Genomic DNA, 72,089 nt, shown 5'->3' with positions numbered 1-72,089 from the left:
ACATAAGGCGGCTAAACAAGAGCACATAGTATTACAGCAAAGATACTAACATGGATAGAGAATTGGCTGTTTGGCAGGAGGCAAAGAGTGGGAATAAATAGGTCCTTTTCTGATCGGCTGCTGGTGACCAGTGGTGTACAACAGGGGTCAGTGTTGGGACTGCTTTCGATTATGATGGAATCGATGGCTTTGTGGCCACACTTATGGATTATATGAAGATAGACAGAGGGCAGGTAGTGTTGAGGAAGCAGGGCTGCAAAAGGACTTAGACAGATTTGGAGAATGGGCAAAGAAGTGACAAATGGAATACAGTGTCGGGAAGTGTATGGTCGTGCACTTGGTAGAGCGAATAAAAGTGTGGATTATATTCTAAACAGGGGGAGAATTCAAAAAATCTGAAATGCAAAGGGATTTGGAAGACTTCATGCAGGATTCCCTGAATAACTCACAGGTTGAATTGATGGTGAGGAAGGCAAATGCAATGTTAGCATTCATTTCATGAGGACTAGAAAATAAAGGAGGTAATTCTGATGCTTTATAAGGCACCTGTGAGGCCTCACCTGGAGTACTGTGAGCAGATTTGAGCCCCTTATTTAAGAAAGGCTGTGCTAACATTGGAGCAGTTTCATAGGAGGTGTGTGAAAATAATTCCAGGTATGAAACGCTCATTTTATGAGGAATATTTGATGACTCTGAGTCTGTACTCACTGGAATTTAGAAGAATTGGGGGGATCTCATCAAAACCTATCGAATATTGAAAGACGTAGATATGGTGGATAGGGAGAGGATGTTTTCTATAGTGGCAGAGTCTAGGATTAGAAGACACAACCTCAGAACAGAGGGACGTCCATTTAGAAAGGAGATGATGAGGAATTTCTTTAGCTAGAGGGTGGTGAATCTGTGGAATTCATTGCCACAGATGGCTGTGGAGGCAGGTCACTGGTTGTGTTTAAGATGGAGTTGATAGGTTCTTGATTTGTCAGGGCGTGAAAGTTTATGGGGAGAAGGCTGGAGAACGTGGTTGAGAGGAAAATGGATCAGCAATGATCAAATGGCGGAGCAGATTCAATGGGCCAAATGTGCTAATTCTGCTCCTATGTCTTCTGGTCTTATAAATAAGACAGGTTTAAAAATGCACCTCATTCAGCATGCACAAGTGGGGTCAAAGGGCCTGTTTCGGTGCTGTATGATCTCTGCTGAAACTATCAGCCACAGCCTGCTCATTTCATCCTTACATATTAAAATCCAAACAAATCCCTTTCAAATATGTCATTTTCCACATTGACAATGATTATTACTCTCATTTCATAGAAACATTATTCAACTGATCCAAGTTTAAAAACAAAGCAAAACACTATAGATGATGGAAATTAAACCTGCTTTTATAAATGCTAGAAATACTTAATAGAATGTTCAGCACCTGTGCAGACAGAAAAACAGCAATGATATTTTCCATTTCTATTCCAAAAGTGAATCCTCATTCTAGCTAAAGCGGGCACATTTCAATTACAAAGGGAGATGAGCAAAATGAGAGAAGTTCAAGTAAACCAGGGTAACTCACCATAAATGCCAGTGGCTTGGACGACACTAGCGGTGCAGAACAACGAAGGGCCGGTATCAATGGGCTTCATTTTGACGTGCGTACAATTGGTTAGCGGAGATTCAGTATGCAGTCACTGGCGGGTTCCAATGGCGTGAGAGAATTTCGTGGTGGAGTACGAGTGAATTCAGGTATATTTATCATGGTACATTGAAACACACAGTGAAATGCGTCATTTGTGTTAACAACACCACACTTAGAGATGTGCTTGGAGGCAGCCTGCAAGTGTCACCATACATTCTGCCGCTAACATAGCATGCCCACAATGTTCAGCACAACACAGAACAAAAGCAACAAAACAGGCCCTTTTCTCCCTCCTACCCACCTACCCACACACACACAGACAGTCATACAACTCCAATCTTCAGGCTTAGCCATCGGGCTTCGACTTCCGGACTCTAATCAACCTTCGGGCTTTGATCTACTGTGTTGACTGTGGACTAGCTGATGACAGGACTGACTTCCAGGTTCAAATGCAAGCTGCCACAGCAGTAAAATAATGCACCACTGACTGGTTGAAATTGTAAAGGCATTTAGCCACAAGCGTAGAACAAGCTAATTAAACCTCCACATACATTGAACTTGTAATTAAAGATCTGTTTTTAATAGTGTTCACGTAGAATTTTTCTTTTCCAGAGTCCTTGCCTTTGTGTGCCATTCTTGCCAGACACCAAATTGTAAACATTTTACTCCCAAGATCAAGGTTTGTTCACAGATAAAAATAGCATTACAAGTAGGGAAAACAGGAGAGTTACTTAAAGCTGTTTGTTCTGATCAAGAGACTGAAGTGACAAGCAATTTGAAAAATTCCCTGACCAAATGACAATTAACCTAAAGCCCAAATCAATTAAACTTCCTGACTCAGGCAAATAATTCAACATAATTATAGTGCCTTTCAATAATAGAGTAATATGATATACATATTACCATGTATATTTCTTTTTTTCTGTTCATATCCTATGTCAGTATAGAGCAACATTTAGGTAGTTTTGGGCCCTTTATCCAAGAAAGGATGTGCTGGCATTGGAAAGGGTCCAGAGGAGTCCACAAGAATGATCCTGGGAAAGAAAGGGTTAAGTATGAGGAGCATTTGATGGCTCTGGGCCTGTACTCACTAGAGTTTAGAAGAATGAGGGGAGATCTCATTGAATTCTATCAAATATTGAAAGGCCTAGATAGAATGGATGTAGAAAGGATGTTTGCTATAGTAGGGGAGTCTAGGACCAGCGGGCATCGCCTCAGACTAAAAGGATGTCACCTTATAGCCAGTGGGTGGTGAATCAATGGCTGTGGAAGCTAAGGTATATTTAAAACGGAAGTTGATAAGTTCTTAATTAGTAAGGGTGTCAAAGAAAATCCAGCGAGAAGGCAGGAGAATGGGGTTCAGAAGGATTAATAAAATCAACCATGATGACATGGTGGAGCAGACTCAATGGGCTGAATGGCCTAATTCTGCTCCTATATCTTATGGTCTTATAGTTTTATATTTGTCTGTAACATCACAAATTACTAAGTGCCTGGGGCAGCCCTGATGTAGAAATACCCTTTAGTGGAGTGCATTCTCAATTGGTCTGCATGGTGAAGTGTTGAACAAATTCACGCGGACTTCAGGAGCTGTTAAAATTATAACTGTTTATTTCCATGGCTCCTCAGAGACAGGCTCTGATAATTTCTACACACAACTTACAGTTCAAAGGACAGTATGTAACATGGTGCTTGTAGAGACAGCAGCCTTGAAGCAACCACTGCATGTGTCATTAAACTCCATCACTAAACTCCAGATGGAGCCCAGACCCCAACGCTAAAGTGCTGACTCACCTCTTTAACTCTACGTCAGTTAGGCTCACGTGGTTTTGACCATCTCTTTCCTTTCACTAGTGCTCTTGGTCTGTGGAATAAGTGAATTAATAGTTCACTTAAAAGTAAATTAATTCTGTAAATTATTTTATTTCAGTATTGTAATTTTAATGGTTTGTAACGGCTTTGAGTGCATTTTAATTACATTAATTTTAATTTAAACATAGATTTTATGCTCATTTACTTCTATCTTTATAGTTCTTAAGTGTCTCTAAACAGTCGAGATATTTAAAAGCTATTAAAATTCCTCAGAGATAAAGATGAATCGACAACTTTATTTTCCGTCAAACTACTTGAGTGGTTTCCTGGGGCTGATAGTCTCACTGCTGCCATTAGGAAGGAGGTACAGAAGCCTCAGGACCCACAGCACTAGGTTCAGAAAAAGTTATTACTCTTCAACCATCAGGCTCTTGAACCAGTGTTATTTCACTCACCACAACACTGAACTGATTTCACAACCTACGGGCTCTCTTTCAAGGACTCTACAGCTCATGTTCTCGGTATTATTCATTTGCGTCCTTATTTATTATTATTATTCTTTGTCTTCTTTTGCACAATTGCTGTTCATCAGTCTATATTTGTGGTTCTTCATTGATTCTTTCATATTTCCACTGTGAATGCCTGTGAGAAAATGAATCTCGGGGCAATATATGGTGGCATATACAGTACACACTTTGATAATAAACTTTGAACCTACTGTCTGGTCATTAGCACCTGACTTACGGTGAAATAGTGAGATCATCCTGCGTGGTCAATTCCACAAACCGCAGGTAGTGAATCCAGATGACGGCAGCCTGGTCCTGCACCATCTGACCCATTGGTCCCCATCTCCAGCCTTCATTCTGCGGAAGATAAGGCATATTTTTCAAGTGGACTCATTTGTAAAGGGTCACAAAATAAAGAGCCCCATGTGTAATCTCCACCATCTGGGGACCCAGGATGTAAGTGTCATGGTCCCGACTGAACAACTGCAGGCATCCAGGTTTCGGCACTCCAATGCCCCAAATTAGCTGGCTGATGGTGTAGCGGCATCAGCACTGGACTTCGAGGCGAAAGATCCCAGGTTCGAATCTAGACGTCTCCTTGCACGCTTTCCATCCATGCTGGGTTAGGCATCAAGCTAGCAACTCAGCCTCACAAAAACAGAAATGGCAAATGGCAAAAAATGCCATCCGATCCCTCACAAGATGCAGAAAGGAGTGACAATTCCCGGAGTACGGCTAGCTGCCGTTGTCCCTTTAAGACTCCGACTGCCAATTACTGCCTGCCACAACCCTTCATGGAAAGTCTGCACTGAAAGGCCTTGTGCCCAGTTGTTGGAGTTCCATTTCTAGTACTTTTGTTTGTGATTGTGCCTTTGAATTTTATTTGTGTTGCCTTTCTGAGAGGGTGTCAGAGGCAATTCTAGACTTTACTCTGCAATTGTGCTCACTACCATCCATAGCTCCCTTGTTGCAGTAAGATCCCCTTGGCTTAAAGAACATCTTCCAGTTAAATGACTGATATAAAGAAGATAGAGGACAGATACTGTGCCCCCCTCCACACACACACACACGAGATTGTGATATATGTGCTTTATGGACAAAAACATCAATGTTAATATTACCCATCCAGGGTGTCTGTTCCCTTGTCATCTGTTTTCCTTCAGAGATGTTTGAGCAGTGAAGAAGCCTGCCTTTTCTTTTACTTTTATGCCTCAGATGTTCTTTTTAAAGCATTGACTGACTTTTTTCATTTGTTTGGAGGAACCAGACTCTGAGGCTTACTGCCAGTTACTTTAGTGTTGAATGCATGGAATTCATATATGAAATGCCAAAATAATTAGTGTTTGCCATATACAAGTACAGAGTGTGACTGAAGTTTCTGCAGAATTTTAGAGAGCTCAGATAATTAAGTGTCTAAGTACAGAAAAGTAAATGCATGTGTATTTGCATTCAATATTTCATAGTATTTGCAACAAAATATGGTTTAAAAACAAATTTATTTGAGGCGGTGAATAAGTGAAAAAGAAAACTGTCTGGAAAGATTTACTTGAGCTGAAATTGGCTTGATGCCTTGTGGTTGAATGCTCTGTTTTTCTAGCTTTAACATTAAGTATTATTTTAAAAAACACTGCACTCAGTTCCCAAATGGGAAAATTCAGTTGTAATTGCAGGCAGCTATGAACCTCACTGATTACTGTTATCATGTTAGGATGTGAATTCAACCTTTGAACTTCCAATATGGATATGACAAAATTCCATGCGGTGATTTAGTGAAAACTTGAAGCAGATTTCTAATTAGCGGAGACAAGGGGTCACATTAATTTTATTTGCCAAGTTTCATCTAGCAATTGCAATATGTTCAATAATTTAGGAAGTGAAGTAATCACATTTTTTGGCTTAAAGACATTGATGTTCTGTGTATCCGATCTATCCATTAGCTCTTCCAAGATCCTTCCTAAAATCAGTCTTCAATTTGACCATCTTAGACTGATCCATACAATGATCCACAGCTTTGTGGGCTGAAGGACCTGAATGATGCTGTAGGCTTTAGGTTTTCTAATATGCATTAGCATTTCTCCCTACATTACAAAATTTATCTTATTCAAGCAATTTTCTTGGAAGCAATATTAACCATTTCCATTTTGTATAAACTAGCAGAATCTCCGATCAAGGACCTCCGCTACCATAAAAATTTTCACCCAGAATAGGGCAAATTCCGTCACCAGACCCGGAAGTTTGTCACCAGTTCAAAGTTCATTTATTATCAAAGAATGTACAAATCATACAAACTTGAGATTTGTTTTCTTGTTGCAGCCACAAAACAAGAAATCCAAAATAACCCAATTAAAAAAATAAAGTACAACACCCAAAGTGCAAAGAAAGGGGAAACACAAATCATGCAAACAATAGAAGGGAGCAACAGCATTCCAAACCAAAATGAGTCCTTAGGTCCAAACCGCAGATCAGCCCGGAGTGCACCCAAAGCCTCGATGTCAGTCCATCATATTAGCAGGCACGGAGCACAGCAGCCAGGGGTGGTCTTCTTAGCCTCAACGCCATGGAGAGAGGAGTGAACATTTCAGGAGAGTGAGCCAGTATATCATTTCCTTTCCAGGATATTGTTTAGTTCCTAATTGTTGCTGCTCAAAATCCTGGAAGTTTCTACTTAATAGCACAGAGAGAGAGAGAGAGAGAAAGCAGTTCCAGAAGATAAAGATAATAGGATTAAAGACTAGCTTAATTTGTCATATACGCACGGAAGCATGCAGTGGAATGCGCTGTTTGCATGAATGGCCAACACAGTCCGAGTATGTGCTGAAGGCTTCCGACACCAATATAGTATGTGCACAAGTTACTAACCTTAAGCCGTGTGTCTTTGGAATGTGGGAAGGAACCAGAGCACTCAAAGCAAACCCACACAGTCAGAGGGAAAACATACAATCTTTTGACAGACAGTGGTGGAACTGAATCCTGGCCACTGACACTGTAATGATGTTACCCCCAACCGCTTCTCCACTATTGCCACCATCCTCTTAAAAGCAGCTAGGGATAGGCAATAAATGCTGACCTCGCCACATACAATCAATGAATCAATTGAAACAAGTCTCTCAAATCAACAAAGCCATTCCTCAATACATTCCTCATTGCTTCGATCTGTGATGCAAGGGAGTTGTCTAACAGTTTTTATTTGCATTGCTTTGACTGGTTAAGTGCATATTTTTGTTTCATTGAGTAGATGCAGCATGCAAGATGTCATTTGTCCAAAACACTGTACAGTTAGATTTCAGTTCCCTCTACCTTTAACTCAGCTGTTCTGTCTGCAGTTAAATACCTTCTTGGGTTTTTGATTGAAATCTTGTATTAATTGGATATACTGAATGTTCACGATGGATCCAAGTACCATTTTATCATTAATTACACTTAGTGGCCACTTTATTAGGTACACCTGTACATCTGCTCATTAATGCAAATATCTAATCAGCCAATTATGTGGCAGCAATTCAGTTCAATTCGAAGCATGCAGACATGGTGAAGAAGTTCAGTTATTGTTCAAATTGGACAACAGAATGGGGAAGAAAGTGACTTTGTGATCTTTGGCTGTGGAATGATTGTTGGTGCCAGACAGGATGGTTTGAGTATCTCAGAAACTGCTGATCGCTTAGGATTTTCACGCTCAACAGTCTGCAGAGAATGGTGCAACAAACCAAAAAAATATCCAGAGAGCAGTGCATAAGAATGCCTTGTTAGCGAGAGAGGTCGGAGAAGAATGGCAAGTCTGGTTCAAGCTGACAGCAAGGCAACAGTAACTCAAATAACTACGTTATGACAGTGGTGTGCAGAAGGGTGTCTCTGCATGCACAACACGTCGAACCTGAAGTGGAAGCAGAAGACCGTGAACGTACCCACAATGGCCACTTTATTATGTACAGCAGGTACCACTGACTGTATTTCAACTGTACACTCGGACATTTGAGCATCTGGGGGAAAGAGCTGTCGGTGCTACCACCTCCCATTATAATACTTAACCACACGAAAGGCTCTTGTGTGCATATCTGTACAATATGGACCAGTTTAAAATACTTCTCCAAAAGAGGGAGCATTAAATGTCTACACACCCTTTTGCACTCGGCAATTGTATCAGTCGCACAGGACGCTGCCCCTTCCCTCTTTATATCTGGCTGCATTGCTCCACCGCAACTTCATCTGCTCACTCAAGCACTTTGATTAAATCCACTCATTGCTTTTTGTTCTGTCATCTAGCATTACACAGTTCTCCAATGCTGAAGTCTGAGCACAAGTGAATCATGTTATACCCTAACCATGCTCTGCATTTCAAAATGACCATAGCTGATTTATCATTTTAGCTCCACTTTCACTGCCAATACATTTAGCTTTTTTTTTCCCAAAATGTTCTGCAAGTGTCAAAAAAATCTGAAAAATTTACTAATTTACAACAGGTTTCAGAATCCAGATAGGTGATCCAGACACCATCTCGATTATCCCCTCCTCCATTCAAACACTAACTTCCGTGTCAATTATTTAATGTTTTCTTCCAATCAGCCAAATCCTTATTTCTAGAAAGATTCCCAAATCTCTACAGATTTTAAATTAATTTGTGCAAAAAAATCATCAAGTTCCTTTGGAAAAAATCTAGGTGCAAAGTTTTTGATATGTACTGTGGTCTGTATAGAATGCAGATTTCTCCAAGAGGTCAAGGAGAATAATGAGAGTAGGATTTCCCTTAAGACAAACAGGTGAATACCAATTTATAAAGACTACACATGAGGACAGAACTCAAGGCTGCATCTGAAAATTGATTCCATAATTTTACACGGTTTGAAGATTCACAGGTTTTCTGATGGGTTTGTAGGTTGACCGCTACTCTTTTTTTTTGCAATTTATCATCTAAAACCTACTAACATCTCCCCTCAGTATTTAAATAACTTTTCAGTTTGATTATCTAGTCCCCAAAAAACTTCTCAGTAGTCTACCTTAGCTTTCTGGGATAAGTACTATACATTCTAGAGATTTGTTGATTTAGATCCCTTTAGCCAGTTTAAATTACATAGCATAATAATGATGTCAAAATAGCCAAGGTCTAGTTGAAAAAGGACTCTGTGGAGTCCATCTGATGTTCAACATGTTCAACCAATATGGAAGAGCAGTCAATAAAGCCAGTGGAATGATGAACACCATGAAATCATGGGAAATAAATCAAAGTATAATGGCATGATATAAAGCTCACCTAACCTTGCATATAAATCTAGTCTCTGCTGGTCATGTGGGATACAGTCAAGTGCTGGAGGCAGCCCAGAGAAAAGCTATCACGGTAACCCCTGCTATCTGACACTTGTGTTGTGTAGAAAAATTAGAGAGATGACATTTTTGCAACTGGTGAAGGAAGCATTGGAGAGATTATGTTTTCCCAACTTGCAAAGCAAACATCTATCTACAAAGTGATCTTTTGGAGGTCCAGGAGATAGTAGATGTCATGAAAAGCTTAATTCCAAAATATTACTTTTCATTAAATATTGAATAATGGGACACAAGTTCTGAGTGATAAAAAGGAATTTTAGGAGTGAATTTTGGGTGGTATGCTTCCAGAAAATAAAAGTATACAACACCAAAAATGCACCTCCTGGCAATCAAACAGAACTGCATACTTCAGAAAACTGATGGTCATCTCCATTATCCTCAAAACCAGTTCCTAAATGATATCATCCTTGTGCCTTGTTTCGATAGACATTTTTTTAAAAAGAAAAGTAATAACTGTGATTTATACATTTTAATAGGTTATTGAAATTCCATAATTGATAAACATTCAAATAGGGTTGCAAGATAATTCCAAATATTGCAATTACTCAGAATATTCCATAAGGGCAGAAGCTCTTCAGCTCTTAGTTCTTATCTTAGGCATTACATACAGAAATTCCAAGTCTTAATAATAATCAATGCTGAATTTTATAAAAATGTAGATCAGGTCATTTAAAATAACCAAGTCCTGATTCAAACACAGAAAAAAAACACTTTAACTTTCAATTAGATAGAAATTACACTCAACTGTTTCAAAAACTAATTGCTATTTTTCAAAATACTTTTTGAAGAAAGATACCTTTATTTGTCACATGTACCAAAACTATATCCGGATGCTGGAGACCAAAGAGAACCTACTGGAAACATTCTGACCATCTCAAGAAAATGGAGGAGAAGAAGATAAAACTTCCACATTTCCAGTTCTGATGAAGGGCCTCGACCTGAAGCGTCAATTCTAGCATCTCCCCCTTTCCTTTCCAGTCCTGATGAAGTATTTCAGCCGGAAGTGTTGCTTCTTCCTTTATTTAAAAAGGGCAATAGACAGAAGGCTGGAAATTATAGGCCAGTTAGCCTAACATCTGTGGTTGGCAAAATGTTGGAATCGATAATTAAGGAAACAGTAACAGGGCATTTGGATAAACATAGTTTAATAGGACGAAGTCAGCATGGCTTTACAAAAGGGAAGTCATGTTTGACAAATTTGTTGGAGTTCTTTGAGGACATAACATATAGGGTAGATAAAGGGGAACCAGTGGATGTGGTGTATTTGGACTTCCAAAAGGCATTTGACAAGGTGCCACACCAAAGATTATTACTTAAAGTAAAAAATCATGGGATTGGGGATAATATTCTGGCATGGGTGGAGGATTGGCTTTCTAACAGAAAACAGAGAGTTGGGATAAATGGTTTATTCTCAGACTGGCAGTTGGTGACTAGTGGTGTTCCGCAGGGGTCGGTGTTGGGACCCCAACTCTTTACAATCTATATTAATGATTTGGAGAAAGGGACTAAGTGCAACGTATCGAAGTTTGCTGATGACACAAAGATGGGAGGGAGTGTAATGAGTGCGGAGGACATTGAAACCCTGCAGGGGGACATAGATAGGCTGAGTGATTGGGCAGACATTTGGCAGATGAAATATAATACTGACAAGTGTGAGGTCTTGCACTTTGGCAGGAAAAATAATAGAGCAAGTTATTATCTAAATGGAGAGAAACTGGAAGGTGCTTCTGTGCAAAGGGATCTGGGGGTCCTGGTGCAGGAAACACAAAAAGTTAGTATGCAAGTGCAGCAGGTGGTCAAGAAGGCCAATGGAATGCTGGCTTTTATTGCAAGGGGGATGGAGTATAAGAACAGGGAGGTCTTACTGCAGTTGTACCGGGTATTGGCGAGACCACACCTGGAGTACTGCATGCAGTTCTGGTGTCCATATTTAAGAAAGGACATACTGGCTCTCGAGGCAGTGCAGAGAAGGTTCACTAGGTTAATTCCGGGGATGGGTGGGTTGATGTATGATGAGAGGTTGAGTAGATTGGGACTCTACTCATTGGAGTTCCGAAGAATGAGAAGCGATCTTATTGAAACATATAAGATTGTGAAGGGGCTTGATCGGGTGGATGCAGGGAGAATGTTCCCAATGATGGGTGAAACTAGGACTAGGGGGCATAATCTTAAAATAAGGGGATGCCGTTCCAGGACTGAGATGCGGAGAAATTTCTTCACTCAGAGGGTAGTGGGGCTGTGGAATTTACTGCCCCAGAGAGCTGTGGAAGCTACTACACTCAATAAATTCAAAACGGAGATAGACATTTTCCTGGATAAAAATGGCATTAGGGGATACAGTGAGCGAGCAGGTAAGTGGACATGAGGCTAGGTTTAGATCAGCCATGTGATCTCCTGGACCAGTTTTCGATAGCCTGGATGGGTCGGAAAGGAATTTTCCAGATTTTTTCTCCTCAATTGGCAACTCGGTTTTTTCCCCCCGGGTGATCACATGGGTTTGGGCGGGATGAATAATAAAATAAAATGGGCGGCATGGTGCCCTGTTGGTTGGCACTGTTGCCTTGTGGGATTCGGTGAAAACTAGAGTTAAGATTGGATCAGCCATGATCTTGTTGAATGGCGGAGCAGGCTTGAGGGGCCGATTGGCCTACTCCTGCTCCTATCTCTTATGTTCTTATGTATGTTCTGGTGTCTGCATTTCTTCTTTCCAGTCTTGCTGAAGGGTCTCAACCTGAAACATCAATCCTAGCACCTACCCCTTTCCTTTCCAGTCCTGATGAGCAGTCTCAGCCCAAAACATCAATTCTGGCATCTTTCCCTTTCCTATCCAGTCCTAGTAAAGGGTCTTGGCCCAAATTACCAACTGTTTATTCAGTTCCATAGATGTTGCCTGACCTGCTGAGTTCCTCCAGCATTTTGTGTGTTTTGCTGAAGGAAAAAACATATCTGTGAAGTTAAGAGAAAAATGACCCAAAGTTATTACTGCTAATGTTTGTTCCAAATATAGTGCATTCATGCTGGAACAATGTCAATGAACTGCCTTTCTATCAAACACAGTCATTATGAATTATGATATTCTGCTGCTAAATTGGAAAATTCTTGGCTCAAAACTCCTTTCTCTGTAGTGTTCCACAGGCCTGTTCAGACTCTGCAGTAGTTTATATTGTAATTGAAAACTGATTATCCTTTTTATATACGGTTTAAATATTAACAGCTGTATTATATGGAATAATGTTGCCAAGAATATAATTAAGACAATACAACCAAAACATATGAATATAGGGTATAGGGTAATACTGTGAGTTGACAATAGACTCTCACCTCCAGAGCTTGAAATATCAAAGGGACTGATATCCTGATAAGAAAACATTAAATAGACCAGGTCAATTCTTCTTTAATTCTTCCAGGAATCTTCCGCAATTTACCACTCACTCCATTCAAAGTTCAAAATAAATTTTATTACCCAAGCATTCAAGGTTGGGGGAAATACAAGTTCAACAGAACCACTACATTCGAGCACCAACTGAGACAAGCCCTTTTCTCATTACCACCATCAGGAAGAGTTATAGGAGCCTGAAGTCTCACACTCAGTGTTTCAGAAACTGTTCTGTCCCTTCTACCATCGGATTTATGAATGGTCCATGAACACTACCTCACTATTCCTCATTTGCACTATTTATTTGTTTTTTATTGTATATTCCAGTAATTTTTTTTGCATCTTGCACTGTACCACTGTATAAAACAACAAATCTTATGACATTTGTCAATGATAATTAAACCTGATTCTGACTCTGGGTCTGATGCCCAGTAGAACACATTCATAGTTATAGTTAATCTACAAAATGGAAGTAGGATTAAAAAGCACTGAATGCAAAAATTAGTCTAGTCCAACATATTAATGAAGATATTATTAGCAGCTGATCTTTCTGTTCACCTCCACACTCTACACTATCCTTTGATTCCTCTAGTATCCAACATGTAATTGTTTTGTCTTGAAAATAGTTGGCAAATGAACTTTCACCAGTGAGTTGGTGTGGAGAGTTCCGAAGATTCACTATCTTCTGAGCGAAGAAACTTCTCATCCTTGTTCCGAACAGTTGATGCTTTATCTTAAAACTTCTAGACACACAGCCCAGAGAAATACCAGCCTGTGAAGATTTGAAAGAAGTTTCTTGAGATCACCCCGCCCCCCCCCCCCACTTCTGGACTGGAAAGAGTTCTGATCAAATCTGTCTCTTTTCATGGCCATACACCCACTCTTACACCACAAACAAAAAATACACAATGGAATCCATGAAAAATCCCACACAGCAAACACTGACAAGCATCCGATGTGTGAAAAAAGGACAAATTGTCCAAACAATTTTTTAAAAAGTGAACAAATAACACACAGAACGCGAACTGGAGACTTCCTGAAAGTGAGTCCGCAGCCATGGAGCCACGTCAGTGTGGCGGCGAGGGAAGGGGCTGCCTGAAATGGTTGGAGAATTTCAACTACTTCCAAACAAACTAGCAGGAAGAGCGAGAGAAAGAGTGAATACCTGCCATACAGGAAATTAAAATATGGCAGCAGCAGCAATAGACCCAGCAGTAGGGAATGACTATGAAGAATCATGAGGGACAAAGACCAAACTGACAAGTTGAAAGGGAAAAATACGATTCGTGGAAATTCACAGAAGGAAGATCAGGATTGAAATTCTGGCCCATGCACAAAGGACTGGAGAAATATATTCCATCTGCCCACTCTTTCTATTACTTCTTCAATGAATTAAGTGGGTGTACAGAATCTTGATCTTTAGGAAATCCATGAAGAAAGTTTTAAAAACACACTTCCTGTCTCTAGTAATGTTATTACCCCATCATTTGACAAAGATTCTGGCATATTGCCACCATTAGCTGTCAAAAAGCTAATGAGTGTATAGTTCCATAAATTAACTATTTCATTTTTTTAAAGATAGAATTACATTTCCAGTCTGAAAATTATTTGTTACTTTTATTTTCTAAATTAATATTTAATAGAGTGCAAGTAGGTACAATGGGAATTTCTTTCAAATGCTTCCATGGTCTTCCATGGGCCCTTAACTCTAACCTCGAAAGAATTTGTTTTGCCTGATTGAGAAATCATCTTGGCTGTCATTGTGTAGAGTAACACAGCCTATATTGTCCATACCAATGCTTTTACATTGCATGCACCTCCTGCCAGCGTAATTACCTGACTTAATTTTGCCTTATCCCACTACTTTTTCTCTTATTTGCATCGGGCATCTTCTTAGGCAGGCCCAAGGTTGTACTGTCACAGGATAGAGTCACGTGTTGAGATACTGTCAACCAGGCTACTGGCTCTGAGGCTGGCTGCATGGCAGAGCACTGAACTTTCTTAGACTAGCAACAATGCAGGTGTCAGAAAGCAGTGAAGACTCTGTTCTCCAACAGAGAACACTGCAGATCCAGATGCAGAACCCCGGCCTTGTAGTGGACGTGACATGGAGAACAGTAGCTTTCAAAATGCTAGCTGACTTCCATAGAAGCGCAGGGAGTATATTATTCATTTCCCAAAAGGATTAGAGGGAAGAAGTAGTGAGGTTCGGTTCATAAGTAATAAACATAATGTGAAAATTTCACACGTTACACACACAATAAGGATGATGTAAATGGTTCCACAAGATTGTTATAGCTGGGGGATGGTAATGGCGATAGGCTCCCACTATCTATTAAATGCTCCCAATGGCATGCACTTCAAATAGCCTTTGACAACAAGTTCAGCTCCTGGCCTTCACACATGGCTTAACTACTAAGCCCAATGGAACCATTTCTACTGACAGGAGAAGGGGCAAAGATAGATAGATAGATAGATACTTTATTCATCCCCATGGGGAAATTCAACTTTTTTTCCAATGTCCCATACAGTTGTTGTAGCAAAACTAATTACATACAATATGATATGCATCTAAATCAATATCTCAAAAAGCATTTATAATAGCTTTTAAAAAGTTCTTAAGTCCTGGCGGTTGAATTGTAAAGCCTAATGGCATTGGGGAGTATTGACCTCTTCATCCTGTCTGAGGAGCATTGCATCGATAGCAACCTGTCGCTGAAACTGCTTCTCTGTCTCTGGATGGTGCTATGTAGAGGATGTTCAGAGTTTTCCATAATTGACCGTAGCCTACTCAGCGCCCTTCGCTCAGCTACCGATGTTAAACTCTCCAGTACTTTGCCCACGACAGAGCCCGCCTTCCTTACCAGCTTATTAAGACGTAATGCTTCCTCCCCAACACGCCACCACAAAGAAGAGGGCGCTCTCCACAACTGACCTATAGAACATCTTCAGCATCTCACTACAGACATTGAATGACGCCAACCTTCTAAGGAAGTACAGTCGACTCTGTGCCTTCCTGCACAAGGCATCTGTGTTGGCAGTCCAGTCTAGCTTCTCGTCTAACTGTACTCCCAGATACTTGTAGGTCTTAACCTGCTCCACACATTCTCCATTAATGATCACTGGCTCCATATGAGGCCTAGATCTCCTAAAGTCCACCACCATCTCCTTGGTCTTGGTGATATTGAGATGCAGGTAGTTTGAGTCGCACCATATCACAAAGTCCTGTATCAGTTTCCTATACTCCTCCTCCTGTCCATTCCTGACACACCCCACTATGGCCGTGTCATCAGCGAACTTCTGCACATGGCAGGACTCCGAGTTATATTGGAAGTCTGATGTGTACAGGGTGAACAGGACCGGAGAGAGTACGGTTCCCTGCGGCGCTCCTGTGCTGCTGACCACCGTGTCAGACCTACAGTCTCCCAACCGCACATACTGAGGTCTATCTGTCAAGTAGTCCACTATCCAATCCACCATGTGAGAGTCTACTCCCATCTCCGTTAGTTTGTGCCTTAAGATCTTGGGCTGGATGGTGTTAAAGGCACTAGAGAAGTCAAGGAATGTAATCCTCACAGCGCAACTGACCCCATCTAGGTGAGAGAGTGATTTGTGCAGCAAATACATGATAGCATCCTCCACTCCCACCTTCTCCTTATACGCAAACTGAAGAGGATCCTGTCTATGGGTTATTGGTGCCTTAAAAGCAGTCCCCTCAGCCAGATAGGACTCATCAGCTCACCTAGGAGAAGGAAAACTCTGATCTCAAATCTCCACTGCCTAGCAGCTATACCCACTCATGAGGAAGGCTTTGGGAGTAAACCCTGAGGGAAGAATGCAGATTTCAGTCCCGTCGGGCAGTCCTATGTTGAACTCAATACTGACTGGCAATTCCAGCGATGGTGGTGCCAAACTGTTTTGGTCCCTGCCATTCCTTTGGGTTCATCAGATGTGTGGTGGTGGGGGGGGGGGGGGGCCTGCTACAGGGGTAATAGCTTGCTCTCCATATTGTACTGCCCAGGCTTGCGTATGTAGAGAGTCAAGATGAAACATCCATGGTTGACCCTGAGGATGGAAGCCTCAAAAAATGCACAATACTCATTAAATACTGATGTATACTTAATTGCCAGAATTACACAAGTAATTATTGTCTCTTCCTGAATCTGCAACGTGATGATAAGTAGGCTTAGGATACATGAGGTTCAATATACAGTTCAAAGTGGAGCTCCCATAACGTTCTTGATTGGAAGGACTAGCATTGAGAAAGCTTTAGATAGAGGATTTGGGAGTAGGTACTGGTGGGTCAGTGAGTAAACAACAAAAGTTATACTACGTCTGCTTTGCCTCTTGGTACCTATGGTTTTCCAATTACTGTTGGACAGTAGAAGAAGCCCAGCCCAAAGACCATCAAGGTGAGGGGGAATATTCTAAACAATTTTCACTTTATTTCTTTTTTTTAATTTTATGATGTAATAGGAAGCAGTGCTTTCATTGCATTTTGCAGCTTATCCTGGCTTAATTGCTTGTCACTTCAAAGGAATGACCAAAATTTCAGGTAAATACTTCCACTGGGGTGTCACACTGCAGCCATTCATTGCCCAGGCTCATCCCCACACCAGTGTATCAGAAAAGCCCAGACAATCTAATTTCAATGAAGTAGGGGTAGATGCTGAACAGAAATGGTCTACAAAGCTATTTCTTCTGTTCTGTACCTGAAAGCTAGTTACTAGTAGATGCAACAAATAGCTAGTGTGAATTTGCTCTCTGCAAGCCCAGTTTTTCTGCACCTTCCCGGAAAATTTCTCAATTATCATTAATTTTCATTCCCTGTCTTATTTATGCAGTAGTATCCAGACTGCATAATATTTAAATAAATCCATATCATGCCCTTATTCTTGCACTTACAGCCAATTATTTATAGATAACTTCTTGGAAAAGAATCAATACCTTAATCTATTTACACAAGTCTATCCTTTTAGAAGCTGAAGTATAACACACTGCAATTGAACATACAAAGACCATTGGCAATATCTTGCAGCTTGGTACCACATTGCACATGGACTATAAAATAAAGATTTCAATTGTCGTTAAAGTTGTTTTTTTGTGCGTAGGTGGTCATCTTTGCTTCCTAACTGTAATACCCTACATAGCAATTCCGTTCACTTAATTAATGAAGTCTTTGCACAGATATGTTTGTATAGACATAACAGAATTTAGTCAGCTCCTTACCACATCAGGTTCTGAGGCCCTTTCAACAAGTCTGGCTTTCCTCTACCTCAATCAATCCATAAGTTTAGTAATTAGAAAACAATTGCATTTGTTTCCCCAGCAGAATATTGGAAATTTGTAATGTTAATTGTGCATTGATTGATCAGATCAGTTATTCTGATACGTCATTGGATCAGAAGCTTTGTGGATATTAATATATATAAAAGGGAAAGACTTGCATTACACAGACCCTCTGACAGGGGATATCTTGAAGTGCTTAATGGACAATTAACATAATAGGTGGCATTGTGGATAATGAAGTAGATTTTCAAAGCTTGCAGAGAGATTTAGGCCAGTTAGAAGAGTGGGCTGAAAGATGGCAGATGGAGTTTAATGCTGATAGGTGTGAGGTGCTACATTTTGGTAGGAATAATCAAAATAGGGCATACATGGTAAATGGTAGGGCATTGAAGAATGCAGTAGAACAGAGTGATCTAGGAATAATGGTGCATAGTTCCCTGAAGGTGGAATCTCATGTGGATAGGGTGGTATGCTGGCCTTTATAAATCAGAGCATTGAGTATAGGAGTTGGGATGTAACATTAAAATTGTACAAGGCATTGGTAAGGCCAAATTTGGAGTATTGTGTACAGTTCTGGTCACCGAAATATAGGAAAGATGTCAACAAAATAGGGAGAGTACAGAGGAGATTTACTAGAATGTTACCTGGGTTTCAGCACCTAAGTTACAGAGAAAGGTTGAACAAGTTAGGTCTTTATTCTTTGGAGCGCAGAAGGTTGAGGGGGGGATTTGATAGAAGTATTTAAAATTATGAGGGGGATAGATAGAGTTGACATTGATAGGCTTTTTCCATTGAGAGTAGGAGAGATTCAAACAAGAGGATATGAGTTGAGAGTTAAGGAGCAAAAGTTTAGGGGTAACACAAGGGGGAACTTCTTTACTCAGAGAGTGGTAGCTGTGTGGAACGAGCTTCCAGTAGAAGTGGTAGAGGCAGGTTCAATATAGTCATTTAAAGTAAAATTGGATAGGTATATGGACAGGAAAGGAATGGAGGATTATAGGCTGAGTGCAGGTAGGTGGGATGAGGTGAGAGTAAGCGTTCGGCACGGAATTGTTATATGGTTATATAATGAAGGATAATGAAATATATATATATATCTTTAAATAAAGAAATAAACATACATTTATACCTTTAGAATAGAGTTGGGGAGGAACTTTGTAACTTTGTCAGTCAAAAGATGCTGAATCTGTGGATCTCTGGATTTCATTGCCATGGACGGCTATGAAGGACAAGTCATTGGGTATATTTAATGCGGAGGTGGATAGGTTCATGATTAGCAAGGGTGTCAAAGGTTACAGAAAAAAAGGCAAGAGAATGTGGTTGGAGAGGGATAAGAAATCAACCATGATGAAATGGTAGAGCACAGTCATTGGGCCAAATAGCTTAATTCTGCTCCTTTATCTTATAATCTAATATTTTGTTAAAGCAGCAGGAACACTGGAGTCATTAAATTAAACCTGGATCATAATAATAACTTCTACCTTCTTCAGTCACTTACCGCTACACATTTCCAGATTGTCTCCCTTACAAAAATACTTAACATGATCAAAGCTCCTATCAGATTCAGCTAAAAAATCACAATATTAAACATCAGTTATTTGGATGCAAAGCTGGCTTGCCATCACTGACTTTTATTTCACATTTGGTATAGCTTCAAGCGCAATAATCACAGAATCATGATGTATTTTATAAGTGCAGTAAAGATGTATGTGCAAATTGTGTTTCTACAGCCTTCTGTGGGTTGATTATTCTGTATATGAGTAATGCAGGGGTTTGGGGAGGCTTGTTGCTCATAGGCAAGAAACATAACAGATGTGCACTTTTGCAAAGAAAATGCGTAAGACAGAGGGCATAGTGCTGTAGCAGAATAGAATTAACTCCAAATTTAAAACTTTACCCAGCAGTTTTCAATAAAGGAACAATTTAATCTTGACAAATGTAGCATTATATGAACCTTAGGACATGAATTAATGGTCATGCCTGAAGACATGAATGTTAATACAAAATTCCCTCATTATTTTATGAAATCTTGCCATTCTCCTCATATTCTCCAATGGTCAGCCACTCTATCAATTTTCAGTAATATGATTTACACTGAAACCATGGGTAAATTTTGTTAATGCACAAAATAGGGTGTTCACCGTGACTCACAGTGAAAGAGTCCTCTACTTAACACACCTGATTCCAGTTTGATTCTGTGATACTCAACTGAAATGTATCATGCATAAACATATGGTAGACATTTTATTCAAGAACTAAAAGTTCAAGACCTAAGTCTTATTTGTATTCAAGTAAAGATGAACTGTTTATAGTTTGTTTGTCTGGCTGTATCTTTTAAAAAAAGCCAGTTCCACTCTTAACTAACCTTTTGTAGGAAAATCTGCATTCTGACTTATCCAGAAGAGCATATATTTATGAACAAGTTTCAGTTCAAACATTAAGGTCTTCTCGGTTGAAGGATCTGTTATATAATACTGTACTCATGTGAAGTATATCTGTACATATTTCAACAAATTATTCAAATGGAAGAATTTCCCTTGAAAGGCAGCTTAGAGGTAAGGAAATAAGAAAGAGATAAAGCTGAGATTCCCTTATAATGAACTTTCCGATTTAACTGGACACTGCTTTCTTAAAATGAGGAAGAGGAAATCAGTAACGACATCAAGCAAGGGCCATGTATATTGTCTCCCAGCGTCAACAGTTATAGATTTACACTGGCATACTACTGGTAGCAAGTCACTTGATTATTTTCTTGATGTTTCAAATTCATGATCCTTAGGGAAGGAAGAGGAGAGTAAGAGAAATACCAGGCAACAGAGTATTTTCATAGTAATGTTGTTAAAATGTAGAATTTGCCGAGGTAATCATAAGACTGTAATCAATCTTTACCGACGTGGGTAAAATTGAAGTAGATTTTATACAGTTGGTAAAGATTAACTACAGTGATCCAAAGTATTTTAGGGTAATCAGACCGAAGAAAGCCTTTGAAATTGTTTAGATGTCAGTCTCTTCACATAACATACTTGGCTTATTAGTTAGGGTGAATTGTGATGTGACTAACAACCCTCTACGTTGAGAATACAAATACTTCAATGCAGATGTGGGCAAAATCTGAGTGGCTGCAGATACTTACATAGTACAGAAATAACAGCTTTCTCTGCAATATTTTTTTTTTGTTTAATCAGATACCTTGTTTCAGAATTTTACTGTGTATGAAATAAAAATGTTGACACTTTTCATGTTTGATTCTGATAGATGGAGTACAGGCTGGTTTTTGTGAGGTATCATAGCTGATTACAATCTATTCTATTATAGTTATCTTTGGAGTCAAAAGCCTGCATTAGGGGCTCCATACAAATGTTAAAGAGCTTTTAAGGCCAAACCCAGATTGGTTATCAGAAGATAGCAAAGTCTTGAAATTACTTTATGCATCAGTGTATTATTGGATTCAGATAATTGATTCTAAACAGTCCGCTCAAAGGAAACATTGTCTCCTGTACCTACACTGTCAATCAACAGGCAAGAATTTAGTATGTTTCCATGAAATCACTGATCAATCTTAAACTCTAGACTGCTCTGTAAAAGCTGGTAACTCTAGACTTCTCTGCAAATTAGAGAATATAAATGCAGTAGAAGTAGTGACATGCAGGTTCATCAGATTGACTCTTGATTTGAAGGGATTGTATTTATATTCTTTCTGAGGTAGGAAGACGAGACAATATTGCTAGTGCAGCTTCAGTGGGGTCCTATGTAATTTCAGGAAGACATCTTGTTCTCTCGTATTGATGCACCATCAATAACTCTCGGAGACGTGAGGCGAGATATAGGCTTTTATTGGCTGGAAGAATGAACAAGCAGCAAGTGACCACCACACTACATCCTGGAGACTGAGGCCGGGGTGGTGTCTCCAATCGCCTTTATACCAGGGTCCGTGGGAGGAGCCACGGTCTGTGGGAGGAGCCACAGGAGCAGTCAGCAGGGGGGCGTGTCCAGACAGGTATATGTAGTTCACCACACGTACTCTAACACATTTGTGTTTAAAGCCAACATGCAATTTGCTTCCATAGATGCTGCCTGACCTGCTGTGCTCCTTCAGCATTTTATGTTTGTTGCCCTGGATTTCCAGCATCTGCAGAATCTCATGTTCATGCAATTTGCTTATAGTTCTCAGTGACTCTGTATTAATTTTTAGCAGCCCCATCACTCCAGGCCTGTTGTTCTCCATTTCTTTTCGCTGAATGCAGACACAAATTTTTCCCAATTCACAATTCCTTCCAGCTAAAAGGCTAAGAAAATATAACACTGAAACTAAATTAAACAAATAAAACATTAAAATAAAATCAACCGCTTATTCACCAAAGTCCACGGTCCAAGGAAACTCTGGAAAATACACAAGCCAGACAATACCAAGACTTACAGTTTGTAAGATTTTCTTAGGCAACAGAGTTATTTACAGGGTAGAGCTGCAACCTAGCTCTATGGAAAAGTGCAGCTTTATGGATAAGCATAGTGCCTATAAAAAATATTCACCCCCTTGGAAGTTGTCATGTTTTATTGTTTTATAACATTGAATTACAATGGATTTAATTTGGACTTGATCAAAAGAAAAAAGACTCTTTTGTATCAAAGTGAAAACAGATCTCAACAAAATGATCTAAACTAATTACAAATATAAAATACAAAATAATTGACGGTGTAGGGCTCTCAGTACCATTAACTGTGATGTTAACTGTTCAGGCTAACAAAATGGCTTCTCTGTAATGTTATTTAATGCTGTAATGGGTTTCTGTATCCGAATGTTTAGGTTATAACTGCAGATAAGGGGGGGACTAACCAATGGAGAATTGTTATGCTATCTTGTATGTGTGAGCTGAGCGGGAGTTGGCGGTCTTTTTTGGGAGGTGAGCAAGGAGGACGGACGTGTGAGGAGCGGACAGCGGTTCCAGGTCAGCGGATACTGGGAGTTGGCGGTTCGGACGGTGGCTGAAGGCTCGGAAGGTCGTTGTGGATGGAACCGGAGGCGTGAGCTCCAATGTATTAAAATATTATGTGCACAAACTAATAAACTTATGGCGCCTTTAGGTTATCTGTTTCTACTAACCCATCATTAAGAAATAACTATAAAGTTGCAATTATTTACTCGCCTTTGGTGTATTGTCTGGTATTTGTGTTGCGAGCGTGTACTGGGGGGGGGGCATTATACCATATTTACACCGAAGTATTGCACTATCGGCAGGGCAGCGGCAGTTCACTCTAGGCGAACGGCGGTAAATTGGGGGCACGGATGCTACAATTACATAAGTATTCACCCCTTTTAAAGTGAGTCACCAAATCATCACTGATGCTGCCAATTGGTTTTAGAAGTCACATAATTAGTTAAATGGAGATCTGTTTTTGGAGACCTGTGTGCAGTTAAGGTGCTTTAATTGATTGTAGTAAAAATGCACCTGTATCTGTAAGGCCCAACTGCTGGTGAGTCAGTATCCTGGCAAAACTACACCATGGAGACAAAAGAACACTGCAAGCAACTCCACACAATAGTTATTGAATAGCACAAGTCAGGAGAGGGATGCAAGAAAATTTCCAAGTCACTGAATATCCCTTAGAATACAGTTAAGTCAATCAAGAATTGGAACGAATATAGAACAGCTGTAAATCTGCCTGGAGCAGGCAACAACTGGGTGACTGTGCAAAAAGGAGACTAGTGAGGAAAGCCAGCAAGAGACCTATGACAAATTCTAGAGGAGTCACAAGCTTCAGTAGCTGAGATGACAGACTGCGCACACAACAACTGTTGCCCAGGTACTTCATCAGTCACAGCTTTATGGGGGAGTGGCAAAGACAAAGCCTCTGTTGAAAAAAAACTCACATGGAATCTTGGCTAGAGTTTGCCAGAAGGCGTGTGGGAGACTCTGAGGTCGGCTGGAAGAAGGCCCTATGGTCTGATGAAACCAAAATTGAGCTTTTTGGCCATCAGACCAAACGCTGTGTTAGGCATAAGCCAAACACCACAGAACATCAAAGACACACCATCCCTACTGTGAAGCATGGTGGTTGCTTCACTGTAACAGGCTCTGGAAGGCTTGTGAAGGTAGAGGGTAAAATGAATGTAGCATAATATGAGGAAATCCTGAAGGAAAACCCAATGCAGTCAGCAAGAGAGCTGTGTCTTGGGAGAAGATTTGTTTTCCCAGCAAGACATGTCCCAAGCATAAAGGGAAATCTACACAGGAATGGCTTAAAAACAACAAGGTTAATGTCCTGGAGTGGCTAAGACAGAGTCTAGACCTCAGTCCAACTGAAAGTTTGTGGCAGGACCTGAAAAGGACTTTTCACTCATAATCCCCACGCAATTTGACAGAGTTTGAGCAGTTGTGTAAAGAAGAATGCGGAAAATTTGCAGTGTCTAGATGGGCGAAGCTGATTGAGATCTATCCACACAGACTCAAGGATGTAATTGCTGCCAAAGGTGCATCTACTAAATACTGACAAAGGGTGTGAATACTTATGCAATCAATGATTTTGTACTTTATATTTTTAATTAATTTAGATCACTTTGTAGAGAACTCTTTCCACTTTGCCACAAAAGAATTTTTCTGTTAATCAGTGTCAAAAATAAAAGCCAAATTAAATCCACTGAGATTCAATGTTGTAAAACAACAAAACGTGAAAACTTCCAAGGGGGAAGTGAGTACTCTTTATAGGCACTGTATTCAGAATCGTCTGCATGGCTTTGTGCAAGGGAGGTCATGTCATACAAATTTGATTGAGTTTTTGAGGAGGTGACAAAGATGATCGATAGAACTTTCAACAATGCTATTCATAGTAGGCTGACTCAAAAAATTAAGGTACAAGGGATCCGTGGAGACTTTGCAGATTGATTTCAAAAAGGAATTGGCCATAGAAGACAGACAGTAGTTGTGGATAAATGTTATTTTCACTGGTGATCTGTGACTAGCATTGTTCTGCAAGGGCTGCGACCTCTGCTACTAATGCCTCATATAATTGATTTGAATGAAAATATTGATCAGTGAGTTTGCAAATGACATTAAAATGGCAGAATTGTGGAAAATACAGAAGGCTGTCAAAGGAGTCGCTGGTGGGGGGGAGTTAGGGATATAGGCCAGTTGAAAATGTGGGCAGAGAGATGACTGATGGAGTTTAATCAGACTAGTGTGAAGTGTTGCACTTTCAGAGGTCAAATGCAAAACAGCAGAAGCCTTAGGAGCATCTATGTACACAAGAATTGTGGGGTGCAGTAAGTTCGCTTACGTAGATAGGGCGGTAAAGAAGGTGTACATCATATGTGTATAAGGATCGGGAAGTAATTTTGTAGTTATTCCAAAGAATAGGTTTATTAATCATTACAGAATGCTTCTCTAGTGCTTCTTGCTCCCTCCTGTCTCCCTTCCCCTTTTCCCAACCATGATTCCCCTCTTCCCGTCTCCTTTCCACTCTCGATCCACAACAGAGACCCATATCAGAATCAGGTTTATTATCACTCACATATGTCATAAAATTTGTTTTTTGCAGCAGCAGCAGCAATACAGTGCAGTGCATAAAATTACTAACATACTGTGCAACTCTTAGGCACCCCAGTTTATATATATATAAAGACTTTTGCACGGTGCTGTAAAACTTTGTTTAGTCCACATTTGGAGTTCTGTGTGCAGTTCTAGTCACTGCAGTACAGGGAGAATGTGAAAGCTTTGGAGAAAGAGCAAAAGACATTCACCAAGATGTTAGCTGGATTAGAGAGTACTAGCTACAAGGAAAGCTTGTACAAACTTGGATAGTTTTCTCTTGAGAATCGGGGCCTGAGGGGCAACCTGATAGAATTATTTGAAATCAAGAGTTGAGATTAGTTTGAATTGGCATTGTGGTTGGCACAGATATTTTGGGCTGAAGAGCCTGTTCCTGTGCTGTGTTCTATTAGAGCTGAAGGTGCCTTACCTGATCATCTTTTGAAAAGATCTCCAAGCTTGTGTAATCATATTTTTATTGTCATTGATCATGTACTTCTCTAGCCTTGTGTCCAGGTAGTTTCACTTCATCTATGTTTTTCTTATCCAAAGTTACAGAGGATGTAGCAGATACAATTATATAGATCTTTTTTTGGTAATATAAGGCTGATTCAAATGCTGTGATATGTTCTGTTCCCATCCCAGGAGATGTACGAACTTCATTTTATCTGACTCATTTTAACTATAATATATGAAGTGTCCAATGTTAAGTAGATTATCTTGGGATCCAACGAGTCATTCTCATAGTCTTCCTTTGCACTGATGTAAAACTAACACACCGGATCCTCTTGAAATAAAGGCATCAAGCAAGTTAACTCTTAGTTAAGCACTAACTTGTTGACCAACTAGATGGTTGAGAAGTTGAAGTGGGTGTCTCTACCAATAGACCACAATGTTATTCTGTCAGCACTAGAAGGTGTTCCAATTGCCATCAATTTCCCCGTTTACTATGGGAATCCACTCCAGCAAGTTGGTGTTATTGCAGAAAACCAGCAAGTTGGAGCTGCTATTCAGTGGGGGTCAGTAATAAAATTGTATACACTGCCGAACAACATTTGAATGCTTTTCTGGACACAGATTTAGTCCAGGTTTCATATTTGCAACTGTTATAAGCATAAAATTTGATGGCGAAGCTGATATGTGGATCATCATATCACAGACTGCATGGCTGATTAATTTTTCATTCTTACTGGGTCAGTCACCTTCGGGAAGCTCTTCTAGAGCTAAAAGATAAATTCTCAGGTTACGGCAGGAGAATAAGTTGCCATCCACTCAAGGATGGTGTGGTTCTTTGTCAGTTGAACCAAATCTCTTTGATATTCCTTTTTCAGTCTTGTCCTTTCACTTCAAGTTCATTGCCTTTCTGTCATCACTTTCATGATTATGTTAGTAGCAGCGTGTCTTCAGACTAGGATTTCCAGGGCTGGCTGTAGTTCATACTCCTAGATTCCCGGATAAAGAGTGTATTCAGTGCATTGGCAATTCTTCCCTTCCCCCACCCTCTCAGAATCAGAATCAGATTTATCACCATCAGCATATGTCATGAAATTTGTTGTTATATGGAAGAGGAACACCACAGTACATAATAATAAGACCCGTACATTACAGTAAGCATACATATATTAAAATAGTTAAATTAAATAAGTTGTGCTAAAAGAGAGTTTAAAAGCAGTGAGGTGGTGTTCATGGGTTCAATATTCATTCAGAAATAGGATGGCAGCGCATAAGAGGCTGTTCCTGAATCGTTGAGTGTGTGCCTTCAGGCTTCTGTACCTCCTCCCTGATGGTAGCAATGAGAAGGGGGCATGTCCTGGGTGAAGGGGTCCTTAATGATTGGTGCCACCTTTTTGAAGCATCGCTGCTTGAAGATCTTCTGGACGCTGGGGAGCCTACTGCCCATGATGGAGCTGACTGGGTGCACAACTTCCTGCAGCTATTCCGATCCTGTGCAGTAGCACCCTCACATCCCCACCCCGAATACCAGACGGTGATACAGACCGTTAGAATGCTCTCCATGGTACATCTGTAGAAATTTGCAAATGTTTCCAAATCTCCTCAGACACCGAATGAAATATAGCCATCGCCATGCCTCCTCTGTAACTACACCTCCATCCATTTACCTGCGTCAGTGGCTCACGAGAATACGGTACTGACAGAAGGTGATGCCTGTGTGCTTACATTCACAAGATGGGCCGGAGGTAACTACAAATAAAGGTGCAGGCATGTTCACTAGGGAATGCAAGTCACCTCGTCTGCTTTATAGATTGATTATGTGATGCAGTATGTTGGCTCGATTGAGCATAAACCTGTGCCTTTCAAACAAGAGAAAACCTGCAGATGCTGGAAATCCGAGCAACACACACAAAATGCTGGAGGAACTCAGCAGACCATGCAGCATCTATGGAAAAAAGTACGGTTGATGTTTTAGGCTGAAACCCTTCGGCAGGACTGGAGAAAAAAACGATGAGGAGTAGAGTTAAAACGATGAGAGTAGAGTTGGGAGGAGGGGGGAGATGAAGTAAAGAGCTGGGAAGTTGATTGCTGAGATGAGGTGAGAGTGGGAAAAGGAGATGGGAAAGGGGGAGAGGGAGTTGGGGGGCACTACCGCAAGCTTGAGAAATCACTGTTCATGCCATCAGGTTGAAGGCTACCCAAATGGAATATAAGGTGTTGTTCCTCCAATCTAATGTGGTCTCATCGCAACAGTGGAGGAGGCCATGGATGGACATACCAGAATGGGAATGGGAAGTGGAATTGGAATGGGTGGCCACTGGGAGATCCCGCTTGTTCCGGCAGATGGAGCGTAGTTGCTCGATGAAGCGGTCTCACCGATGTACTAGGGGCCACACCGGGAGCACCGAACACGGTAAATGACCCCAACAGACCCACAGGTGAAGTGTCACCTCACCTGGAAGGACTGTTTAGGGCCCTGGATGGTAGTGAGGGAGGAGGTGTCAGGGCTTGCAAGGATAAGTGCAGTGGGGAGGGACGAATGGACAAGGGAGTCGCGTAGGGAGCGATCCCTGCGGAAAGCAGAAAGTGGGTGGTGGGGGGAGGGAAAGATGTGCTTGCTGGTGGTGGGATCCTGTGCTTCTGTTCAGTTTCAAATTCCCATTCTTTTCAGGATGAGTGTAGAGGACCAACGTGAGGCTAAAGTTCATAAAAATGAGGAAGATAAAACGTCATCCTTGTGCACCTTCTCTGTCAATTAATTTAAAAATTCGTTCAATGGAGATTAAGGAGCAAAACGTTACTGGCCCGCCAATCCACAGATGCTGCACGGCAAGCAGTGAGGAGATAGTATATGAGAGCAATAACGGAAAGTTTGGGAGAAAAATAACTTCATAAGAGTTATCAACAGTAAAATAAATATTTGTACTGAGCTCTTTCATTTCTTTGCATTCCCTGATGAATTTTTGTTGTTTTTAGTAGCTGACTAGCATGAACTGTGTTGCCTATGGGAGCAAAGAGGATAATGCTAGTTGAGATGAAATTGTGCTTGAGGTCAAAACGCTGATAGTATGCCAGCTCTCCCCAGTCTCGCTGTCTTTGAAGGATGGCAGATGTTTTCAATTGCAGAAATAATAAGCGAATCTATTCACCTTTGAACTTACCTAATGGAAATGTAGTTATTTATTTTTCACTACTTTGACCTCGGCTGTGTGAAAGCAAACACATCTGCTCCTGGTACCTGATGTGCCGTCAGAGGAAATGTAATTAGGACAAGCCTTCTAGAGGTACAATTTTTTACAAATTAAACTATCCGACTCAAAAGCTGTTGATGAATTTGGATGGACAATATAATCAGGAATGTACTGCTATACTTCTATGGATATGCAAAACTGCCATTGACCTATTAAAGTACAAAATTAACAACGTTGCATGTATCGCTTACATACTGTCGTTTATGCAAAGTTGGGAACAGCATTTTACTCTACCATGTGGCTTGAAATTGTTATTAATGAGACTATAGGAACAGAGCAGCATAAGCTAAGGAGCCTGCTGATTTGAGGCACGGACATTCAGCAGCGCGTGAATCAGGCAAACACCTCCAAATTCCCAGAGTGCTCTGTCACTTATTTTCCATGTAGTTGCAGTCTCACAAACTCTCAGATGTGTCATTTCCTTTCATATTACACACATTGCTCTTGGGCATCTCATTAATATAAAGGAGGCTGTTTGATTTTTGTGATTCCAGAGACAGTATATGACTTTGCCCTTCAAAGTGTCTCAGAAGACAACTGCAGGTGGTGAAATTGCGTCATCGCACAAGGAAGAACATTCTCGCATCATTTCATGTGGGAACTTGCTTGGAAAGATTAAACCAAAATCAAATTATCTTTGTGAAAATTAGCACTGAGATATTCACACTGTAGCATTTGGAGTATCTGTTACAGAGGGGAAAAAAAAATGTTCCCTGCCCACTATCATGATAGCTTTTTAGTACGGACTGTTCCAAGAATCAAACTCATCCTCTGTACTTCATTCACATTTCTAATCTGAATTCAACTAAATATAGTTGATAGCGTAACTTTGAGGCAGAAATATCAGAATTCAATCAGTCAATGCTAGACATTGAATGATGGTGCTGAGGTCATGAAATCTTGAGCAGTGCCCCAACAAGTATAATTCTTTTTTTTTGTTTTTCCGACCTGTTTCTGTTTATCCTTTCGTGCCCAATGTGACTCCAAGTCCTCCTCCTGCTCAGCGCTGTTATGGGGTAACAAAAGTTGTGGAATAGGCTCAACGGGCTGAGTGTTCAATCAGGTATTGCTCTAATAATAACATCTACAGTGTTTCTCACCCAGTCAGTCACAGTGGAAGTACATTGAGAGTGGGTCATCTCAGCCTTCTGCATTGATTGGGTGGGAGCTAGGTAACCCTGAGCACCTTGAGTTGTGCACGGAGCCGCCTTCTCTCACCTGCTTGACGTGGCTCTGAAACCTTTGACATTTCAGTCTTAAAACTAGTTTTGCTCTCCTGCTTCCGGGAAGGATCAAGCATGAACTGTGCGCCCAAATAAGCAAGTGGGACAAGGCCAATTTTGCACCATCAGTTTTAAAGCTCCAAAAATATTTGGAATGCATTTATATCATACCCTTTCTGTGGCAACAATAATCAAAAATCTACAAATGTGACAGTCATGCATTGACTCATGTCCAAAGTGGTATGTTCGTTCTACTCCTTTTCTCAAGTCACACTACAAAATGTTTATTTTTATTTATTTTATTTAGAGATTCAGCAAGACAACAAGCTCTTGCTGCCCAACAACACCCATGGGACCAACTAGCCTATTAACCCATACATCTTGGGAATGTGGGAGGACACCAGAGCACCCAGAGGAACATACAAACTCTTTACAGGCAGTGGCAGGAATTGAACCCAGGTCACTGTCACTGTAATATCTTTATGCTAACCACTGTGTTACTGCGCCACCTCGTTTTGCACGTCTTTTTGCAGATATAAAGACTAATTGCAATTTTCTCATGGGTAGAATGATCAATCTATGACAATAGTCTATGATTAGAAGCTGAAAATTTCAGAAGGTAGAAAATATTCAAAATATAATTTAGGGCGGAGGGGATGGCAAGCCTATGCAAGAGAGAGATTCCGAATTAGTGAAGGGAAAGGAGGTTGCTGTGTGGGTTCAGATGAGTAGGGCCAAAGAGTAAGCTGGACATGGATCTGAAGTGAAGTCAGAGAGGAGGAGAAGTAGGAGAACGATAAATATTGTGCAACAGCGAGGATGTATATGTAGCAGTAACAGAAGTGCAAGGTTAAAACAATAAGTAGGATTTGATTACATTACTGTTGAATTTGATCCACTACATGTTAGCATTTTGATTTGAGATGCAAGTAAATTAAGATTTAATGTACCTAGGAATAGGCTTAATGGCTTTCAATGGTGTCCCACTATAAACTGTATTCTGATGGCATACCTCTTATTCATTAGGTACTATAGCGTAATGGTTAGTGTTATGATTTGCAGTGTAAGTTTTCACAAATAAAAAGGGCGGAGGCGTTTTATGTTTCAGAAAAACCATAGCAACTCATTTATTGTACTCCAAACACTGAACACAAAGCGCAGTGGAAGTACATAATTACATCACCATGTCAGACCAGTCATTTAAAGTGAACAATGTCGGTGGCTGTGAATTATGTACATTTCCTCCAGTTACATTACCCTACAACACCACTGGTTGCAAGATCAGGGTTCCTTTCCCACCGCTGTCTCCAAGAAGTTTGTACCTTCTCCCCATGCCTGTGTGGGATTCCTCCCACATTCCAAAGATGTTGGAATGCTACATTGGCGCTGGAAGCAAGGTGACACTCGTGGGCTACTGAGCACAATCCTCACTGATTTGATTTGACACGAACAATGCATTTTACTGTATGTTTCGATGTACATGTGACAAATAAAGCTAATCTTTCTTTGTCTCTATTGGGGAACCACACTTGGTTCAATGATTCAAGTAAGGCATGCTGGCAACAGCAACGAGTACACCTGATAATAAAATGCCTATCGACACACTTGGGAAAGAGCTCTTCTTCTTTTTATGGAGTTTGACAGGATTGAAAATGACTTGCTTCCATGCTGGTTGTGTGGATTCTGATGTGGCTGATGAGGTGGGAACTGCAGACGCTTCCACAGATGGAACAGGAAATGCTTCTGAAGCTGGCAGGAAGGCAAATAGGTTCTAAAGTGGTCCAGCTCTTCTGGTAGCTCATCAGGGCTTCTGTGATGAACTCAATCCCACCCAAAACACTCTTTCTTCACTCTATCCAACCAGCTCTTTAGTTTTGCTGACATTGAAGGAACGATTGTTATCATGACACCATGCCACTGGGCTTTCTATCTCCTTCCTGTGCTCTGACTCATTGTTATTTAAGATGCGGCACTCTACAGAATCTGGCCAGGCAGTTGTAAGTGTACAGGGAGTGAAATGGGGAGCTGAGAACACCGCTTTGTGGGGAACCAGTGTTGAGTATTTTGCCTCTGGGCCCTCCTGTTTCTGTATAGTTTCAGTACAGCATAATGTGGAAAATTGACCTGGTATGGCCTGTCCACGAAAAGTAAAACGAATCAACCCAGCTAACTCCCACTTGCTCTCAAAGATTCACAAAGTAATGGAGACTACAATGATCATCGGGCTTCACTCAACAGCCACTAACTTGCTCTTTGACATTCCATTTAAGCTTCTCGCCTTCTTGACTTTCATCCCACAGCCTTGGTCCAAATATGATCAAATGAGATGAATCCCAGAGATGGGCACCAGGGTATATTCACACTGCTGGTTGAAGGCACAATAGTCATGGCTGTTGGAGGTCAACCACCTCAGCCCCTAGACATCATTACAGATGTTCCTCAAGAGAGTATCCTAAACTTGTTTCATCAAAACTTTAGACATTAGATCAGATGTGCGGATGTTTGCTGAAGATCTCACATTCAATTCTATTTGCAGTTCCTCAGAGAATGGAGTAATCAATGAAACACGCAGTGAGAACTAGACAACATTCAGATATTGAACAATTACTAGCAAATAACATTCTTAGTCACCAGTACCACACAATGACCGTTGTCAACAGGGGAGAATATAAACATTGTCATAGATATTTAACACTTCACCACTGTGGAATAATCAGCCTTCGACGTTCTCAGAATTGCACTTGACCCAGAAACTTAATTGGATCAGCCAGAGAAATACTGCAACTTGAGCAACAGATAAAATGCTGGGGTGTACGTGGCTCTCCAAAGCTATTCTACAACAGATAGAAAATAAAACAGGAATGTACAGGAATGTTCTCCACTTGCCTGGATAACTGTAACTCCAACAACACAGTCATGCACCATCCAAGACTACACAGTCCCCCTTACTGGCGACCTATCCCCCAACTTGAATATCCAGTCCTTTCACCACTGGCACACCATGGCTGCAGCACGTACAGTCTACAAAGTTCACTGCAGTTACTCACCAGCTGTAAGTGACAATTTCTGAAATCCACCGTAAAGAAGGACAAGGGTAGCTGATGTATGGAAGCACCATTACCTGCCTATTCTCTGTATATTACACACAATTATGACTTAGAAATACATATATCCCCATCCCTTCATCGCGAGTAGGTGTAAGTCCTGGAACTCCCCATACAAAAGCACTGGAGGATTATCTTCACCAGACGGACAGCAGAGATTCAAGAAGGTGAATCATCACCACTTTCCTAACAGCAGTTAGGATGAGTAATGAAAGCTAGGCCTGTCGTGCATGTACTGAAGTATATGTGGAAATTAAACAATAAAAAGCTGTATAAAAGACCAGCTAAAGCATTTCGGATCTTAAAAGGAATCCTGTTGTATAATGGTTAATTTACTAGATCGGTTTATCAGAAGAATGAATTATTGATCTTGATGAATGAGTTAAAATTGCACCATGATAGTTGTGAAATTTACATTTTGTTAATTAAACGTTCTAAAATAAAAAGATAGTTTCACTTATATTACTGTTGAAATTAGGAGATTAATTTACAATCTCACCTGGTTCATTGATGGTGTTTAGAGGTCAGTATCTACTCTAGACCCTCAACAATGTGATGGACTCTTAACTTCCCTCAGAATTGGCTGGACAAGCAGAAGAGCCTAGATGAGCAGTAAGTGTTGGCCTGGCAAGTGGTATACACATTCAATTAAAGAATAATAAATAAATGGGGTAGAGATATAATCTAACTCCCATTTGCAGTATCTTAGCCACTGACTGTAATCAATCTTGCCCAGTACAGGGTTGGGCTTTGGAAATTTTGATTTCTTTAGTTAGTCACCATTGGATTCCGATAAGGTGCATGCTAAAATTGGGAACCAGCGGGCTGAACCCACTGGAGCAATCTCAAATCTGAGATAGATGGGAGCAAGGAGAGTCTAGCAGATGTTGTGGAAAGATGGAGGTTGCAGTTTCAAGGTTTGCTTGTGGAATACCTTCGTCCACAGTTAGTGCGACACTATTACAGTTGGAGTTCAGAGTTCAATCCCAGCGTCCTCAGTAACGAGTTGTACATCCTCCCCGTGGAATGCATGGATTTTCCTCGGGTACTCCAGTTTCCTCCCACAGTCCAAAATTGTGTGGAGTAGGTTAATTGGCCCCATGTTTGAGTTAGGGTTAAATTGGGGTTGTATGCGTTGCTGGGCGGCAACCCCAGATTCACCGTTGTCAGACTTATAGAACTGGTAAAATATAAACTTGCAACCTATTGATCTGGTTTGCTTTAAAATCCAGGCAGCAGAAATGAAAGCAACTGCATCAGCCAGTGTCTCTTGACATCTGGATTTTAAATGCAAAACAACTAGATGTTATTACATAAAATAACTTCTGTTGTAGTGGGAGGAAAATTGTTCATATCAAGCCATTCATTAACAAACACAAAATGTTCTATTTACAGAATGCCCAGTAGAAATGGCTTCTAATCTTCAATATGTAGAATATCATGGTGATAGAGGCAGATACATTAGGGAAACTCTTAGATAGGCACATGGATGACAGAAAAATGGAGAGGTACGTAGGAGGGAGGGGTTAGAATGATCTTAGAATAGGTTAAAATGTCAGCACAACATTGTGGGCTGAAGGGTCTATACTATGCTGTCATGTTCTTTGTTCTACATATTAAGCTCAAATTTTCATTGCCAAAGTCATGCTGATCAATACAGATCAGATGTATTGATAATTTATGCTCAACTCTTTCAATGATGGTCTGCAGTTGTTTCGTGTGATAAGCACTTAATAAGTTCATGATCCTCTTTCCTGTATTTTCCCCTCTGTTGTAAGTCCCACCAACGGTATTTAAGATGATAATAAGACTATAAATATAGGAGTGGAACTAGGCCATTTGGCCCATCGAGTCTGCTCTGCCATTTCTGATGGCTGATCCATATTTCCTCTCAGCCCCAATCTCCTATCTTATCCCCATATCCCTTCATGCCCTGATCAGTAGAAAATCTATCAATCTCTGCCTTAAATATGTGTAAGGACTTGACCTCCACAGCTGCTTGTGGCAATGAATTCCACAGATTCACCTGGATTCACCAGGCTCAAGAAATTTATCCACATCTCTTTCTAAAAGGACACCCCTTTATTCTGAGGCTGTGTGCTCTGGTCTTAGACTCTCCCGCCATAGGAAACATCCTCTCCACGTCCACTCTATCAAGGTCATTCATCATTGAATAGGTTTCAATTAAGCCACCCCTCATTCATCTGAATTCTAGTGAATATAGGCTGACAGCCATCTAACATTGATAAGCCGTTCAGTCCAGGAACCATTTTCGAGAATCTACTTTGAATCATCTCCAGTGTTAGTGTATCCTTACAAAGATACGGGGCCAAAACTGCTCAGAACAATCCAAGTGCTTTATAAAGCTTCAACACTACAGGCGTCCCCCTCTTTACAAAGGCAGAGTGTTCCTATGAAACCTTTCTTATGCCGAAATGGCATAAAGCGAAGAACCATGAATTTATATGGGAAAAATTTTCGTAAAAGCGAAAATCCTCTTTGTAATGTGAAAACAGGTTACTAATGTAGGTCTTTTGTAAAAGCTAAGTGGCGTAAAGCGAACACCTGTATATCCTTGCTTTTATATCCTTGTCGTCTTGAAATGAATGCTAACATCACATTTGCCTTCCGCACCACACACTCAACCTGTAAATAAACCTTTAGGGAATCCTGCACAAGAACTCTCAAGTCCCTTTGCGCCTCAGATTGTTTAAAATTTCTCTCCATTTATTCAGTAGTCTACACTTTTATTTTTTTTATCAATGTGCACAACCATAGGCACAGTATTCCATCTGCCCATTCTCCTAATCTGTCTAAATCCTTCTGTAGCCTCTCTACTTTCTCAAAGCTACCTATCTCGCATCATCCACAAACTTTGCAACAAAGCCACCAATTCCCAACACAGATTCCTGTGGAACACCACTAGTCAGTGGCAGCCAACCAGAAAAGGCTCCCTTTATTTCCACTCTTGCCTCCTACCAATCAGCCACCTTTATCAATGCTGGTATATTTCCTGTAATACCATGGGCTTTTAACTTGTTAAGCAGCCTCAAATGTGACACCTTGTCAAAGTCCTTCTGAAAATTCAAGTACACAACTTCAATTGAATCTCCTTTGTCTATTCTACTGATTATTTCTTCAAAGGATTTCAACAGATTTATCAGGCAAGATTTTCCCTTGAGGAAACCATGCTGACTACAGCCTATTTTACCATGTGCCTCCAGGTACCCCAAAACCACATCCTTAACAATCGACTCCAACATCTTCCCTAACACTGTCAGACTAACTGATGCATAATTTGCAGTTTTCCAGTCTTCCAGAACCATGGCTGAATCTAATGATTCTTGAAAGATTGTTACTAATGCTTCTTCAATCTCTTCAGCCACTTCTTTCAGAACCCTGGGGTGTACACTATCTGGTCCAATGCCTTATCTACCTTCAGACCTTCCAGTTCCCCAAGTAATGGCAACTTCACACACTTCTGACCCCTGGCATTCTGGAACTTCCACCATACTGCTAGTGTCTTCCACAGTGAAGACTGGTGCAATATACTTATTCAGTTTGTCCACCATTTCCTTGTCTCCCATTAATACCTCTCCAGCATTGTTTTCCAGTGGTCTGATATCCACTGTCGTCTCTCTTTTAAACTTTATGTGTCCGAAGAAAGTTTTGGTATGCTTGTTAGTATTATTGGCTTGCTTAATTCGTATTCTACTTTTTCTTCTTAATGACATTTTTAGTTGTCTTCTGTTGGTTTGTAAAAGCTTCCCAATCCTCTAACTTTCCACTAATTTTTGCTCTATTATATGGCCTCTCTTTGGCTTTTATGTTGGCTTTGATTTCTCTTGTTAACCATGGTTGTGTCATCTTGCCTTCAGAATACTTCTTCCTCTTTGGGATGTATATATCCCATGCCTTCCAAATTGCTTCCAGAAATTCCAGCCATTGCTGCTCTGCCATCATCCCTGTTCTTTTTCAATTAATTTTTGCCAACTCCTCCCTCATGCCTCTGAAATTACCTTTACTCCACTGTAATACTGATACATCTGACTTTAGCTTCTCCTTCTCAAACTTCAGGGTGAATTCAATCATACAATGATCATTTGTCCATAAGGGTTCTTTTACCTGAAGCTCTCTAATCAATTCCAGTTCATCGCACAACATCCAATCCAGAATAGTTCATCCCCTAACAGGCTCAACTATATGCTGCTCTAAAAAGCCATCTCATTGGCATCCTAGAATGATGCATAAATCTGAACCCCTGCCCCCTGCACCAGTTCCTCATCCTTGCATTCATCTGCCAGATCATCCTATTCTATTCTACCCTCACTGGCACATTGCACACGCAGCAATCTATAGATTCCTACCCTGGAGTTCCTGTTTTTCAACTTCCTACCTAACTCCCTAAAATCCCTCTTCAAGACCTCCTCACCTTGTCTACCTATGTCATTGGTGCCAATATGCACCAAGACTTCTGGCTGCTCACCCTCACCCCTGAGCATGCCACAGACCCAATTTGAGACATGCCTGACCCTGGCACCAGAGTGTCTCTATCATGCCCACAGTCTCTGTTCCTCTGACTATGTAATCTGCCTTTAATGGACAGCTTCCCCCATTCTCGTCTCACAGTCAAGAACTGCATTCAAACTGAATTCATGTTTGATAACAGTTACTGCAGTGTTGTAGCGCCAGCTCCTTTCAAAAATTACACTTTTGTTTGAACCGAGGGCCAGCCAGGGCAATTACCTTTTAAAATCAGCTGGTTTTAATTGTCCTGTTTTTCTCAAAGATTTTTTTTAATCCCCTAATTTGAGGCAAAATGGTGCCCCTGTTCACTGATTATTTGCATAGTTTAGCAGAAGGATGCATGAGGAGCAGTTGTAATTATGAACCATTTATAGCAGTCATTTGGACTGCTGGCCAAATCCATCACAATGGCACAATTATAGTGCAGATTTTCATGGCAAAGCACTATCAAAAGTGACAATGGCACTGATATGTTATACTCTCAGTGACAATTAGCAAATAAAAGAGGCCAAAATGTCCCTTCTTTATTTGCCTCATTCATAACAACATTAGCTGTCTTTTTTCTCAGGGCCTCTTTGTGTAATGTCATGTAAGTAGCTTATAGATCTTTTTCTCTGGGGCTACACGACTGAAACCCACCAACCAACATAACACAACACAATACTGCATGCCAACAGCAATTACCCAAGTAGCTTTCAGTGTTTACTGCAAGGAGAGAGAAATCTGAAAGATTTGGAAGCATTAACAAAAAGGTCTGGGCTGTCAAACTAAGCAGGAATTGTCCAATCAACAGTGCATTTCACACCTTGCACAAATTTCTTCACAATTCATTTTCATATTAAATGCTGCCAATATTATTTGGGTAAAAGTAATCAGCAAGATATTTTGATCGTCATGAGAGATCTGAATGCCAAAGTAGGCAGCGATAACACTGGCAGGGAGAGAGAGATGGGCCAGAATGGTTTGGGGAATTTGAATGAAAATGGAGAACTCCTTACCGACTTCTGTGCCTTCAACGAACTGACCATTGGAGGTACCCTCTTTCCCCACTGACGCTGCCACAAGATAACCTGGGTCTCACCTGACCATCAAACAGAGAACCAGATTGATCACGTCATAGTCCGCCAGCACTGGAGAAGTTCATTGCAAGATGTGAGAGCCAAAAGAGGAGCAGATATTGGATCTGACCACCATTTGGTTGTTGCAAAGCTGAAGATGAAGCTGTCAGCCAAGAAGAAGCAACAGAACATGCGAATAAAGTTTGATGTTAGAAAACTACAGATGGAAGAGAACAAGAAAGATTTCCACATCGCCTTGCAAAACTGCTTTGGGGCTCTTCAAATAGAGGAACAAGATGAGAGAACAGCGAAACACGCCTGGATTACCTTCAAGCAGGCTACTGTAGGAGCCTGCGAAGAAGTACTGGGAAGACCACCAGTCAACAGTAAACCTTAGACCAGGGACGAGACATGGCAGAAGGTGGAGGAGAGGAAAAAGCTCAAACAGGAGTGAATGAGGCCAGAACCCGGCAACAGAAACAAATCGCTGCCAACAGGTACAGCGTGATGGCCAAGGAGGTGAAGAAACAGCTCAGAAAGGACAAGAGGTCATACTTCAATGAAATAGCAGAGCAAGCAGACACAGCGGCCAGTAAAGGGGGCCTCAAGGCACTCTACACGACAACTAAACTTTTGAGAGGGAAGAAAAGCAATTTCAACAGACCTGTTAGAGACAAGGCAGGCCATCTGCTCACTTCGGTTGAAGATCAGCTGGCGAGATGGAAGGAACACTTCCAGGAAGTATTGAATAGACCACCACCACCACAGAACCCACCTGACCTGGAGCCTGGAGACCCACTCAACATCAATATAGGTGAAATCACCAAGCAAGAAATTCGAAAAGCCCTGAAAAGCCTGAAGAACGGCAAGGCTGCTGGAGAAGACAACATTCCTGCAGAAGCATTGAAAGAGGGTGGAGAGGTTATGGTGGACCATTTGCATATACTGCTGAATTTGATATGGAGAACAGGAGAGATCCCATCAGATTGGAAGAAGGGCCTCCTTGTGAAGCTGCCAAAATCTGGAGATCTTTCACTGTGTGGCAAGTGGAGGGGGATCACCTTGTTGTCCATTCCTAGCAAAGTTCTCACCAGGGTCATCTTGGAGCGGATGAAAGATGCCATTGACCAGAGACTTAGAGATGAGCAGGCAGGGTTCAGGAAAGAGAGATCATGCATTGACCAGATAGCTACGCTTAGAGTCATTGTGGAGCAGACAATAGAATGGCAAACTCCACTATATGTGTGTTTTATAGATTTTGAGAAGGCATTTGACAGCCTGGACAGAAAGTCAATGTGGAGCATCTTACGACACTATGGTGTACCGGAAGAGATGGTGAATATCATCAAGCAGCTTTATGATGGCTTCTCATGCAGGGTCATCCACGATGGGAGACTGTCCGAAGAATTCCTGGTCACTACTGGAGTCAGACAGGGATGCCTGCTGTCGCCTCTACTTTTTCTTGTGGTTCTCGACTGGGCTACAAGAACAGCCTATGCTGGCTCAGAAAGAGGCATTCAGTGGACATTAACAGGGAAATTGGAAGACCTGGCATTTGCAGATGATCTCGCTCTTCTCTCACACCAGCTTCAAGATATGCATAAGAAAGTAGATTCCTTGGGAGAGACCTCACAGCGAGTAGGCCTTAAGATCAGTCAGAAGAAGACCAAAGTTCTATGCATTAATAACAAACAAGAGGAGCCATTACGGATTGAAGGACAAATAGTTGAAGATGTAGACAAATTCACCTACCTCGGAAGCAAAATCAGTAAATCAGGAGGTACAGATGAGGACATCAGAGCAAGGATCGGAAAAGCCCAACATGCCTTCAAAACCCTGCGACCTGTTTGGAGATCTACGGCCATCTCTGTCAAAACTAAGCTCCGTATATTCAGCTCCAATGTGAAAGCCATCTTGCTATATGGATCCGAAACATGGAGAATCACTAACACCAGCTGCAACAAGATCCAGACCTTTCTCAACAAATGCCTCCGGCAGATCCTCCGCCTCAAGTGGTACGACAGAGTGTCAAACCTAGACCTATGGAAGGGAGCAAACCAAGAGCCCATTGTATTCCAAATAAGGAGGAGGAAGTGGAGATGGGTCGACCACACCTTGAAGAAGAGCCAGTCGAATGTCACTCGACAATCACTCGAATGGAATCCACAAGGGAAGAGAAGAAGAGGTCGCCCAAAGCAAACCTGGAGGCGTAGGCTTTTGGATGAACTGAAAGCCGCCGGCCAAACTTGGGAGACTGCAAAAACATCTGCTAGAGATCGCAGAAAGTGGAGGACTTTTGTTGAGGCTCTATGCTCCATAAGGAGCAAAAAGGATTAAAGAAATCAGCATAAAATCTAGTACATGTCACACAAGTTACATTTCCTGCTACTTCTTGCAAGGAAATAACTTTAGAAGATAATTTCCTTCAGAAATTCCCTACTTCTTTTTGCAGACTGCTCTGTCTACATGAATGAAAGCTGTTCACATCATAAGCAGCTCAAGCATGGTGGGGTAATTGCCGTATTGTTCACGAGGTTGTAAAACAATTCTTGAAACATACATACTTAATCCTGTACAAACAAGGCAATAGGAATTAAGGTGTGAGCTGACAGCCTTGATAGCGGAGAGACCAATCAAACAGCTGGAAAGAAGATGCCAGCCCTCGATACAGAAATATGCAGTCCATCAGCCAGTGGGTGGTCTAACATCTAAGGTAATGTGGCAGTGTGTACATTAAGGTTATGTGCCATCCGCCAGGACTACCAGACTCAAAGACAGCAACTTTCCCCAAGCAGTAAGGCTGATTAACACCTCTACCCACTAACTCACCCCTCCACACCTCCATACACCACTATTTTATCTTTTCCTGTCAGCCATCTTATGTACAGGAACTCCTGTGCCTAATGGCACTAAATGGACATACAATCTACAATCAGAGTGTGTGTGTGTGTGTGTGTGTATATATATATACTGTCTTATGTATTGATATTTATTGTTTTTTATTATTGTGTTTATTTATTATTCTGTTCTTTATCTTATTGTGTTTTTGTGCTGCATTACATCCAGTGTCATAATTATTTTGTTCTCCTTTTCACTTGTGTACTGGAAATGACATTAACCAATCTTGAATCTTGGACGAGATGCAAACTGATGTTGCACCCACAACTTGGAAATGATATATTCAACAGTTCATAAATCACACATGTGCCAAAATATTTTTTTTGCCCCTTCAAAAAATTCCTCAGAAATTAAATTATGTACTGGATTTCTTTAATGTTAATGTCCTACCTTGAAAGAAAAACAATTCTAATACAATGGATTCCATTTAAATAGGCCATTGGTAATTGGGACAGCCACATATTTGGGCCAACTCTTAAAGACCAAAAATGAATTAAGAAAATAGCTGGGATTCCCTTCATTTATTTGGGACACTCTGCCACTTAATTGGGACAGGAGTTTGCCTCGGAATCTCTTTTTGAACTGACTCCAGTGCCACTAGATCCTTTGTTAAATATGGGGACCAGAAGTGTCCAGGGTGTATCCTCACCAGTACACTGTACAAATGTAACGATACTTCACTTTCCTTTACTCCATCCCCCTTGCAAAAACTATCAGTATACAAGTGTCCCCCGCTTTACAAATGTTCACTTTACGCCACTTCGCTTTTACAAAAGATCTACGTTAGTAACCTGTTTTCGCATTACAAAGAGGATTTTCACTTCTATGAAAATTTTCCCCATATAATAGTTCTTCACTTTACGCCATTTCGGCTTAAGAAAGGTTTCATAGGAATGCTCTACCTTTGTAAAGGGAGGGGACACATGTACTATATGCTTTCCTAATCTCTTGCTGTACCTTCCTGTAAACTTGCTCTGATCCACAGCAATACCAGCAAACTCAAAAATACTTTCCCCAAGCAGTAAGACTGATCAACACCTCTGCCCACTAAATCCATACTACTTTTCTTGTTTCACATCAGTCACCTTATGTACAACCTAGTGTCACTTTAGGGATAATCAATCTATGTATATAAGCAATTTTATGGATTTACATTTATTTTGTGTATTTTATTATTTCTAGTGTTCTCTATCTTATTTTTTGTGCTGCATCAGATGCAGAGTAACAATTATTTTGTTCTTCTTACACTTGTGTACAGGAAATAACATTAAATAATTTTGAATCTGGAATCTGTTCACAAGAATACCTAGATCCCTTTGTACTGCACTCATCTGCATTTTTTCTCCAGTTAGATAATAGTTTGTATTTGGATTTGTCTTACTGAACTGCAGTACCTTGCACCTTTCCATATTAAACTCCATTTGCTAGTTTACAAACAAGGGGAAATATTCAGATGCTGGAAATCAAAGCAATACACACGAAGTGCTGGAGGAACTCAGCATTTCATCAGTGCCCTCAGGGCCCTCATCAGTTCTGATGAAGGGTCTCAGCCCAAAACTGATTATTCTTTTCCAAAGATGCTGCCCGGCCTGCTGAGTTCCTCCAATATTTTGTATGTATTAGCCAGTTTATTTTGCTGCAAGTAATTCTTGGCCTGATCTGTTCAATAGGTCCACATTCGGCACAGCAACTTTAACCCACTGAGACAATGTGTGGAGTTATATGTGAGGGGTTAATTCTTCCATTCGTTCCAATTCCCTGTTCCAAAGAAGGTACAGAAAGGTTGCCGTGCTAAAGTGCAAAGTGGATGCAGGTCACAGATTGATTTATTTGCAATGACACTCAATGTTGGTAAAGATAAAAACATAAGCATTCAAAGAATTAAGCCATACAACTCCTTATACCCACTCTGCTGTTCATCAATATCTTGGCTGATCATTTACAGCATTATCCTCATGTACAGTACTTTAAACAGAACAGTACAAACCATGAATTAACACACAGCCAGGATGCTAACTGCATTTCTGTTCACCTTACTACAGAAGGGATGTGATGGCATTTGACAAGATGCAGGGGAGATTTAAGATTACGTTGCCGGAAGGGAAGGAATATTGTTATGAGGGGAGACTGTCCAAAGTCATAATTGCGATGTGCAAAATTATGATAGGCCAGTGTAAATAGAAATAAGCTACTTTTCTCTGCATGGATCAGTAATTAACAGGCAAGGATGTAAGTTAATTTTTAAAAGAATTAGAAAAGATATGATTTTTTAAAAAGTCAGGTGATGAAAATTTGGAATTTACTGCACGAGGTAGAACTCCTACTGCATTTAGTAGTAGCTGGATGAGAAACCATGAACAGCAAGGCCATGGAGAAAGCATTGAGAAATGGGACATATTTAAGGCAGAGGCTGATATACAGTATTCTTGATTGATTAGGGCATAAAAGGATACTGTACAGGGAAAAGGCAGGAGATTGGGGCTGAGAGGAAAATTGGGTCAGCCATGACAAAATGGTAGCGCAGACTCAATGGGCCAAATGGCCAATTTTGCTCCTATATCTTATGGTCTTAACCAAAGTATATCTATTGACCATCATGCACACAATGGGTCAAATGGCTTCCTTCTGTACCATAAAAGTTCTTTCTATAAGTTACTTCACACACTTAATTATTCAAGCTTCTCTTTTTATAAAAAATGAGTTTAAATAGTGCAAAGGGAATATGTAATTTATTTTACTATTGCTTAAGCCGAATATTTAAGGAGGCAATCTGTAATGCTTAAATTGATTCATCAAAAGAAGGTATTGGCTTGGAAGTGGATGACTTAAGTAAGGCTGGCATCAAGGAATCTAGAATTGAATTGAATTGACTTTATTCCTTCATTTACATAAGGTGTAAAAATCTTTACATTACATCTCCATCTAAATGTGCAATTTATAGTAATTTATAATAAATGCTATGTACAACAGGGCAGTCAATATAACATAGAAATACAAGTATATCAGTATGAGTTAATCAGTCTGATGGCCTGGTGGAAGAAGCTGTCCCGGAGCCCGTTGGTCCTGGCTTTTATGCTGTGGTACTGCTTTTCAGATGGTAGCAGCTGGAACAGTTTGTGGTTGGGGTGACTCAGGTCTCCAGTGATCTGTCGGGCCCTTTTTACACACCTGTCTTTGTAAATGTCCTGAATAGTCGGAAGTTCATATGTACAGATCTTAAGTAATCTTATGTTACTATGTGCATTTTATTTTCCTAAAAAGGAAAATAACACCTGTTTATTACTTTCCATAGATGCTGCCTGACCTGCTGAGTTCTTCAATTTTGTGTGTGATACTCTGGATTTCCAGCATCTGCTGAATCTCTCGTGTTTCTCATTTTAACACATATATCAGGCTAGTAGTCCTAAGGTAATGCTTTCTAAGAGCATCTGGCAAACAAAACAACCTGAGGCTAATAGTCTCCTGATTTCTTACTATTATGATATCCCTTGATTCTGTATAAAAGAAAAACCTTATTGGTAAAGAATAGGGATGCTTTGAAACAAGTATTGATAACAGGAAATATGGAAAGTAGTTTCCATTGTCAGATTTATTAAATGTGAATAAAAATGAAGTGGATTGCATGCTGGTATTTTATTGTTACCGTATAAAGGTCTACAGCACTAAAAATAGATTAATGAATCTCAGTACAAAGTGAAGGAATATGTTGATTTTCCTACATTGTGACCTTTTTAAAGGGGAGACATGTTAATGATGTTCTGCTGCAATCCACAGCTCAGAATCACATTATTTTTGTATCAGTTATGGTTCAGTTGGTAGTACTCTCACCTCGGAGTCAGAAGGTGGACTTGAACACAAAAATGTAGATTGACACTCCATTACACTATGATGGAAGTGTTGCTCGCAAAGTGGACATAAAAGGTCGCATGATACTAGTTGAAGAATATCAGAGTTCTTTCTTGTTATTTTGACCAATATTTATGTCTCATTAGCATTAAAATAAATTAACCATTCATCTTCACATTGTGATTATGCTTTTTAATGTTAAGACGCTGCACACATTCAAGAATTTCAATTCCAGGAAAACCAAGTGTTAATGAGGGCATATGAAATTAGTAGCAGAAGTAAATATTACAGATGTATTTAATCAGAGATAACATGACTGCTGGCAATCTTGGCAAAGTATATCACACAGAGTACATGTATATAAATGCTACAAAAAACAGAAACTCATTTCCCAGACACTTAACTACAAAGCCATGGCAAAGGCTTACCAGAGAGAATGTGATTGGTGGATGACTTGATTCCCTTAAAATTTCATGAGACAATTAACCATTCACAAAATCTATAATCGAACTGTATATCATCATTGCAGACAATTGTAATGCCACAGAATGTTTCCAGACATCCAGATCAAGACATTGAAGGAGTAGGGAATTCTGTTTTGTCTCAGCTTCATTTATGGAATGTGGATGTTGCTGTCTGTAATGTATGCATCTATTGCTTTTAGAGCCATGGCCCCCACCGCTTAGCACTACGTATTGATCTGTTGACTGTGCATGCACTGTTGTCTACACATGCGCATTGTTCTCTCTCTCTCGCTCACTGCAATGTGAATACACCAGTTAAAGACATCTCCCACATGCGTGCTTTTATTTAATTGATATGCAGTTCTACACAGATACAACAAATTGGCACTGAGTATGAACTTGAATGTCAAGGAAATATCACGAACTGCACCAACAGTTACGGGACAAAACAGCACGAGAAAGCCATCACGGATACTAGGCATGAGTACAGTGCATAATACAGAGTGAGGACGCACTGAATTTAAAGTGAAAATAACGTGGCGATGGCTTCAGTCAGGAAAGTTGACAAATTTGATAGTGCTAATGAAGGCTGGGAGTAATGTATCAAGAGGGTTGAACTGTATTGTAATGTGAACATCATGGAGGAGAAAAAGAAAGACCCTGCACTTCTTAGCTTAATGGGTGCAAGGACTAATGGTATCTTACACAACCTAGTAACCCCTGAAAAATAGGAAGCAAGACGTTTAATGAAATTGTTAAAATTTTACAAAATCAATTGAGCCCCAACACTGCTGGCAATAGCTGAGAAATTTAGATTTTACAGAAGCAACCAATCAAAAGATGAAAGCATTTCTGAATCCATTGTAGAAGTGCACAAATGTTCCCAGTACTGTGATCTTAGAGAGAAACTTTCTGATGCAGCACTCCAGAGGCTGACTACATCAGAGTGTTTTCTGAGATACCATTAGAGAAGACCTCAGTGATGCTGAAGACAGGTAAAAAAGTGTCTCCTAATGGCAAACTGTAAGTAAATGTGACTTATGGAGGCCAAACACATAGAGGTTTATGTATTGATAAGTGAAGGGGAAGCACTCTCTGACATGAATGGTTGAGAAAAATCCAACGAGACTGGCACTCAATCAAAGCTCTCAGTGTGACATCAACAGGCGACGGCAGCCCAAATGGCAGCACTAACCAGAGACTGGCACAGCTGCTTAATGCTAACGAGAAAGTGTTTGAGAAGGGTATTGGTAAACTCAAAGGCACAAAGGCCAGAAATGAAATGGATGAAACAAAAACACCAAAATTCCATAAAGCACATCCAGTGTCTTGCGCACTATGTCCTAAAGTGGATGCTGAACTTTAGAGCTTGGAAGCATCTGGTATTCTCTCCGAGCATGAGTGGAGTGGACCACGCCAATTGTCCCAGTGATCAAGAAAGGGAAGGCTGGAGCTGTTTGCATATGTGGGGATTTCAAGGTGAGCATCAATGCGGGTGCTGCATACTGTGGAGTAACCCCTGCCACAAGTAGAAGACATTTTTGCATCTTTGGTAAGTGGGGAGAGATTTTCAAAGATTGACTATTTACAAGCCTATCTTCAAATGGAGATTGAAGAGTCAAGCAGGAAATTCCTCACAATCAGCACTCACAAGGGAGTGTTCCAGTATAATCGTCTCGCCTTTGGCGTCACATCAATTCCAGCAATTTGGCAAACAGCAATGGGCCAAGTGCTCCAAAAAAGTTCCAGGATCACAATGTTACCTTGATAACATTAACGGGACTGGCAAGAATGATGAAGAGCACCTCCAGAATGGACATGTTACTGACAAACATGGCTTACATAAATCACAAGAGAAGAATGAAACAGTGCTACAGGCACCCAAACAAGAAAATGTGTCTCAAATCGGGTCATTCTTGGGCCTTGTAAACTACTACATCTGGTTTCTTCCAAACATTGCTACAGTACTGCATCCATTGTTACAGAGAAGAATAAAGTGGGAATGGTCAGAAATATGTGAAAGAACATTCAAGGAAATAAAGAGACTAATGACATCAGATGAACTGCTCACCCATTACGACCCATCCCTGCCCATCAGACTGGCATGCAATGTGTCCTCTTATGACATTGGAGCTGTTTTGTCACACATTTCGAAAGCTGGATCTGAACACCCAATTGTGTTTGCTTCAAGATCACTGACAAGCTCAGAACACAACTACACACAGATCGAGCAAGAGGCCCTTAGTCCAGAAAAGAGAACAAAGAAGTTCCAAGTAAACACAAAGTACATTGCAGATGCTGTGGTCAAATTAACACATACAAACAAGCTGGAGGAACTCAGCAGGTCGGGCAGCATCCATGGAAACGAGCAGTCAATGTTTCGGGCCGAGACCCTTTGTCAGGACTGAAGAAGGAGGGGCAGGGGCCCCATAAAGAAGGTGAAGGGGAGGGTGGGAAGGAGAAGGCTGGTAGGTGCCAGGTGAAAAACCAATCAGAGGAAAGATCAAGGGGTGGGGGAGGGGAAGCAGGGAGGGGATAGGCAGGAAAGGTGAAGAAGGAATGTAAGGAAAGAAGTTCCAAGACTACCTCTACAGGCAGAAGTTTACACTAGTGACAGATCATCAGACCCTTATGTCCATTTTCAATCCCAGGAAAGGAAGTCCAGTGATGCCTGTTACCTGGTTACAACATTGGGCACTATTCCTTGGAGCCCACTCTTAGGACATCGAGGGTACCAAACAACACAGCAACCCTGATGGCTTGTCATGTCTTCCACTATTGGCAACTGAAGAAGAAAAGTCTTCATATTGTGACCCAGCAGAAGTGTTCCACACCACATTGGTGGACCAGTTGCTGGTAACAAATTCTGAAACAATAAGGGAAACAAGGAATGATCCGACATTATCAAAAGTCTATGAAATCACTGTGCAAGGATGGCCAGCTCATGGTACCCTATGTTTCCAGAGTTCTCAGCAAGACAAGACCAATTGTCAGTATGTCAAAGAATGCTCATGTGTGGATCTCATGTTGTGGTTCCCTCTAAACTACCAAATCTGTATGAAGGACACCTGGATACAGTCAAGATGAGGAGTCTCACCTGGAGTTACGTGAGGTGGTCCGGAATAGATAAATAGATTGAAGACATCCAAAAGCCATCCAGGATGCCAGAAGGTTCAAAATGAACCCTTACAAGCACTGTTACACCCATGGGAGCGGTCGTCTTCACCATGGCATAGAGTACATATTGAGTTTGCTGGACTATTCATGGACTCCATGTTTCTGATTGCAGTGGATGCTTATTCAAAGTGGCTGTACGTTATATCAATCAAGTCAACCACCTCAGCAAAGACTGTCTCTGCCCTGAGGACTATCTTCACCAGAAATGGCTTACCAGAACAAATTGTGAGTGACAATGGACCACAATGCATATCAGAAGAATTCTGACTGTTCATGAAGAAAAATGGCATCAGACATTTCAAGTCAGCTCCTCACCACCCAACATGGAATGGGTTAGCTAAAAGGTTAATCCAAACATTCAAGAAGTCCATTAAAGCCAAGGACGAGGAGGACATTTTTCTATAGCTCAAGGTGGATAACTTTCTTTTTGTGTATCTGAAACCTGTTCGCGCAACGACAAATCAAACACTTGCAATGCTGTTCACGAGCAGGAATTTGAGATTTCGCATAGACCTCCTACAACCAGACCTACGGGGAAAAGTGCAGAATAATCAGTTCAGCCAGTTGCCAAATGAATCAGCAAGGAGATTCGAGATTGGACAGGAAGTTCTAGCACGTGATTACCAAGAAGACAAGCGAACACCCGGTAGGAAAGCTGTAAGAACTGGACCACTGATGTAGATATGGATGTTGGAGATCAGACATGGAGACGTCATATGGACCAGATACTGGGCACTCAACTGAAGAACACACCTAAGTTGACTGCAGCCAACAAGATGGACACATTACAGTCACTGGATTTACCTCTCAGTGATGATGATGTCACTGACAGCAATGTGACACTGGAAACCAGGAAAGTTGTCTTAGACATCTACCAAACCAGATGCGACTCCACGAGCCCAGATGCACGGTGACAACATTATCGTTGAAAAGACATCTGCCAAACCTGATGCCACGCCACAGGTCCAGAGGAGCTATCCTGTAAGATACAGAGCGCCACCCAAAAGACTGAACCTCTAGAACTGTGAAGTTAGTTACGGACTGTTATTGTGAAAGCATCTTTATTTGGTATATGGGTTTATGAAAGGGAAATTGAATGCTTTGTACGTATACAGTTTTTTATGTTGCACTGATCTAAAGGGAACAGAAGTGAAGTATATGGATCTATTTCTTTCAGAGCAATGACCCACTCCTTAGCACAACGTATTGATCTGTTGTCTATGCAAGCACATTGTTTTCTCTCTCTCGTTGCAATGTGTATGCACCAGTTAAAACCATCTCCCATGTGCATGCTTTTATTTAATCAATACATAGTTGTGCAGAGACACAACAGTGTCCATATCAGCATTAATGACCCACCTCTGCTGGCTCTTGAGAAGGTGAGGCTGGGCAGCAGTGTTGCTGGTGAATGTAATCCCATAGCTCTCTTACACAGGGAGTTCCAGAATTCAGGGCATGTGCTGTTAGAGTATACAGTGTTTTAGCTGGCACCTGCTGCAGCCACTGCATTTGGATGGTGGGGAAACTGGGTGTTCAGTATGGTAGATAGAGTGTCAATCAAATGGGCTACTTTTACGAGGGATGATTGATAAGTTCGTGGTTTAAGGTAGAAGGAGTCAATTTTAGAAAACCTAGCACATTTATTTTTCAACATAGTCCCCTCCTACATTTACACACTTAGTCCAGCGGTTGTGGAGCATACGGATCTTGGACCTCCAGCAAGTGTCCACAGCAGGGGTGATTGATAAGTTCGTGGCCTAAGGTACAAGGAGATGAGTTGTACAGCTCTCATTACAGGCACATGCAGGTCAACACTTTGAGTGATTATGCAGAAAGTTTGAAGTTAATAACTCATCAGGGTGATTGATAAGTCCGTGGCCGAAGGTAGAAGGAGATGAGTTTCTTTTTAAGCAATTTTGCTGTAGGTTTTCTATGTTTCTCCACTATGTCTAACAAATCCAATATGATGTCACAATCTTATCCTTTCCTTCGCTGCCAGCTTTCTGAAGGAATCCTTCCCTGTGGTAAGTCTGGTTTAATCCAGTGTTTCCATTAATACCCACCCTCATCCCCACTGTACATTCTATGCAATAGAAGGATTCACAATACCAGTCCTTTCACCCAAAACTTCCCATTGTCCAAGGCCAAAAGATCTTACCAGCTAAAATCTTACAATTTACTTGGTGGTACTTTCAATTTAGGACAGTACATGTAGTCACTGTTCAGTATGTGCTCTTCTACATCACAGCTTTCCAATGCAGATTGGATGAACGCCAAGCAAAAATGCTCCATTCAATTCTTAAGTATAACTTTCAGCCTCAAGGGACTGTAACCATAATTCTCTGTTCAATTCCCACTCTGTTTTCCTTAGTCTTCATGTGCTACACCATTTTTGTTATCTTTTTAAAACTCCAAAACATGAAACTATTAAAAAAGATAGGAGATGGGGATAACATGTCTAGTTTTGTTTTTACTTTAAGCATGGATGTGTGTGTGTTCTTACACATACAATGTCTATAAAAAAGTATTCAACCCCCCCTTTGGAAATTCTCATTTTTATTGTTTTACAACATTGAATCACAGTGATTTAATTTGGCTTTTTTGACACTGATCAACAGACTTTTTCGTATTAAAGTGAAAGCAGATCTCTACAAAGTGATCTAAATTAATTACATATATAAAACACAAAACAACTGATTGCAAAAGTATTTACCCCTCCCCCCCATAAGACATAGCAAATTATCGTTGGTGCAACCAATTGGTTTTTGAAGTCACATAATTAGTTAAATGGAGATCTGTTTTTGGAGACCTGTGTGCAGTCAAGGTGTTTCGATTGTAGTAAAAATATACCTGTATCTGGAAGCTCCAACTGCTGGTGAGTCAGAATCCTGGCAAAAACTACACCAAGAAGGCAAAAGAACACTCCAAGCAACTATACAAAAAGTTATTAGAAAGCACAAGTCAGGAGATGGATACAAGAAAATTTCTAAACCACTGAATATCCCTTGGAGTACAGTTAAGTCAATCATCAAGAAATGGAAAGAATATGACACAGCTATAAATCTGCCTAGAGCATGCTGTCCTCAAAAACTGAGTGACCGTGCAGGAAAGGAACGAGTGAGAGAGAGCACCAGGAGACCTTTGACAACTCTAGAGGAGTTACAGGCTTCAGTGGCTGAGATGGGAGAGACTGCACATACAACAACTGTTGCCCAGGTGCTTCACCAGTCTCAGCTTTATGGGGGAGTGGCAAAGAGAAAGCCACTGTTGAACAAAAACTAACATGAAGTCTCGGCTAGAGTTTGTCAGGAGGCATGTGGGAGACTCTGAAATCAGCTGGAAGAAGGTTCTATAATTTGGTGAAACCAAAATTGAGCATTTTGCCCATCAGACTGAATGCTATATTCAGCGTAAGCCAAACACCACACATCACCAGAAACAGACCTACCGTGAAGCATGATGGTGGCTGCATCATGCTGTGGGGTTGCTTCACTGCAGCAAGCTTTGGAAGGCTCGTGATGGTAGAGGGTAAAATGAATGCAGCAAAATACAGAGAAATCCTGGAGTAAAATCTGATGTAGTCGGCAAGAGAACTGCCCCTTGGGAGAACATTTGTTTTCTAGTAAGTGTGAAGCCAAGGCTACACTGGAATGACTTAAAAACAACAAAGTTAATGTCCTGGAGTGGCCAAGTCAGAGTCCAGACCTCAATCCAATTGGGAATTTGTGACTGGACTTGAAAAGGGCTGTTCACTCACGATCCCCATAAAATCTGATAGAGCCTGAGCAGTTTTGTAAAGAAGTCAGGAGAAAAATTGCAGTGTCCAGATTTGCAAAGTTGATAGAGACCTATCCATACAAACTCAAGGCCATAATTGATGCCAAAGCTGTTTTCTGCTGTCTCAAAGGGGGTGAATACTTAAGCAATCAATTATGTGGTGTTTTATAATTTGTAATTAATTTAGGTCACTTTGTGGAGATCTGTTTCACTTTGACATGAAGGAGTCTTTTTCTGTTGATCAGTGTGAAAAAAAGTCAAATTATATCCACTGTGATTCAACGTTGTAAAACAATAAAACATGAAAACTTTCGGGGGGGATGGTGAATGCTATATATATATATATATATATATATATATATATATATACATATACACACACACTCTAACAATTGTCTGCTCTGCTCAACTGATCGATTTGGATCATTATGTGTGAGTACTGTGTCAGTCATCACCATTTCCTTTGCCTTTTGGAAAGCCACCTCTCGCTGCCTTGTCCATTGCCATTTCTTCCTTATCGGCAGCAGTAAATACAAGAGGTAAAATACAGTAGCCAGTTTTAGTATGCACCTGTTTCAGGCAGTCCCCGGGTTACGTACGAGTTCCGTTCCTGAGTCCGTATTTAAGTCGGATTTGTACGTATGTCAGAACAAATACGTCCAGTATTATTTAGCATCAGTCAAACGTTTGTCTTAGTATATAGTATATATTTTACCCTTCTATGCATATAAAACACTTAAGAAACGTATGTATTCCAATAATTAAACCACTGCGTTGCTTAGTAAGAATTGTAGCTTTCATCGGGGCAGGGCCTTTCAAATGTTCCATTATTCTCACTTTATCCGTTATCCTTTAAAATTGTTCCGATTGTTGACCAACTGTAGCCTAACACTTTTCTAATGATCAATGGTGTTTCACCTCTTTCCAAACGCTTTAATATTTCCACTTTATTTTCAATCGCGATCGTTTCCTATCAATGGAACAGAAACACTACAGGCGTCAGGTCCTGACCTGCGCCGGCTCTCAAGGTCCACTGGGTCTTAAGGACCACCACACACCGTCAACGGAACAGAATCACTGCGGGCAGCGGGTCCCGAGCTCCGACAGCTCTCGAGGTCCGCTGGGTCTTAAGGACCACCGCACACCATCAACGGAACAGAAACACTGGGGGCAGTGGGTCCCGAGGTCCGCTGAGTCCTAACGACCACCGCACTGAGACAGGCTGAATGGGACAAGTGGGGGCTGTGCTGGGTTTGCGTATTTGATCATCCACAATATTCCGCGTGGGAATTTAAACTGGAGGTGGCAGTGTTTTTTTAACGAGGTCGAGTTGCGAGCTCGATATCAACCCAGCACAGATGGTACGGGAGTCACTGGATCGACATCAACCCGACACGGAAACCTCCGTTCTCCAGCCCGACGCTGATCTCACTGCGCCACCAGCCGACCGGAATGGGGGGGCGGGGTCAGGGTGAATCTTACTAAGAAAATTTTAAGCCAAATACAAAGTTAAACACTCAACACAGTGTCAACGGCAACTACTTAAAATGGCGGACGGCATCAGGATCCGACTTAAAATGGGAGACGGCGTTCTCCTTCCTCAGTTCGTAAGTACGAGTTGTCCGTAAGTCGGACGTTCGTAACTCGGGGACTATCTGGATACTAATTGACAAATCCTAAAAAGGATCACAACTGTGACATGTCCTTGGCTTTAGGGCACCTACCACTGTTTGAATTTTCCCAGCACACTTGTGTCAATCTTGTGTGTCAATAGTGAGCCTACAGTAAGTGATGCTTGGTTAAAAGAATTCACATTTGTTCTGTCATTCTCTGAGCCCATAACTTTCTAATATTCTTAGCACGGACTTGAGATTTTGGTGGTTTTGTTTGTCAAGGGATTGGACACACTAGAGGCAGGAAACATGTTCCCGACTTTGGGGGAGTCCAGAACCAGAGACCACAATTTAAGAATAAGGGGTAGGCCAATTAGAACAGAGTTGAGGAAAAACTTTTGTGGATTTATGGAATGCTCTGCCTCAGAAGGCAGTGGAGGCCAATTCTCTGGATGCTTTCAAGAAAGAGTTAGATAGAGCTCTTAAAGATAGCGGAGTCAAGGGATATGTGGAGAAGGCAGGAAGGGGGTACTGATTATGGATGATCAGCCATGATCACATTGAATGGCGGGGCTGGCTCAAAGGACCAAATGGCCTACTCCTGCACCTATTGTCTATTGTCACCCTCACCAGTAACAATGTCATCCTGGTAACACTGAGTGCACGGGCAACCTTGCAGCACCTTGTCCATAGCTTTCTGCCAGAGTGCAGGTGCAGATGCTAACCCCATCTGTAGGTAGGCCTCATTAAATCCACTTTGCTAAACTGTTTTCATCCAGAAAAGATTGCAAAGATATCCCCTATCCTGAGCAGAGGGTATTGATCTACTTTCAGTAGTGGATTGATGTTGACCTTAAAATCACCACAGACCTGAAAAGACCTATTCTTCGTGGCTCCTGGAACCACTGACGCTGCCTTGGGATCCACTCAACCTCAGTAAGAATTCCTTCAGCCTCCATTTAATCTAGCTTACTGGCTACTTTATCATACATGGTATAAGGAACCAGATGGGCTTTGCAAAAACTTGGGAGTGAAATTTCATTTAATACTATTTTACAATTGATACATTTTAGTTTTCCAGTGACATCCTTGAACACTGCTGTGGCATTATCCAGTACCTTTCTTAATTCACTTTCAGTTGACTCTATTGCAGGGAATGTGACATGCAAATGATAGATCTCCAATCAAGTCGTAGTTGTCTCAGCCAATCGTATCCCCACAATACTGGCCCTCCTGGTTTTACCACAACAACACCAATATGGCTTGTTGGTTGTTTTATTTCATTGTTATGAATGTGATTCCTGCAGGAGTTTTTTTTCTGTATAAGTTCCTAGCTGGACATCTTCAGTATCTTTGAAATGCCATTCAAACTCATTTTGGGGAATGACTGAAACAGCCGAGTCAGCGTCCAATTACATTTTAATTAAATTTTCATTCCTTTGTGATGTAAGCCATATTGCTTGTCTATTGTTAGTTTGCACAATGTAAATCTCAAGGCTTCCCAGTCCTGTGCCACTCTCAACATTATCTGATTTTTCATCCACAGCATGCAGATTTAGTGCTCTTTTTCAAACTGTAACTTGACATTCTCCCCTTTTTCCCTTCCCTGTACAATCCATTTAATTTTGTCTACCAACATGTTCTTCAAATAGTTGAAGTCAGAAGTTTACATACAACTTAGCCAAATACATTTAAACTCAGTTTTTCACAATTCCTGACATTTAAGCAAAATTCCAGCAACTTACTGTGAGAAGCTTGTGGAAAGCTACCCAAAACGTTTGATCCAAGTTAAACAATTTAAAGGCAATGCTACCAAATACTAACAAAGTGTATATAAACTTCTGACCCACTGGGAAAGTGACGAAAGAAATAAAAGCTGAAATAAATAATTCTCTCTACTATTATTCTGACATTTCACATTCTTAAAATAGTGATCCTAACTGACCTAAGACAGGGAATGTTTTCTAGGATTAAATGTCAGGAATTGTGAAAACCTGAGTTTAAATGTATTTGGCTAAGGTGTATGTAAACTTCTGACTTCAACTGTATGTGTCCCGCTTTGTTGCATTTTCTCCAAGTTTCACCTTTAAACCTGCATTGGTCTGGTGTACATGACACCCACCACAAGGGTAACACAATTTTTTTGGCTAGGTCAGTTTCTGTTGAGACGTTGCAATTTTGTTCATGCTCACTTTCATTCCTGACTGCAACCCAATTACTTTTCTGTCTGTTGTTTCCATTGATACAGCTATTTCAACTGCTCTTTTAAAGGTAAGCTGTGCTTCAGTTAGGAGCGGTTTTTTAAATACTTTCTTGTAAGATTCTACAAACTAAACAATCTCTTAGAACATCATCACTGAACTGAAAATGCTCAGGAAACTTCTTCAATTCAGCCATGGACTTCTCTTCCTCTTGATTCCACTTACGAAACCTGAAGTGTTCTGCAATCAACAAAGGCTTTGGTTTTAAATGTTCCTGCATTACTTTCACAAAAATCTCACTGCATTTCATCAGGTAGGTAGTCATCTCAGGTTTATTTAAAACTTCCTTGTCACCGCTATTATGTTCTGTAACTTCAAAACATAAAATTAATTGAAGAAAATTACAGGAGCTGGAGATAACATCTAGTTTCATTTTTACTTTAAGCAAGGCATGCACATGTGATGCAGCAGTGTGTAGACATATGTTATTCATGTAGTACTTTGTACGAACAATCATAATGAATTACTTAAACAAAGAATGCTTAATCAAACAATATATTTACAATATTACTGAAATATCAAATACACAACAGCTCTACTGAAGCATTCTATTATGTTCATTCTTTCATATTTCCCTACTTAGAAGGTGGGTATCTGGCCTATCAAGTCCATTTTGGCTCTCAGTGCAAACCCATCAGTCCCATCCCCTAAATGATTCTCTGTCATATGCCTGTCAACTCCATCCTGATCCATCTATAACCCACCTTCGCTTGGGATGACTTATAGTTGCCAATTAGCCTAACAACCACCATACCTTTGAAATGTGTGAAGGAACTGGAGCACCAGGTCATCGGGGGAATGTGCTAATTCCACCAAGTCAACATGCAAGGTGGGACCAAACCTTCTCACTGAAGCACTGTGCTTCTTACAGCCAGCCAATGAACAGTATCCATTATTCAATTTCCACATCCTCCAGCTCAGTCTTTCTTTTTTCCTTGCACACATCTTTTACCTTGCACCATCATTCCCTTTTGACTTGTAATTGGTCCATTCTTCCACCCCTCATTTCTCTACATCTTAAAAATGCTTACGTTTTTCATGAAAATTGTTACAGAAACATTGAATATTTTGCTCTCTCTGAAGAATTTGTCAAAGTTACTGGGTTATTTCTAGTAGGTTATTCTTTTTACTTCAATTTCCTGTACCTGCAGTATGTTGCTTTCTGTTTTCTTACTGCCTTTATTCACAAAACCTCAGTGTTATCTGTTTGGGTTCTATTTGTACAATAATCAGACATGGATTCCCAGATGTGAATTACAAGACAGAGGTCATAATAGGCCAAATAGTCTTATTTGGAGAACGCACAAAGTTTATGAGCAATATGACCTTGTTATTCAATACTGTTACCCTCATCATTCATCCAGTCATCCTACCTGGCTGTTCGACAAAACCCTAACTATAAAATATGGTCTAATTTGTATCACATTTTCAATGTATTGCATGCATTTGTTCCATTTACCTGAATTCACCCATCACTCATCAGCTTGTGCTCTTCCCCCTCCCCAACCCTTTTATTCTGGCTTTTGCCCTCTTTCTTTCCAGTCCTGACGAAGGGTTTCAGCCCAAAATGTCAAATATCCATTTTCTTCCAGAGATGCTGCCTGACCTGCTGAATCCCTCCAGCACTTTGTGTATGTTGCTCATGATTTCCAGCATCAATAGTCTCCTGTGAACCATTGCTTTCTACTTTTCATGACAAGAATCAGAAACATTAATATGCTTTAATAACTTGTGAGTTAAGCTGATAACTATATCAACAGTTTCATACCGTAGCTTTGAACTATGTTGAAGACCTTTCCATCTTTGATTTGTTTAGCAGGAACTTCAGAGGCTGACACCGGAAACCGTCCGGTTCCATGGTGCAGGGGTCGGGGTTCAAGTCTAAGTGGTGGCGGCCCGGTAGGGGGCTTGGGCTGGACCCCTCACGCTTACACTACATCTGCCCACAAAAACCTTTGGATGAGAGTAACAAGGACAAAAAGAGTCATGCCAGCTCAGAAGTCGCCCAGATTAACAAGGTCCAGACCAATGGCTCAGTAACCAGGACCATCTGGCAAGAAACTGGTTACCGGTAAAAACCATAAATGGACGAGACTGGACAAAATGGAATTAACAGAATGCTACTTCAACAGCAACCCACATGAAAGAGGATACATCAACCACATGTGGGGACTCTGGAAACAATGAAGACCATCGTCCACATTCACGGAAAAATTGTCAACAGAGGATTGCTATCACATCTTGAATTGGAAGGCATACATTCACGATGCACCACAGCAACATCACTGTAGAGCCAAGCTGATCGGGAAATATGAGTTCAGATCCCACCTCCGCAACTCATAAATGGCACATAGGTAACAGCATCACCTTGTGCACGGGACATGCAAATTCGATCCTCACCTCAGGCATATCGATATTGGCTGCTGCAATAAGAGAGAAGATCATTGCTAAACTGGCAACAGTCAGTCTAAGAACTAGGCTCCTCAGACCTAGTGATAAAATTCCATCAGACAGCATGCTAAAGCTACTCACATTGCAACCTCCAACATAACCGAGACTAATAACCTGCCAAATGCATCGGCAGCAGCAGACCAAGAAATGCTGGGCTACAAAATGAATTACAGTGGATTTACTGTTAAAACCTCCCCTGGAGACAATGATCGGAAGCCAAGGTGAAAACCAGAAGGACAGAGGTCAGCAGACTAACTGAGCTACAGAAAAGTGGGAATACCAAAGACTCATCTGGGCTACTAAGGAAGTAGAGAGGTACGTGCATCACCGAAGCCCTGGAAACTGCCAAGCAATGGTTAGCAGCTCTGGCTATCAGCCTACAGAGGTACACGAAGGATGCAGAGGGCAAGCATCTCCAGAGAACCAGGACAAGTATTCACACAGTTGCAGAGTAGCAACATGCCAGTGCCTGAGCCAACCCAAAGAGCAACAGAGGAGTACTGGAAGAGTTTACGGGAGAGAGGAGCATCACGTAACTCCAGTGCCCAATGGCTGAAAGACCTACAAGCAACCTTCCAGAGGGAGAACCAGTCACGATCACAGCAGTAGATTCCAGCAACGGGCAGCAGGTATGATGAACTGGACATCACCAGTGCCTGACAATAGACAGTAGGTGCAGGAGTAGGCCATTCAGCCCTTCTAGCCAGCACCGCCATTCACCGTGATCATGGCTGATCATCCACAATCAGTACCCCGTTCCTGCCCTCTCCCCATATCCCTTGACCCCGCTATCTATAAGAGCTCTATCTAACTCTCTTCTGAATGCATCCAGAGACTTGGCCTCCACTGCCTTCTGGAGCAGAGCATTCCACATATCCACCACTCTCTGGGTGAAAAAGTTTTTCCGCATCTCTGTTCTAAATGGCCTACCCCTTATTCTTAAACTGTGGCCTCTAGTTCTGGACTCACTCATCAGCGGGAACATGCTTCCTGCCTCCAGCGTGTCCAATCCCTTAATAATCTTATATGTTTCAATCAGATCCCCTCTCATCCTTCTAAATTCCAGTGTATACAAGCCCAGTCACTCCAATCTTTCAATATATGACAGTCCCGCCATTCCGGGAATTAACCTTGTGAACCTATGCTGCACTCCCTCAATAGCAAGAATGTCCTTCCTCAAATCTGGAGACCAAAACTGCACACAATACTCCAGGTGGGGTCTCACCAGGGCCCTGTACAGCTGCAGAAGGACCTCTTTACTCCTATACTCAATTCCTCTTGTTATAAAAGCCAGCATGCCATTAGCTTTCTTCACTGCCTGCTGTACCTGCATGCTTGCTTTCATTGACTGATGTACAAGAACACCTAGATCTCGTTGTACTTCCCCTTTTCCTAACTTGACTTCATTTAGATAGTAATCTGCCTTCCTGTTCTTGACACCAAAGTGGATAACCTCACATTTATCCACATTAAACAGCATCTGCCATACATTTGCCCACTCACCCAACCTGTCCAAGTCACCCTGCATTCTCATAACATCCTCCTGGCATTTCACACTGCCACCCAGCTTTGTGTAATCAGCAAATTTGCTAATGTTACTTTTAATCCCTTCATCTAAATCATTAATGTATATTGTAAACAGCTGCGGTCCCAGCACCGAACCTTGCGGTACCCCACTGGTCACAGCCTGCCATTCCGAAAGGGACCCGTTAATCACTACTCTTTGTTTCCTGTCAGCCAGCCAATTTTCAATCTATGTCAGTACTCTGCCCCCAATACCATGTGCCCTAAATTTGCCTACTAATCTCCTAAGTGGGACTTTATCAAAAGCTTTCTGGAAGTCCAGGTACACTACATCCACTGGCTCGCGCTTGTCCATTTTCATAGTTACATCCTCAAAAAACTCCAGAAGATTAGTCAATCATGACATGATCCACGCCTATCGGCTAAAGAAACTAACAGCATTACATACACGGTTGGCAGCTCAAATGAACCACTCTGATTGGCTAACTCAAGGAAGGACAGTACCCATAATGAAGGATCCTCACACAGGAGCAACACCATCAAACTAAAGGCCTATAACCTGCCTGTCAACAGCATGGAAGCTGCTATCAGGCATCAGGACCACCAAGCTGAAGGAACGTGTGTGTAAATTCCTGGGCCCTGTTCAGAGGGGGATTGGTAATGGAACCAGAGGCTCCAAGCACCAACTACTGATAGACTAAGCAGTCATGCGAGACTCCAAGATCAGGCAAACCAACCTAAGCACAGCCTGGATCAACTACCAGACAGCATACGGCTCAGTACCCCACACATGTGTCCTGGAATGCCTGTCTCCATACAAGGTCAACAAGACACCAAGGGCCTTCATCAAGGACTCAATGGGCCATTGGAGGACAATGCTAGAAGTTAACTCAAAGCCAAGAGCACAAGTGACCATCAGATGTGGAATATACCAGGGTGATGCACCATCCTACTGCTGTTCTACATTGGCTTGAACCCACCCCCCCAGCCAGATCATCTCAAAGAGTGGACATGGGTACAGGTTCAGGAGTGGAGAGACCATCAGCCACCTCCTGTGCATGGATGACATCAAGCTGTATGCCAGAAATGAAAGAGACATTGACTCACTAAAGAGTGTACAGCAGAGACATTGGGGTATCAACGGACTGGAAAGGTGCAGCCTGATGGTAGTGAAAAGAGGCAAACTCATCAAGACTGAAGGAGTCTAGTTACCCAAAGGCCATATACCAGATGTACATGATACCTAGGGACCCTGCAGGCGCATAGAAGCCATGATGAGCACACAAGGAAAGCTGCAAATCCAAGTACCTCCAAAGAGTGAGACAGGTCCTAAGAAGTTGAGTTGAATGGGAACGACAAGATCAGAGCCATCAACACATTCACCCTACCAGTCATCAGATTCCCAGCTGCAGTAGTGTGCTGGTGAAGGAATGAACTGGAAGCCGCTGACATCAAACCCAAACTACTAAATATATACTCCCATATTTTTTTTATATATTTCACCCCATATGGGTGGTGTATATGTTTATTTTTCTCTCAGTCTTGGGTCCTCTACCAGAGGCCTAGGACTTTGATGGCTCGGCGCAGTATCCTTGCTGTTCCTAGCACTGCACTCTCCTAGACCAAGATTTCAGATACTGTTCCCGGGATTTGTTGGAGCCACTCTCCCAGTCCAGGTATCACAGCTCCAAGTGCTCCTATCACCTCTGGGATTATTCTGGCTTTAACCTTCCACATCCTTTCTATCTGCTCTTTCATATTCTTTCTTCCTGATGTTTCTGTCATTTGAGATTGCAACATCTATTACTATTGCTTTCTTCTGTTCTTTGTCCAGTGTTACTGTGTCTGGTTGGTTGGCCAGTACCTGCTTATCAGTCTGTATTTGGAAGTCTCACAGGATCTTAGCTCTGTCATTCTCCAGTACCTTCTTGAGAGTTTCCCATTTGGACTTGGGAATGTCCAATCTATACCCAGCACAGATGTTCCTGCACACAATTCCTGCAACTTGGTTGTGCTGTTCAGTGTATGCTGTCCCTGCCTACATCTTGCACCCTGCTACTAGGTGCAGGATGGTTTCAGTAGATTTCTTGCACAGAATGTATATCTTGAGATTTGTCTGGTTTGATAGACCCCTGCTTCATAAGATAGATCCACTCTTTCCTCCATAATACCATATAGATCTTATATATATATAAAACCATAAGACCATTAGATATAGGAGCAGAATTAGGCCATTTGGCCCATAAAGTCTGTTGCACCATTTCATCGTAACTGATCTATTTTCCCTCTCAGCCCCAATCTGCTGCCTTCTCCCCATATCCCTTCATGCCCTGATTATCAACCTCTGCCTTAAATATATCCAAATATTTGGCCTGTGGCAACTAATTCCACTGATTCACCACTGTCTGGCTAAAGAAATTCCTCCTCATCTCCACTCTAACTAGATGCCCCTCTATTCTGAGGTTCCATCTTCTGTCTTAAGACTCCCCTGCCATAGGAAACATCCTCTCCAAATCGACTGTAGTGCAGCTTTTCAACATTCAATAGATTTCAATGAGGTCCCCGCTCATTGTTATAAATTCCAGAGAGTAGAGGCCCAGAGCCATTAAACACTCTTCATAACACAAGCCTTTCAATCCCGGAATCATTTTCATGAACCTCCTTTGAACCCTCTCCAATGTCAGCCCATCCTTTCTTAAATAAAGGGCCCTAAACTGCTCACAATACTCCAAGAGAGGCCTCATCAGTGATTATAAAGCCTCAACGTTACATCCTTGCTCATATATTTTTTTTATTTCTGCCCAATTAGTAAGATGTCTCACAAGTTTTTATGAACATCTGCTGTTGCAGATGTTTGGGCATATCCCAGCTGCCAGAAGTATTTAAATCATTGCCTCATAATTGTTTCGCTGTGGGCCTGGGAATGATTTCTCATTCACTTATTTTTGTGTGATTTGAAATAGAAAATAGTCCCTCATCTTTGTCTGACACTTCCAAATATGTTTGATATTTAATACATGTAGATTGAAGGTACAAATGAATTACAAGATGCAGTTACATTCTGATTAAATCTTACATATCAAAATTAAGATATGGAGTTTAGCAACATGAATTGGAGTGTTGCTGAAACTCCAAAAGCAATGGTAGGCAGAATGAAAATCAGTTTCAAAGATAAAATATTACATGTTTTAAAAATTCGCCATTTCTGTATATGGGCATTTTCAGCCATATTCTATCACTTTCAGTCACATAAAGGCTCCAAATCACAAAGAAAAGAAGACCAATTTACAAAATCTTTTACATTAATAAAGAGTAGCAAAGCCCATACAATACTCTCATACAATATGACTTCTGAAAAGAAGATTTCTAGAGGGTATTTGTTAAATTCTGAAGATTTTTCATAATATGTTTTACTTAAATATTATTTAATTTGTCAACTTTATCATCAACTAACATTGTTCTCACTGGCATACAAAAGGATATTTCTTTTTAACATCTGCTCAGATCTTTGGACCCATTTGCTTCAAGTTCTTCATCCAGTTAAATTTCTTTCCATCTTCAGTTCCTCTACAACAAAGTCCTTGGTAACTTCACTGAACAATAGTGACCAACCCCACTGTGTCAAACATTGGGAGGTGTATAAGGGCAGCATGTGGCGAATACCTCACTGAATCCCCATCCTCAAGTTTCTGGCCTCCAGTCCAAACATCTGAAACTGGAAACATGACGAAAGTGGGAAATCAGATGCAGGAGCCAAAATGCTGTTTTCACTCCACATAGCACAATGCACCCCGGCTGTGAATGTAATAATTCAGGAAAGGGTTCATTCAACAAACAATGTGGGTTAAGACTGGAAATATTTTAGAACAGAATTGAATTTCCCATTTGCCTGAGTACCTAATCTGAAAGTTATATAAATTTTTTAAACTTTTTGACTTTTTAAGAGCAAAGATTTGTTAACACTTAAGATAGGAAAGTCATAGAAAGATGATGGAGGAGCAGTCCTTTCAGATCCTCAAGACTTTTTGACAATTTCATTAGATCAGGGCTAACTTGTGACTTAGCTCCATACTTGTTCCTTTTCTTAACAGTTTACTTACAATTTGTGTCAGCTACTAAGAGCATTGAAGCAGGACAGCTGGTTTTCTGTTATTAAAATGCAACTGGATCAATGATCTGAAGCACTTGCCTTTTATTATGGTGTCCTCACACTGCTATAAGCCTACAATAAACATTATTCAGTTCCTTTCTATGTTCCTCTGAAATTCAGACTTTATTGTCAAATCTTATCCATGCTGATGAATTATCACAGCTGTTGGCCTGCATACTAACAGGCTTAGGCACATCCATTATGAACTTGAGCATTTCTTAGAGCACGGTTTTATTTTGTTACTGACTGGAAATGTGTCCATGTCCTGGACAAGTCTGCCAGACTTAAAAATGAGAACATTAATTCATAATCAGAGAACACAAAGCTGAGAAAAGTCCTCTTATAATAATTAATCTATAGCAGATATTTATCAAAGATTTACTTCAATGGAGTTTGTACTATCCTGCATTTGCTGCCTTATTTAGATTAAACATCTTATCCAGAAATGATCACAACATTCTACATGCTCATGAAAAACAGCAATCAAGAACTTAACCCCAATTTCCTTACACTTGTCAATCCTTCTGTCTGGTAAAACAATTCATGCAGCTTAGTATTTTAGCTTCTAACCTTCCCTGCCACAGAGAGACAATTTAATCCTCTAATTGTAATTAAATTTTATTTTCGTCCATGTCATAACCAGATGGCAACTAATGACTATTAGTCTCTGTATGCGTGCACAGTGAATAAAGATGTGGGAAATCATATTCATTAAAAGTGAGATTAATGTGCCACCAGAAAACTTTAGCATGCACGAATAAAATTGGTTGTGAAATTAGCCTCCATAGCATCCAATTTTTGGGAGCTTGATGAATGCCAATTTGCTGTCAATTTAACTCATGGGACTTGCACATAAATGTGTAGGATGACTTGTGCGGTCTGCATTGTTGAGAAGGGCATTCGTGCTGGGGATGCTTATCAAATTTGATAGAATAGGCACACCACAATGTCATTTGTGTCATACTGATATGAAAACAGCAGAGTTAAACTCAAATTAAGTGAAGCAGCTAATGCCATATATTTAGCTTGCATGGAGGATGTTTGGCTTTAGAAATGACCCTCCCCTTCACTATGTGAAGGACTCATCCAACACATGCCAAGTTTCTTGCTCGTTGATTTATGCTGTGCTGGCTGTAAAAGGTTATATACTGGTTTTCCTCTCAGCCTTGAGGTAGTTTGTTCATCTAGTTTGACTAGTGCTGCAGAAGATGAGGGCTGACTTCTAGATTTAGGAGAATACTCTGCTGTCTAATACAGATGATTTGATGACACTTGGTATTGGTACAGGGAAGCAAATGTCTCTGTTGAAATTAGAAGTCAATTCCCACTCATTAGCTTCTGTAAAGCCTTGAAACTGTGTTACCAATGGGAAAATGAGGAGAGAGCATGCAGATCAGTGTAGTTTGTCAGACGGGGAAGGAAGGAGTGAAGAGGGACGTTCTTCAGGAAATCCCCCTTTCCTAAGATAGTGATGACAAACATAGTCCCACTGCAACCATGACTATTGTGATAGTATTGGGTTTGCTGATCCTGAAGTTCTAAACTTAAAAAAGCCCTATTGATGTAAACAGCCACAAGTACTCCCACTACAGGGAGGTAATACTGTAACTACTCAATCTTCAAAGATTAATTCACGTCTCTGTTTATTCTCCATGGTGAGTTTAGCTGCCAAATCCCACTGTTCGAGTGGCAGGTCCTTCCTCCCTACCGAGGAGAAGATTCCTCCAGCTAAAAAAAGTAGTTGAAAGCACAGTTCATTTCTTTTCAGTGATACACGTTTAAATCCAAACAACATTCTTAAAACACATTTAAAACTCACAGGGGAATTCTATCTTAAACACTTCCAAATTATAAATCATTTCTAAAGCACAAAGCATTTCCATTGACTTATACTGCACCTGTAGAGCAGCAATAAACCCAGGTGCAGTGACCAACATCCTACTTTCTACAGACAGTACTTCTGCTACATACGGAGCCTGTTTGAAAAGCTACTCTACAGGCAATGCTTTGTTTTAACTTCAGTGATCATTGTTTGCCATTTACATTTTATGAACTGAAGACTGGCTCCCATTTACAACCGGGAGCTAATCAAAGGATACAGTTCAAAGTAAATTTATTATCAAAGTACATATATGTCACCATAGACAACCTCGAGATTGATTTCCTGTGGGCATACTCAATAAATACAATAAGGGCAGACAACCAATGTGCAAAAGACAACAAATACAAAAAGAAAAATTAAATAATAAAAATAATAATAATAATAATCCCATCCAATAACAACCAAAAAAGAACAACCATTGTTATCAAAATAAACAGAGGCACTTTCCAAGGCAACTCTCAAAGTCCACTATGGTTCAGTTTAGCCTTACACTCGCTCTCTAATTTACTGAATTGGGCAAAAACTGGCTATCAAATCAGACACAAATGAACTATACCTTAACGCACCTTTTATACATGGATGATTTGAAATTATATGCTCCTTCATCAGTTAAGCTAAAGCAATTAATTCAAGTAGTAGAACTATTTTTGAAAGATGTAAACATGAAATATGGACTGGATAAATGCAGAAAATTAAACATAAAGAAAGGTGCAATCAAGCTAATAGAATACCAAACAGCAGGATACAACTAAAACCTATGGCTTAATATGAAACATATAAGTATCTTGGATATCAACAAGGAGAGAAACTAGATCATGACGTGATAAAGGAAAAATTTCTAACAGAATTTAATTCAAGACTTAAGAAAATCTGCCAAACAGAGCTGAACAGTAAAAATATAACAGAAGCAATAAACACTTTCTCTCTACCTATATTAATATATTTTTTGGAATAACATCTTGGTCTGAAACAGACTTGGAAAATTTACAAAGAAAAGTAAGAACTGAAATGGCAAATTTTAGAACACACTATGTACATTTGAACACACTTAGATTAACACTACCTGGGACAGAAGGGGGAAGTGGAATAACAGACATTAAAAATCTACACAACAGTCAGATAAAACTTCTATGGATATACTTGTATCAACGAAAACAAGAGTCAGCACTCCAAACAAACATTTCTATTCAGGTAAGAATTATACAACACTAAAATTAAATGAGACCACAGCCCAGAAAAATGAAGACATTATCACTATTGAAGAAAATGTTAACTAATTGAAGAGCATGACCCTCCAGGGAAGACATCCCCACGATCCGAACAGACTAGATGTTAACAAGGAAGTGTTGAACGCCTGGCTCAGAGTTGGAGACCTCTTCCCAGAAACAGAAGGGTTCCTTGTGGCAATGCAAGGTGGTTAACACACACACACACACAAATTTAAAAAATGCATAATAAAACACCAACAAATTCAAGATAATGAATGCAGAAAATACAGAGAAAAACCAGAAACAATCCAACACATTACAGGATCCTGTAACAGTTTAACTCAATCTGATTACTTACACAAGCACAATTAAGTGGCAAACATCATTCATCAAAAGCTTGCTGTAAAATACAAACTCATAAAAGAAACCATACCTTACTGTAAATACAAGCCTGATCCAGTTTTAGAGTCAGAATACCACAAATTATATTATGACTGATCAGTTATTACAGATAGGACAACCTATGATAACCGTCTGGATATAACAATACAGGATAAACAAACAAGAATAACTTATTTAATAGATATAGCCATTCCAAACACACATAACTTACAGAAATCAATAAGTAAAAAACACAGAAATATGCTGAAATAAAAGGAATTTAAAAGACCTTGGGACATGAACAAGGTATGCACTGTTTCAACAGTAATATCTACATCTGGTGTCATCACAAAGGCACTACACAATAGTATTAAACAATTAGGGCTAAACGGTAATATCTATGTAAATCTTCAGAAAGCCACAATACTAAAGACCACTAGAATAGTCTGAAAGTTCCTAGCAATTGACAAATGAGCATGCCTAGCGATGTGCTTTACCTCAGGTTTTACCAGCTTGAGCTGAGAGAGAAAAAAACTAAAAACAAGTAAATAAATAAATAATCAATAAATATTGAGAACATGACATGACAAGTTCATGAAAGTCAGTCCATAGTTTGTGGGAATGGTTCAGCGATGGGGCAACAGGTCCAGAGCAGATACCATTTCATTGGCTCTTCATTCAACACTGGAACATCTGGACTGCAAAGATGCATACATCAGGATGCTCTTTATCAACTACAGCTTGGCATTCAATACTATCATCCCTTCAAGACTAATCAATAAGCTTCAAGACCTTGGCCTGAACACCTCCTTGTGCAATTGGATCCTCTATTTCCTCACTTGCAAACCCCAGATTGGCAACATCTCTTCCACAATCTTCATCAGCACAGATGCACCACAAGGCTGTGTGCTTAACCCTTTGCTTTTCACTTAAGACCCTGTGGTTAAGCACAGCTCCAATGCCATATATAAGCTTGCTGACAATACCACTGTTGTAGACCAAATTAAAGGAGGTGATGAATCAGTATATAGGAAGGACGTTGAATATCTGGCTGAGTGATGCCACAACAACCTCTTACACCACGTCAGCAAGATGAAGGAGCTGAGAATTGTCTTCAGGATGAGGAAACCAGAGATCCATGGGCCAGTCCTCACCTGAGGATCTGAGATGGAGAGGGTCAGCAACTTTAAATTCCACTGTGTTATCATTTCAGAGGACCTGTCCTGGGTCCAGCATGCAAATGTAATTAAGAAGAGTGCACAGCAGCACCACTACTTCCTTAGGCGTTTGTGAAGATTCAGCATGATATCTAAAATTTTAACAAATTTCTATAGATGTGTGGTATTGACTGGCCGCATCATAGTCTGGTATGGAAACACCAACGCCCTTGAACGGAAAAATCCTACAAAACAAGTAGTGGATACTGCCCAGTCCATTACGAGTAAAGCCCTCTCCACTATTGAGCACATCCACATGGAGTGTTGCTCCCTTATCTCCATTCAGAACTCCAAACAGTCCTTCCAGGTATGGCAACAATTCACCTGCGAATCTGTTGGGGTCACCTATTGTATCTGATTCTCCCGATATGGCCTCCTCTACGTTGGTGAGGCCCGACATACCGCTTTGTTGAGCACCTCCGCTCCATCTGCCAAAAGTGGAATTTCCCAGTGGCCCTCATTCCCATTCCAGTCCATGGCCTCCTCTTTTGCTACAATGAGGCCACTCTCAAGGTGGAGGAGCAACACCTCATATTCCATCTGAGTAGTCTCCAATCTGATGGCCTGAATTCTCATTTCTCATTCCGATATAAAATTTTCCCTCCCCCCTTCCCTCTTCTTCTATTCCCCACTCTTACCTCTTCTCCTTACCTGCCTATCACCTCTCCCGGTGCCCCTCCTTCTTCCCTTTCTCCCATGGTTCACTCTCCTCCCCTATCAGATTCCTTCTTCTCCAGCCTTTCACCTTTCCCACCACCCTGGCTTCAACTTGCACCTTCTAGCTAGTCTTCCTTCCCCTCTCTCCTCACTTTTTATTCTGGCATCTTTCACCTTCCATTCCAGTTCTGAAGAAGGGTCTCCGCCTAAAACATCAACTGTTTTTTTTTCGTTTCCATAGATGCTGCCTGACCTGCTAAGTTCCTCCAGCATTTTATGTGTGTTGCTCTAGATATTGAGCATTCACAGAATTTCTTGTGTTTATAATACAGTTAGAAGTTTAACTTAAACTGTCAGCTTACAAGCATCAGCTGCTGTGTTTAGAAAGCCGAGCTTGGCAAAAACATGAGGCCCCTGGCCCAGGAAGTGAACATCCAACACACTATAGGCCAGATGAGACCCATAAAGCTCGTGTCGATTTATTATGTTTAGAAATAGATTTGAAAAGTAAAAAGCTGCAGAAGCTGGAAACTTGAAACAAAAGCAGAAAATGCTGGAGATATTCAGCAGGTCAGACAGAATATGCAACCAGAGAGACTGTAAACATTTCAAATGAGAAAGGTCATCAACTTCAAATTTTGACTGTCCTCTCTCTCCACAGATGTTACCCATCCTGCTGGGTGTTTCCAGCATTTGCTCTGTTTTGAAAAAGTCTTCATTATGTTTTAACCAAATCTTTCAGGATTTTGAACTATTTGCAGTGCTGTATATTCTACATTGTCTTTGGATTAACCATAACTGTTTTTCACATTGCCTAATAGACGTTAAGTGTTTGCTAATTCCCTGCAGGTGAAGATTCTCACTTCTCCCCTAATTTATCAAGAGCTTTGTCATGGTGTCCAGCAAATTAACAAGATTTCTGGAGCAACTGGAACTAGTAGTAGAAGTCATTATCCTTTATATCTTTATAAATTATTCTTCTCCTTACTTTTCATATGACATATATTACAGCCTGTTTTGTAAAATTATGTTATTTCTAAGTGTTTCAATTTGACAAGCGAAGGGTGAAACATTGCCAGAGTTGGGACATACTGCAGAGCTGAGATCAGCTAAGATCGTACTGTAAGGCGGAGCAGATCTGAGGGGTTGTGTGGTCTGGTCTGCCCAGATTCAGACTTATTCAGATTCATTTATCATATGTACAGGGAAACAGAGTGAAATATATCATTAGTGTTGACAACCAACACAACCTCAGAATGTGCTGGCGGCAGCCTGCAAGTGTTGCCACATATCCCAGCACCCTAGTGCTCAGCAGAACACAGAACATAACAAATAGCAATATAACAGCACAAGAAGCCCTTTTCCTTCCTCCTACCCACCCAGACAGTCCTAAAGCTCCAGGACTGAATCAGAAACAGAACCAGGTTTAATATCACTGGCATATGTCATGAAATTTGCTGTTTTGCAGCAGCAGCACATTGCAAAGCATAATAAAAAAAATAAAAATTACAATAAGAAATA

This window comes from Hemitrygon akajei, chromosome 6 (genome assembly GCF_048418815.1).
Source record: "Hemitrygon akajei chromosome 6, sHemAka1.3, whole genome shotgun sequence".
NCBI lineage: Eukaryota > Metazoa > Chordata > Chondrichthyes > Myliobatiformes > Dasyatidae > Hemitrygon > Hemitrygon akajei.
Note: the sequence above shows the minus strand (reverse complement) of the source record.